Source organism: Oncorhynchus masou, unplaced genomic scaffold (genome assembly GCF_036934945.1).
Source record: "Oncorhynchus masou masou isolate Uvic2021 unplaced genomic scaffold, UVic_Omas_1.1 unplaced_scaffold_685, whole genome shotgun sequence".
NCBI classification, from domain to species: domain Eukaryota; kingdom Metazoa; phylum Chordata; class Actinopteri; order Salmoniformes; family Salmonidae; genus Oncorhynchus; species Oncorhynchus masou.
The window spans coordinates 24095-96183 of NW_027013300.1; the positions used below are offsets into that span (position 1 = coordinate 24095).

Sequence of the window (72089 nt, forward strand, 5' to 3'; positions counted from 1 at the left end):
TCTCCACACTTTGTCCACACTTTTCTCCACACTTTGTATCATTTTATAGAACTCAAATTCCACCCTAAGGCGCGCAGAGACCATCCCATTAAATAATAGTAAAGAGTCTGTTATCCCCACCTTTAACCCTGTTCCTCCTTGTTAGGCAAATAGCCAACTTTGCCTGAGCAAACAGTTCAATTCAACAACACACATTTGGCCTTCTCTTTATTTAAATAACTGTACCCCATTATAAACATCCCAACAGTAAAACCCACCCACAACCTCTCACACAGACATTCCAACAGAGATCCCTGCAGTCTCCTGCATAGCAGGCCCAAAAAGGCTCCATGGCTAGTGTATATAACTTCCCAGGTAGAGGCCATCCTTGTCTAATGCCCCAGCTCACCCAGACTGGCCTACTGAGCCCTCCTCCCACCTTGACCATACATTATGCTCCAGCTTACAACATCCTCACACAGGCCGAAAACATTGACCCAAACCCAAACCCAAACACAGACATCACATTAAACAGATACTCATGGCCCACTCTATCAAAAACCTTCTCTTGATCTCGATAGACCAATTCAAAGTTCACATCAGAACCTCTCGATAAGTCCAACAAGGCCACAGTTTTGTTCATTCTGGAAAAATAATGTATAATTTCTGCTCCTACCTTTTCGCTGACCTCAAGCAGAACTTCCTCCACCTTAATTCCATTCTCAGGAACACAGCTGAACCGATGCCGTAATGACAGCGTCCCCTCCGCGCTCGGCAGTGAAGCCATCGCTCACACCACACCGTTCAAACCCCAGGAAAATAAAACTCTGTCCTATGCCACCCAAACTTTAAGAGAAAAAAAACTGTGGGTAACGCTAAAACAAACAGTGCATTAACCTTCCACCATAGAAAAGAAAAATTCAAAGAAAAGACTAAGGAAATAATCAAGAAAAAGTTGGGACAGAGCCCTCCACACACACAAAATTGCCAGCATGCACTGAGAGAGAGAGAGAGAGAGAGAGAGAGAGAGAGAGAGAGAGAGAGAGAATATAGTGGTGGAGATATTGTATTAACAATGTTGTTTTCTGTCACAATAATAGGCGTTCATCAATGGGCTTAAATCAGTCAGTCATGTCTGGATTGGTCTGACTGACTCTGTTACTGAGGGGACCTGGAAATGGGTGAACGGCACCCCACTAACCACCCCAAGGTAAGAGACTACTGCTCTATAATAACACTGACCAACCCAAGGTAAGAGATTACTGCTCTTATAACACTGACCACCCCAAGGTAAGAGATTACTGCTCTAATAACACTGACCACCCCAAGGTAAGAGAATACTGCTCTAATAACACTGACCACCCCAAGGTAAGAGAATACTGCTCTAATAACACTGACCACCCCAAGGTAAGAGATTACTGCTCTAGTAACACTGACCACCCCAAGGTAAGAGATTACTGCTCTAATAACACTGTACACACCAAGGTAAGAGAATACTGCTCTATTAACACTGACCACCCCAAGGTAAGAGACTACTGCTCTAATAACACTGATCACGCCAAGGTAAGAGACTACTACTCTAATAACACTGACCACCCCAAGGTAAGAGAATACTGCTCTAATAACACTGATCACCCCAAGGTAAGAGACTATGCTCTAATAACACTGATCACAGTGGAAGAAGTAGGACTGATTCTCTGTGTTGTTCATACTCTAGGTTCTGAGAGAGAGGTCAGTCTAACTCTGTGTTGTTCATACTCTGGGTTCTGAGAGAGTGGCCAGTCTATTGTTGTTGTTTCTAAAGCAGGTATTGGAGGAGTGGAGAGCCTAATGGTGGTGGCGTGGAGAACTGTGTGGTGGTACCTTACTGGTCATCAGGCCAAGGAGATTGGTGGGACTATCAGTGTTCCAATCGAGAGTACTGGATCTGTGAAAAAGGCCTTTTGTAGGTACTGCTGTTTAAGGAACTCTGAAGACTGATTATATATTTTGGGAAAATAGCACTATGAGCGAGACGTTGGAGAGAGAGAGGCACGTACACACGTACACCCACACACACACACACACACACACACACACACACACACACACACAGAGAAGCATTCACACACAGAAAACAAATGAGGTATTTACACTACCAGTCAAACTTTTGGACACACCTAATCATTCCAGTTTTTTTTTTCTACATTGTAGAATAATAGTGAAGACATCAAAACTATGAAATAACACATATGGAATCATGTAGCAACCAAATAAGTGTTAAACAAATCGAAATATATTTAATATTTCAGATTTTTCCAAGTAGCCACCTTTCGCCTTGATGACAGCTTTGCACACCCTTGACATTCTCTCAACCAGCTTCATGAGGTAGTCACCTGGAATGCATTTGATAAAAGTGAATTTGTGGAATTTCTTTCCTTCTTAATGCTTTTAGCCAATAGTTTTGTTGTGACAAAGTTGGGGTGGTATAAAGAAGATAGTCTTTTACCAAATAGGGTTAAGTCCATATTATGGCAAGAACAGCTCAAACAAGCAAAGAAAAACGTCAGACCATCATTTCTTTAATACATGAAGGTCAGTCAATCCGGAACATTTCAAGAACTTTGAAAGTTTCTTCAAGTGCAGTCACAAAAACCATCAAGCGCTATGATGAAACTGGCTCTCATGAGGACTGCCACAGGAAAGGAAGACCCAAAGTTACCTCTGCTGCAGTTGAAAAGTTCATTAGAGTTAACTACACCTCAGATTGGAGCCTAAATAAATGCTTCCTAAATAAATGAGTTCAAGTAACAGACACATCCCAACATCAACTGTTCAGAGGAGACTGTGTGAATTAGGCCTTCGTGGTCGAATTTCTGCAAAAAAAACACTACTAAATGACACCAATAATAAGAAGAGACTTGCTTGGGCCAAGAAATACGAGCAATTAATATTAGAATGTGGAAATCTGTCCTTTGGTCTGATGAGTCCAAATTTGAGATTTCTGGTTCCAACCGCAGAGTCTTTGTGAGATGCAGAACAGGTGAACGGATGATCTCTACATGTGTGGTTCCCATCGTGAAGCATGGAGGAGGAGGTGTGATGGTGTGGGGGTGCTTTGTTGGTGACACGGTCAGTGATTTATTTAGAATTCAAGGCACACTTAACCAGCATGGCTACCACAGCATTCTGCAGCGATACACTATCCCATATGGTTTATGCCTAGTGGGACGATAATTTATTTTTATTTTTTAATGTATGTTTTTTAAGGGGTGGATCAGCCTAATTGCGGAAAGATTGTTGCTTCCATCAATGTAATTGTCTGCATCATTTCCAATCCCCCATATATTTTTGGGGTAATTATATATACCACTGCTCAAAAATATAAAGGGAACACTAAAATAACACATCCTAGAACTGAATGAATGAAAAATTCTTATTAAATACTTTTTTCTTTACATAGTTGAATGTGCTGACAACAAAATCACACAAAAATTATCAATGGAAATCAAATTTATCAACCCATGGAGGTCTGGATTTGGAGTCACACTCAAAATCAAAGTGGAAAACCACACTACAGGCTGATCCAACTTTGATGTAATGTCCTTAAAACAAGTCAAAATGAGGCTCAGTAGTGTGTGTGGCCTCCACATGCCAGTATGACCTCCCTACAACATCTGGGCATGCTCCTGATGAGGTGGCGGATGGTCTCCTGAGGGATCTCCTCTCAGACCTGGACTAAAGCATTCGCCAACTCCTGGACAGTCAGTGGTGCAACGTGGCGTTGGTGGATGGAGCGAGACATGATGTCCCAGATGTGCTCAATTGGATTCAGGTCTGGGGAACGGGCGGGCCAGTCCAAAGCATCAATGCCTTCCTCTTGCAGGAACTGCTGACACACTCCAGCCACATGAGGTCTAGCATTGTCTTGCAGTAGGAGGAACCCTGGGCCAACCACACCAGCATATGGTCTCACAAGGGGTCTGAGGATCTCATCTCGGTACCTAATGGCAGTCAGGGGGCTGTGCGGGCCCCCAAAGAAATGCCACCCCACACCATGACTGACCCACTGCCAAACAGGTCATGCTGGAGGATGTTGCAGTTAGCAGAACGTTCTCCACGGCGTCTCCAGACTGTCACGTCCGTCACATGTGCTCAGTGTGAACCAACTTTCATCTGTGAAGAGCACAGGGCGCCAGTGGCGAATTTGCCAATCTTGGTGTTCTCTGGCAAATGCCAAACATCCTGCACGGTGTGGGGCTGTAAGCACAACCCCCACCTGTGGACGTCGGACCCTCATACCACCCTCATGGAGTCTATTTCTGACCGTTTGAGCAGACACATGCACATTTGTGGCCTGCTGGAGGTCATTTTGCAGGGCTCTGGCAGTGCTCCTCCTTGCACAAATGCGGAGGTAGCGGTCCTGCTGCTGGGTTGTTGCCCTCCTACGGCCTCCTCCACGTCTCCTGATGTATTGGCCTGTCTCCTGGTAGTGCCTCCTTGCTCTGGACACTACGCTGACAGACACAGCAAACCTTCTTTCCACATCTCGCATTGATGTGCCATCCTGGATGAGCTGCACTACCTGAGCCACTTGTGTGGGTTGTAGACTCCATCTCATGCTACCACTAGAGTGAAAGCACCGCCAGCATTCAAAAGTGACCAAAACATCAGTCAGAAAGCATAGAAACTGAGAAGTGGTCTGTGGTCCCCACCTGCAGAACCACTCCTTTGTTGGGGGTGTCTTGCTAAATGCCTATAATTTCCACCTGTTGTCTATTCCATTTGCACAACAGCATGTGAAATGTATTTTCCATCAGTGTTGCTTCCTCAGTGGACAGTTTGGTTTCACAGAAGTGTGATTGATTTGGAGTTACATTGTGTTGTTTAAGTGTTCCCTTTATTTTTTTGAGCAGTGTATATCTGTATACATACACGCATGCATACATATACACATATGTACCTACACATGCCTATATAGATAAACACTTAGGCTTCTATCTTTAGTTTATACATCTTATACACCTTTTACAGACACAATCTATCTTACCATTGTTATATTTTGTTTGTTTTTAGACCTTCCTCTATTTCTGATGTCCATCCAGTTTGATTTCTATTTGTAACTGTGCTATTTCACAAAATGTCTGAACCTAAACACATTTTGTTTTAGTCTGTATGTCAATTAAGGCTACTCTCAGAACGGTGTTCTCCTTTTTAAGTTCATTCACTTTGGTTTCAATCTTATTGACTGTCCCTTTTAACTTGTGTGTCTCCTTCTCCAATGCCGCAGCTTTTTCATCACTCATCTCGAGGCTTGCCTTCAACTATTTTATATCCTTAATGACTAATTCAAGTATACCCAGTTTGTCATTTATTGATTTGAACGGATCGGTTTCGACCTTTACCATTCCCGGTGGTGAAAATATTAAATCGTCTGTGTCTGTAGAAGAGTCACCTTTCCGTTTTGGAATCGGTTCCCCTGTCTTACTCTTCGTCATGTTTGTTGTTGCTTGTTTTCCTAATATTTGTCGATAAATGTCTCTAGTCTTAAGATTTGTATAGTATTATTATCCAGATTGAAGGTTATCACCCACCAGATTGAGTAGTGCTAATATTTAGTCTAACTTGTAATATTCAATATGACGTTTTTATCTTGAGGTGCTCTACATAACTACGTTCAGTCCGTCATTACATTATTATTATTCTCAGTCCCGCCTTCCTATCATTTGTTTAGGACAATGATCCAACACACCTCCGGGCTGTAAGGGCTATTTGATCAAGAAGGAGAGTCATGGAGTGCTGCATCAGATGACCTGGCCTCCACAGTCACTTGACCTCAACCCAGTTGAGATGGTTTTGGATGAGTTGGACCACAGAGTGAAGGAAAAGCAGTCAACAAGTGCTCAGCCTATGTGGGAACTCATTCAAGTCGGTTGGAAAAGCATTCCAGGTGAATCTGGTTGAGAGAATACCAAGAGTGTGCAAAGCTGTCATCAATGCAATGGTTGGCTGCTTTGAAGAATATAAATATATTTTGATTTGTTTAACACTTTTTTGGTTACTACATGATTCCATATATGTTATTTCATAGTTTTGATATCTTCACTATTATTCTAAAATGTAGAAAATAGTAAAAATAAAGAAAAACCCTTGAATGAGTAGGTGTGTCCAAACTTTGACTGGTACTGTATATCACGTAATAGCTGTTGTCAATGTTAAGATTTATAGTTCATTATATAGCATTGCATGTAGGCTCTACACAAATATCTCTCTCTCTACCTCTAACTCTCCATTGATGGCTGGATCCATGAATGGTTAAGTGATGATCCCACCTAGTGGTTAAAGTGAGAGATGAACTCACCATGAACAACATAGAGGTGAAACTTTGGTATTACACACTTGTCTATGGGTTTTTTCTCAATTCATCCTTCCTTGGTTTATCCTCACATCCTCTCTACTCCTTCTCAAAACACATTGGATAATTACAATCCTCGGGGAGGGACCTTGGACCTTCTCCTCTAATAGGGTTGAGCAGAAGGAGAGAAGAGGAATCAAGGAAAGACTATTGAGATAGAGCCTTGACAGAGAGAGCCTTAGAGGAAGAAGAACACTTTAATTAGTGATGGACAGAGAAAAACAATGTTATGTTGAGATTTAGATGAGTGTGTAGACATACTGTGCTCCATAATGCTTGTATTCTGCTAAATGTATTCATCATTTTTCTAGATTTATTTTCATTATCAATTATTACCATCAATCACTTTTATAATAAGAAGAACAAATGCACCGATGATTAAATAAAGGAACAGTGTCCTCTGAGGTCAACCAGCTTCCTGATTGAATGTGATTGGATTGTTAAAAAGTGTGACCTGCAGTTGGACACAGACAGAAGGCAGCACAGACCTTAGGACACACACACATTCACAAAGACACACATGTCTGTGAAGTTCCCCTTTAAAACCGCTGACAAAGACGCAGACAGAGATATCCTACACACACTTCTGAATATTTCCTCGCTCTGATGTCACACACAGACGGCATAGACAGGAAAGAAGGTCCCTATATGGCCATCGATGGCCAGTCACGGAGGGCAAGCCATAACGGGACTTCCTTATCAACAATGTTACGAACAGGCCTTGCGAAATATGACTTCCTGCTTGAATCTGATTGGATTCTATCAACTGCAGTCGACCACAGACAGACTTCAGAGAGGTACCAGTGGAGACGCATATCAGAGTAACTACTCAACTACTAGTAATCATACAGTAGATATTACCATTAGGAGACAGTTAGAAAGGTAATCATACAGTAGATATTACCATTCGGAGTCAGTTAGAAAGGTAATCATACAGTAGATATTACCATTAGGAGACAGTTAGAAAGGTAATCATACAGTAGATATTACCATTCGGAGTCAGTTAGAAAGGTAATCATACAGTAGATATTACCATTAGGAGTCAGTTAGAAAGGTAATCATACAGTAAGTTAATACTGTAAGTACAAGTAAGTTAGAATCATAGATATTACAATATCAGGTCAGTCAGACTGAATTAGTTCATTCATTGATTGATTGGGGTAATCATTGATATCCGGTATAGTTAGTTAAGATGGCCGACTACGTCAACAAACAGGTGATTGAATTAAAAGAAGTTAATGAAGAAAACCGGAACAGAGCAACGAGGAGCGTGAAGACTGAGACCCATCTCTCAGGTAAGGACAAATAATTAGCAATTTTTCTCCCTCTCATAGATGGTCAGTCCTTGCATACATAGTTCTGTCTATGCATTTTAGAGTGGTTACATTTCTCCAGTCACAGTGTATTTTGGGTCCTGATAGGGTTAGAAAGTTAAACTAAGCTCATCAGGCATTAATAAGTTACATTCATGAAGAATGAATGGATAAATATTATACATTTCAAAGTCCCAAAAAATTTAGGCAGCAATAAAAGATAGCCCTTTTAAATCATTATTCAGCTATATTGTGCAATTTTGGCAATTTCTTCATTCAATAGCTTCCTGTTTTTCTGATGTGAGGTGACCGCAAGTTTGAGTAAAGTGTTGCTGCCAACCCTAAATCAGAGGAAAACAAATGACGCAATGGAAATGTTTGGTTCTCAGAATTCTGATCATAATCATTATTTCTTTGTGTGTGTGTGTGTGTGTGTGTGTGTGTGTGTGTGTGTGTGTGTGTGTGTGTGTGTGTGTGTGTGTGTGTGTGTGTGTGTGTGTGTGTGTGTGTGTGTGTGCGTGCGTGCGTGCGTGCGTGCGTGCTTGTGTGAGTGCGTGTGTGTGTGTTTCTCTGCAGATGGAAGACTAAGACTCTACAGGCTGGCTGCTGTGTGTTTTGGAGTGCTGTGTCTTCTACAAGTCACCCTCAACATCTCCCTGAGGCTGGCTTTCTGTGAGTGAGGTTGTGTCTCAAATGACACCCTAGTAGCTCTGTTCTTTTGATAGTGCACTATGTAGGGAATAGAGTGCCATTTTGGGACCTTTTTCCAGTTGGGTCTCTTTTCCATTTTATTAACGGACTACATTTGAACAGGGTCGATGGGGCAGATACGTATTTTATCATCACACTAGTTCTGTACTTAAAATCAACGATCACAATTCTTCACAATTCTAATGATGCAGTACAACGAAATGTGTGCTCTATTTACAGTAGTCTGTTCCTAGACTCCGCATGAGTTTCAAGTTTGAGAAAGTTTACAATTTATCATTCCATTTCTACCGATCCGCGTGTCAGTTATGATTTTCATAAACACGTTTTAGTGGAACATTTTCATTTAGTCTCATTTTTGTTTTTCAAAATAATTGTGACATGGTTAATAATACAAACCGGAATTACATCATTCATTAGACGTTCTTATCCAGAACGACTTACAGGAGCAACTAGGAGTAAGTCCCTTAGTCAAGGGCACATTGACAGATTGTTCAGCTAGTATACTGCCCCAATGCTCTAAACCGCTATGCAACCTGCCGCTTCAAACCAGAATTAAAATAATAAACATTTAAATTCATAGAAATTCCATGAATGGGAGAGCACCAGCCTCTGTCATATGGACACATTTATACACTGTGATTCATTGGCGTCTAAAGAAATGAGTGCACGAAGAGACATCCTAAGGCAATGTAGCAGTAGGCCAAGAACTTCCATTGTCAACTAGAACAAATAAAATCAGAAAATATCCTGAAAATATCCTGATGAAAATATAGATTCTTTCAATCTCATTCATCTCTTTGCTTTTTCTAAGGAGGACTGGTGATTATCGAGGGGGAGAGTTTTGTAAAGATTTTTAAAATACTGTGAGGAACTAACATTCACAATGGATGTAAAGGTGAAGAAAAACTGACTTAGAAGCTCAGCTAATTAGTGGTGTTGAGTGAACACGATCAAAAATCAGAAAAAATCCCCAAATGGTTACTTCCCTACATTTACGCAGCAGGCCAGTGAGACTACTTCTATATGCGTGCTGTGGCTCCGTCAACATTAAGAGGACAGAGAAACCAGATACATGCTGGACAAACTCGGCCATCAGGCTCTCCTCCAACAGCGTCATGTTGGCAGTGAACTCATCAGGGAGGAACAGAAACATACTGACATCACCCTGCATCTGAAAATCAGAGGGAAGGAGAAAGAGGCAAGGAAATGTACAATGGGGAAGAAGAGAGATCAGATCAATTGGAAAATAAGTTTATGAACAATAAAAAGTATTTGAAACATTTTATGCAAATTAATTAACTGTGTCATTACTTGGGGTGGCAGGTAGCCTAGAGGTTAGAGTGTTGGGTCCAATAACCGAAAGGTTGCTCGGTCGAATCCCTGAGCTGACAAGGTAAAGGTCTGTCATTCTGCCCCTGAACAAGGCATTTAACCCACTGTTCCTAGGCTGTCATTGTTTCTCCACTTATCGCGCCGACAGAAACAAACATCTTTCTGGTAAGAAGAGGGGCGGGGTGTATGCCTTATGGCTAACGAGACGTGGTGTGAACACAAAAACATACAGGAACGAAAATGCTTCTGTTCACCTGATTTAGAATTCCTCACAATCAAATGTCGACCGCGTTATCTACCAAGGGAATTCTCTTCGATTATAATCACAGCCGTATATATTCCCCCCAAGCAGACACATCGATGGCTCTGAACAAACTTTATTTGACTCTTTGCAAACTGGAATCCATACATCCTGAGGCTGCATTCATTGTACCTGGGGATTTTAACAAGGCTAATCTGAAAACAAGACTCCCTAAATTGTATCAGCGTATCGATTGCGCAACCAGGGCTGGCAAACCCTTGGATCATTGCTATTCTAACTTCCGCGACGCATATAAGGCCCAGCCCCGCCCTCCTTTTGTAAAAGCTGACCACGACTCCATTTTGGTGCTCCCTGCCTACAGACAGAAGCTAAAACAAGAAGCTCCCACGCTGAGGTCTGTCCAACGCTGGTCCGACCAATCTGATTCCACACTCCAAGACTGCTTCCATCACGTGGACTGGGATATGTTTCGTATTGCGTCAGACAACAACATTGACGAATACGCTGATTTGGTGTGCGAGTTCATCAGAACGTGCGTTGAAGATGTCGTTCCCATAGCAACGATTAAAACATTCCCAAACCAGAAACCATGGATTTATGGCAGCATTCGCGTGAAACTGAAAGCGTGAACCACTGCTTTTAATCAGGGCAAGGTGACCGGAAACATGACCGAATACAAACAGTGCAGCTATTCCCTCCGCAAGGCAATCAAACAAGCTAAGCGTCAGTATAGAGACAAAGTAGAATCGCAATTCAACGGCTCAGACACAAGAGGCATGTGGCAGGGTCTACAGTGAAATCACGGATTACAAAAAGAAAACCAGCCCAGTCACGGACCAGGATGCCTTGCTCCCAGGCAGACTAAATAACTGTTTTGCCCGCTTTGAGAACAATACAGTGTCACTGACACGGCCCACAACCAAAACATGCAGACTCTCCTTCACTGCAGCCGACGTGAGTAAAACATTTAAACGTGTTAACCCTCGCAAGGCTGCAGGCCCAGACGGCATCCCCAGCCGCGCCCTCAGAGCATGCGCAGACCAGCTGGCTGGTGTGTTTATGGACATATTCAATCAATCCTTATCCCAGTCTGCTGTTCCCACATGCTTCAAGAGGGCCACCATTGTTCCTGCTCCCAAGAAAGCTAAGGTAACTGAGCTAAACGACTAGACTAGTCAAGGAACATATCACCTCCACCCTACCTGACACTCTAGACCCACTCCAATTTTGCTTACCGCCCAAATAGGTCCACAGACGATGCAATCTCAACCACACTGCTCACTGCCCTAACCCATCTGGACAAGAGGAATACCTATGTGAGAATGATGTTCATCGACTACTGCTCAGCATTTAACACCATAGTACTGTCGCGATACGAAACCTTCAGCCCCGCCCCTTGGCCGGCAGCGGGGTGCTAGAGGTGGTTAGCGTCCCGTTCCCTGGATTGGACAGGGCACTATAGATACTTCAGGTTATCTCGGTATAACCAGGACCGCTCGCGTAGCCCTGCCTCTCTTTCTATATCGAAGCGTTGTCTGCGTAGAGAGGTCTTTTGCCTTGTCACTCTCAACGGTCTAGCTCTAGCTGGGATGTGTGAACCCCACCTTTATACTCTAGACTCTTTGTTTCACCACTAATTGGTCCTTGAGTTATTATTAAGCACTAGTCCTACCAGTCTCTATATCATTTCCCTGTGGTTGAGTGTTTCCCCTCTGTGATGTATCTAGTTTAAAATGTGAAGACCTTTAGTCAACTTAGTCTCACTACTCTGCCCGTCGGCTATGTATCGCTTGGAAAATAAAACTTAGATAGATCGATAAGACAATTAAATGAATCACTACTGGACACACCTTCCTCCTTGTCTTTTAATGGTAACTCATTCTGTCATCGAACACTGATCTCCGTTTCCAGTGTCCCGGTAGCGGGGAGTGTCAGAGTTGTTATCTCCCGTGCCGTTAACTGTCTTTGAGAGAACCCTTTACTCGAGACAAAATAAGACTACCGTTTATTTTTGAAAGCACTCTGTTTTTTGTCTTTTACAATCAAACACACTCCAAAATACACAATTGTTACTCGGTCACACACACCGTTGAACTACCGCAGTGTCAGTGGCTCGCAACGAGGTCGAGATGCTGAGCTCAATTGAGAGGCTACAGAGAACTCTCTGGATATATTTGCATCAGCACCCACGTACCTGGCGCAAAGCGACAAAACAACTGTTCAATAGTTAAACCCGTTGAACTACTGCAGTGTCAGCGGCTCGCAACGAGGTCGAGATGCTGAGCTCAATCGAGAGGCTACAGAGAACTCTCTGGATATATTTGCATCAGCACCCACGTACCTGGCGCAAAGCGACAAAACAGCTGATCGATAGTTAAACGGTATATCGGAGAGTCACTGCTCAGATCCAACAAGTTAGAATCTTTTAAGTAATTTGAGTCAGGTGTCAATTTACCCGAAGTCAAATGGTTGCCTAAATGAATTCAGAATTCAAGAAGTCAGCGCCAAAGTATTGGCAAATGTCTCTTTATATACCTTTTGATTCTCTGCACCCGATCTGCTGCTCCTCCCATTCCCTCAGAGCAGAGAGGGTGATGACGTATCTTACAACAGGAAATACTTTTCTTACAGTGCATATATGGGCCTCTGTTTATAACTGTGCCCTTACATCTCTGTCTCTACCCTTGGTGGGTGAGACAGAGGAAGAGGACCAGGAGGTAGATCCATTTGGCGTTTTACTACAGTACCCTCCAAGCTCGTCATCAAGCTCGAGACCCTGGGTCTCGACTCCGCCCTGTGCAACTGGGTACTGGACTTCCTATCGGGCCGCCCCCAGGTGGTGAGGGTAGGCAACAACATCTCCACCCCGCTGATCCTCAACACTGGGGCCCCACAAGGGTGCGTTCTGAGCCCTCTCCTGTACTCCCTGTTCACCCACGACTGCGTGGCCACACACACCTCCAACTCAATCATCAAGTTTGCGGACGACACAACAGTGGTAGGCTTGATTACCAACAACGACAAGACGGCCTACAGGGAGGAGGTGAGGGCCCTCGGAGTGTGGCGTCAGGAAAATAACCTCACACTCAACGTCAACAAAACTAAGGAGATGATTGTGGACTTCAGGAAACAGCAGAGGGAACACCCCCCTATCCACATCGATGGAACAGTAGTGGAGAGGGTAGTAAGTTTTAAGTTCCTCAGCATACACATCACAGACAAACTGAAATGGTCCACCCACACAGACAGCATGGTGAAGAAGGCACAGCAGCGCCTCTTAAACCTCAGGAGGCTGAAGAAATTCATCTTGTCACCAAAAACACTCACAAACATTTACAGATGCACAATCAAGAGCATCCTGTCGGGTTGTATCACCGCCTTGTATGGCAACTGCTCTGCCCACAACCGTAAGGCTCTCCAGAGAGTAGTGAGGTCTGCACAACGCATTAGTGGAGGCAAACTACCTGCCCTCCAGGTAACCTACACCACCCGATGTCACAGGAAGGCCAAAAATATCATCAAGGACAACAACCACCCAAGCCACTGCCTGTACAACTTGCTATCATCCAGAAAGTGAGGTCAGTACAGGTGCATCAAAGCTGGGACTGAGAGACTGAAAAAATGCTTCAATATCAAGTCCATCAGACTGTTTAAAGCCATCACTAACATTGAGTGGCTGCTGCCAACATACTGACTCGAATCTCTAGTCTCTTTAATAATAAAACATTGGATGTAATACATGTATGTCACTTTATATAATGTTTACATTACTCATCTCATATGTATATACTCTACTCTATACCATCTACTGCATCTTTCCTATGCTGTTCATCCATTGCTCATCAATATGTTAGATATGTTCGGAACTAGAAGCACAAGAATTTTGCAACATTCGCTTTAACATATGCTAACCAAGTATATACAGTGCCTTGCAAAAGTATTCAGCCCCCTTGAACTTTGCGACCTTTTGCCACATTTCAGGCTTCAAACATAAAGATATAAAACTGTATTTTTTTGTGAAGAATCAACAACAAGTGGGACACAATCATGAAGTGGAACAACATTTATTGGATATTTCAAACTTTTTTAACAAATCAAAAACTGAAAAATCGGGTGTGCAAAATTATTCAGCCCCCTTAAGTTAATACTTTGTAGCGCCACCTTTTGCTGCGATTACAGCTGTAAGTCGCTTGGGGTATGTCTCTATCAGTTTTGCACATCGAGAGACTGAATTTTTTTCCCATTCCTCCTTGCAAAACAGCTCGAGCTCAGTGAGGTTGGATGGGGAGCATTTGTGAACAGCAGTTTTCAGTTCTTTCCACAGATTCTCGATTGGATTCAGGTCTGGACTTTGACTTGGCCATTCTAACACCTGGATATGTTTATTTTTGAACCATTCCATTGTAGATTTTGCTTTATGTTTTGGATCATTGTCTTGTTGGAAGACAAATCTCCGTCCCAGTCTCAGGTCTTTTGAGACTCCATCAGGTTTTCTTCCAGAATGGTCCTGTATTTGGCTCCATCCATCTTCCCATCAATTTTAACCATCTTCCCTGTCCCTGCTGAAGAAAAGCAGGCCCAAACCATGATGCTGCAACCACCATGTTTGACAGTGGGTATGGTGTGTTCAGGGTGATGGGCTGTGTTGCTTTTTTTTGGTGTGTCTCCCAGGTGGCTTGTGGCAAACTTTAAACGACACTTTTTATGGCTTTCTTCTTGCCACTCTTCCATAAAGGCCAGATTTGTGCAATATACGACTGATTGTTGTCCTATGGACAGAGTCTCCCACCTCAGCTGTAGATCTCTGCAGTTCATCCAGAGTGATCATGGGCCTCTTGGCTGCATCTCTGATCATTCTTCTCCTTGTATGAGCTGAAGGTTTAGAGGGACGGCCAGGTCTTGGTAGATTTGCAGTGGTCTGATACTCCTTCCATTTCAATATTATCACTTGCACAGTGCTCCTTGGGATGTTTAAAGCTTGGGAAATCATTTTGTATCCAAATCCGGCTTTAAACTTCTTCACAACAGTATCTCGGACCTGCCTGGTGTGTTCCTTGTTCTTCATGATGCTCTCTGCGCTTTTAACGGACCTCTGAGACTACCACAGTGCAGGTGCATTTATACGGAGACTTGATTACACACAGGTGGATTGTATTTATCATAATTAGTCATTTAGGTCAACATTGGATCATTCAGAGATCCTCACTGAACTTCTGGAGAGAGTTTGCTCCACTGAAAGTAAAGGGGCTGAATAATTTTGCACGCCCAATTTTTCAGTTTTTGAAATTGTTAAAAAAGTTTGAAATATCCAATAAATGTCGTTCCACTTCATGATTGTGTCCCACTTGTTGTTCATTCTTCAAAAAAATACAGTTTTATATCTTTATGTTTGAAGCCTGAAATGTGGCAAAAGGTTGCAAAGTTCAAGGGGGCCAAATACTTTCGCAAGGCACTGTATGACAAATAAAATTTGATTTGATTATGGCTATGCACATTTCCACAATTTCTATTCTTAAAACGTGCTTTTAGATCTAAACCCTAAATCTAAGTGTGATGCATTGGTCTACCAAACCTTCCGAGCAATTGGGCGGAAGTGTCTGGGAACGAGATTAGGTGTAATCGAAAATAACTTAACTTTAGAGCTTCATCCTTCAGCACAGCTTGTTACCATTTATACGTTTATATCATATTCAACATTGTGGGTCATGTCACATTTGACATGTGTGATTATGTTTTTAGTTAATTTTATTTCACCTTTATTTAACCAGGTAAGCTAGTTGAGAACAAGTTCTCATTTGCAACTGCGACTTGGCCAAGATAAAGCAAAGCAGTGCGACAGAAACAACAACACAGAGTTACATGGAATAAACAAGCGTGCAGTCCATAACACAATAGAAAAAAAATAAAGTCTATATACAGTGTGTGCAAATGGCATCAGGAGACTGCCAGAGGTCCGGACAACAGGCCCTCCGATTTGACACACTGAACTGCGAAGTAGTATGTGAACCAGGCGATGCAGTCATGTGAGAAACCAAGGCTATTGAGTCTGCCAATAAGAATACGGTGATTGACAGAGTCAAAAGCCTTGGCCAGGTCGATGAGGACATCTGCACAGTACTGTCTTTTATCGATGGCGGTTATGATATTGTTTAGTACCTGAGGTGTGGCTGAGGTGCACCCGTGACCAACTCGGAAACCGGATAGCACAGAGGAGAAGGTACGGTGGGATTCGAAATGGTCAGTGATCTGTTTATTATCTTGGCTTTCAAAGACTTTAGAAAGGCAGGGCAGGATGGATATAGGTCTGTAACAGGTTGGGTCTAGAGTGTCATCCCCTTTGAAGAGGGGGATGACCGTGGCAGCTTTCCAATCTTTAGGGATCTCAGACGAAATGAAAGAGAGACTGGTAATAGGGGTTGTAACAATGGCGGTGGATAATTTTAGAAAAAGATGGTCTAGATTGTTTAGCCCAGCTGATTTGTACGGGTCCAGGTTTTGCAGCTCTTTCAGAACATCTGCGATCTGGATTTGGGTGAAGGAGAAGCTGGAGAGGCTTGGGCGAGTAGCTGCGAGGGGTGCGGAGCTGTTGGCCGGGGTTGGGGTAGCCAGGAGGAAAGCATGGCCAGCCGTAGAGAAATGCTAATTGAAATGTTCGATTATCATGGATTTATCGGTGGTGACCATGTCGCCTAGCCTCAGTGCAGTGGGCAGCTGGGAGGAGGTGCTCTTGTTCTCCATGGACTTCACAGTTATGACACGTTTATGAACCCTTTATAAAGCATGACATACACTTATAGATGCTTAAAAACACATTCATGTAGAGCTTATGAATGCATTATGAAGGCTTTATGAACCCTTTGATAAGACCATTGACGGTGAAATCACAATCAGTGAAAACATTATTGATCTAGCTAACTATCAGATTTAGATCAATCATCAACATTAATGATCAGCTGATAGTCTGTCCTCTTTCCCCGATGTCTGTCATGTCTTTTGACAGGCACTGTAACCAGTAGTGTAGTGATATTTGTCATCATTTCTCAATCAATGTTTGTACTGACAGATGACACCTTTTGAATACCTTTATAGAATATACATCAAATGCATCCTCAGATTACAACGTCTGACTATATCCACATCGTCTCGGAGAAAATGTTCTATGTCCTTCACCAAGTCAGGAACAGCTTATTTCAAAATAGACTAAACATCCATGTCAATCTTGAATGATAATTCATCACGTTTTACTGGTGAAATGTCCACACTGCATGCCAATCATCTCAGTCATTATCATGGAATATGCATTTAGGTATTATTGAATTACTGTTACGTGAGTGAATTAACCAGGAGCTATATGTATCAATCCTTTCCAGATAACAGAGGCAATGAGACTGCGGAGAGAGACCCGCTACAGACCAGTTACAACACACTGACTGAAGAGAGAGACCAGCTTCAGAAGGAAAGAGATGATCTCATGAGAAAGTTCTCTAATCTGAGTGAGTTATTTAACCTGATAAATGATCATAACATCACATATCTAATATGCAGTTTCAATAATAGGTGCAGAATAACAAAATGGAAATTCATGTTTTGTCATGTAGAACAAACCTGTCCTGATGGCTGGCAGAAGTTCAACTCCAGTTGGTACTTCCTGTCTACTGAGACTAAAACCTGGAATGAGAGCAGAGAGGACTGTCTGGAGAGAGGAGCCGACCTGGTGATCGTAAACAGTGATATGGAACAGGTGTGTGTCTGTGTGTGAGAGAATGGGAGAGAGAGAGAATCAAGCATCTCTTTGTCAGTAATGTGTCTTCCAGTATTTAACACATGTAGTCTATAGTAGTTGACAATATCAGTATCTTTCTCACCAACAGCAGATTCTCTTAGACCTCAATAAGGGAGCCTGGATTGGTCTGACTGACTCTGTTACTGAGGGGACCTGGAGATGGGTGGACGGCACCCCACTGAACATAAGGTGTGATAGAGACTTTTTAACAAATGACATATTGCTTCAAATCATTATCATGAAAAGTTTGTTTTCACTCATAGATGTCATTCCACAAACACTAATATATATATCTATGAAACGAAGTACTATTAAATATGAAAATGCAATACAACTAAAGTTATCTTGGACCCCTTTTTAATTTGTATGTTTTATGTCATTTGCACTGGTTCTATGGACACTCACTAGACTCTACCCACACACTCCCTAGACTCTACCCACACACTCACTAGACTCTACCCACACACTCACGAGACTCTACCCACACACTCACGACACTCTACCCACACACTCACGACACTCTACCCAAAAACTCACTAGACTCTACCCACACACTCACTAGACTCTACCCACACACTCACTAGACTCTACCCACACACTCACTAAACTCTACCCCCACACACTCACTAGACTCTACCCACACACTCACTAGACTCTACCCCCACACACTCACTAGACTCTACCCCCACACACTCACTAGACTCTACCCAAAAACTCACTAGACTCTACCCAAAAACTCACTAGACTCTACCCACACACTCACTAGACACTACCCACACACTCACGAGACTCTACCCACACACTCACGAGACTCTACCCACACACTCAGTAGACTCTACCCACACACTCACTAGACTCTACCCCCACACACTCACTAGACTCTACCCACACACTCACTAGACTCTACCCACACACTCACTAAACTCTACCCCCACACACTCACTAGACTCTACCCACACACTCACTAGACTCTACCCCCACACACTCACTAGACTCTACCCCCACACACTCACTAGACTCTACCCAAAAACTCACTAGACTCTACCCAAAAACTCACTAGACTCTACCCACACACTCACTAGACACTACCCACACACTCACGAGACTCTACCCACACACTCACGAGACTCTACCCACACACTCAGTAGACTCTACCCACACACTCACTAGACTCTACCCCACACACTCACTAGACTCTACCCTCACACCCACTAGACTCTACCCACACACTCACTTGACTCTACCCACACACTCATTAGACTCTACCCACACACTCACTAGACTCTACCCACACACTCACTAGACTCTACCCACACACTCACTAGACTCCACCCTCGCACTCACTAGACTCTACCCACACACTCAGTAGACTCTACCCACACACTCACTAGACTCTACCCCCACACACTCACTAGACTCTACCCTCACACCCACTAGACTCTACCCACACACTCACTTGACTCTACCCACACACTCATTAGACTCTACCCACACACTCACTAGACTCTACCCACACACTCACTAGACTCTACCCACACACTCACTAGACTCCACCCTCGCACTCACTAGACTCTACCCACACACTCACTAGACTCTACCCCCACACACTCACTAGAATCTACCCCCACACACTCACTAGACTCTACCCACACACTCACTAGACTCTACCCCCACACACTCACTAGACTCTCCCCCCACACACTCACTAGACTCTGCCCACACACTCACTAGACTCTACCCACACACTCACTAGACTCTACCCACACACTCACTAGACTATCCACACACTCACTAGACTCTACCCACACATTCACTAGACTATACCCACACACTCACACATATTACACTGATACTCCAACACACACACACAAAACACACACACGCATATTGTCGCCAACACAACACAACAATACAAGTATGTGTGGTCTTGTACAGCTAACCCTGTGGGGACACACAATTCAGTCCCATTCAAAATCCTATTTTCCCTAATCCCTACTCTTACCCTAAACAAAACCCTAACCCCAGCTTGTAACCCTTACTTTAATTCTAACCCCAACACTAATTCTATCCTTAACCCTAGACCCCTTAGAAATACACACACACACACACACACACACACACACACACACACAGCTGCTATTCTGTTAATTATCTATCCTGATTGCCTACTCACTTTTATCCCTACCTACATCAGAAAGTATTCACTCCCCTTGACTTTTTCCAAATTTTATTGTGTTACAGCTTGAATTTAAAACGTTTTAAATACCGACATTGAATATCACTTTGAGCATGTTTAAGTTAATAATTACACTTTGAATTGTGTACCAATACACCCAGTCACTACAAAAATACAAGCATCTTTCCTAACTAAGTTACTGGGGGGGAAGGAAACCGCTCAGAGATATAACACGAGGCCAATGGTGACTTTAAAACAGAGTTGAATGGCTGTGACAGGAGAAAACTGAGGAATTCTGTTTGCAACAAGGCACTAGAGCAAAGAAATGCTCAAACGGTTTGGACGCAACAGACAGAAGTTGGGAGATCAGGTTTAACTACTTCAGATGAGTCCCATGACAGTTGTGAGGGTTGTAGAGTAAAATAGAGAAAACCATCGTGTTTGTGAGAGTCTCGCCTTTCCAGAGATTGGTTTGTACAGATGTTTTTTATTGAGACAGCTGAATTTCAGGATGTCTCATGGTCTGGCAAACAACACTGTAGCTCGGCCACCTTCCCATGCAAAAAAACCCCGGATATCTCTAGCTTAAATTGACTGTTTTGGAGATGTTTTTATTACATTACTTAGATTGACGCACAGGTGTGTCAATGGACTCTTAATGATTTAAGGATGGAATGGAGATAAGCACAGGCAAAATCCTAGAAGAAAACCTGTTTTCCACCAGACATTGGCAAATGAAATCACCTTTCAGCAACAACCTAAAACACAAGGCCAAACCGACACTGGAGTTCCGAACCAAGTGTAACGGTTCTCCTCTTCATCTGAGGAAGAGTCATCAAGATCGGACCAATGCGCAGCGTGATATGTGTCCATGTTAATATTTAATAAATCAACTGAACACTGAATAACAAAACAACAAAGAGAGTGAACGAAACAGTCCTGTAAGGTGCAACAACACAAAACAGAAAACAACTACTCACAACTCAAATGGGAAAAACAGGCTGCCTAAGTATGGTTCTCAATCTGAGTTAACGATTAACAGCTGCCTCTGATTGAGAACCATACCAGGCCAAACACATAGAAAAACAAAACTAGAACACATAGAATGCCCACCCCAACGCACGCCCTGGCTAACCTAAACAAGAAACATAACAAAGGAACTAAGGTAAGGACATGACACCAAGAAGGCAGTGAATGTTTCGAGTTTTGAAAGTTTTGATTTAAATCTGCTTGAAAATGTATGGCAAGACCTAAAAATGGTTGTCATTTTTTCTAAGAATAATGGATACATGTTGCACAATCCAGGTGTGGAAAGCTCTTTAAAAAAATTACCCAAAAAGACAAAGGGTGATTCTAACATTTACTGGTTGAATACTTACGCAAATGTTCGAAGAAATGTTAGTATTTTCTGTAAATTATTGCCAAAAAATACTATTTAAGTCAATATTGATCCCACTTTGTAACATAACTCTATTTGAAATAGTCAATTTGTGTGAATATTTTCCATATTAACTCAATTACCTCAACTACATACCTCGTACCCCTGCACATTGACTCTGCATTGGTACTCGTATATAGACTCGTTACTTTTTATTTGTTGTGTTACTATTTTTTTTAATTGTTTGCACATTTTTGATTAATTTCTTAATTACTTAATTACTTTAACTCTGCATTGTTGGAAAAGGACCCGTAACTAAGCATGTGTTATTATTATCTTCTCTGTCTTTTTTACCCTGTAGTTACTGGCACTCACAGCAACCTGATAATGGCCGTGACGACCCAAAAAATGGGGAGGAGGACTGTGTTGAGCTGAACACAGAAACCTGGCGTCCTGCAAAGGCATGGAATGACCAGTCATGTTTAGACAATCGTCACTGGATTTGTGAGAAAGTGGTTTAACAACACCATGACAACAGAGGAGGCTGGTGGGAGGACGCGTGGTGGGAGGACATACTCGACACACCTTACAGTGCACACAACTTCATTCTCTCTCTCTATAAGACACACACACACCAACACACTGCTGGTACTCTACTGAGTGGCAAACAACCTGATAATGGTTGTGAACCAGGATATACTGTAACAAGGACTGTGCTGATGTTAATATTGGGTATTCTGAGCCTGTATATAAATATTCTGACATATCATTTACCTCTCAACATAACTGGATTTGTGAAGAGTTATACAGTAGCTCATTATATAGTAGTGCTACAGTGCTAATGCATCTCTCTAGTTAAACAGTGTGTAGACATATTGTCATCTGTAAAATGCTTGTATTCATTGTTTTAAATAGAAACATGTTATGTGATTTGCCATAGACTTGTGCTTTTTTCATAATCAATTATTAGTATAAATCTCTTTAGTAAAAGATGAGGCTCAGAAAGGAAAGGCTCAGTAAGAAAGGAACCTAGCAATTTACCAGCTTCCTGATTGAATGTGATTGGATTGTTAAAACATGTGACTTGCAGTTGGACACAGACGGTCGGCAGAACAGTACTGAGAGGATATCTGCTGCACGCAGGCAAACACACACACAGACACACACACAAACAGACACACAGACACACACACAGACAAACACACAGACACACACACACAAACACACGTGTGAAGTTCCCCTTTTCTGATAAAGATGCAGACAGAAGACCCACACACACCTCTGAATAACTCTTCACACTGACGTCACACACAGACAGCATAGATACAATTACAGGGCCTCTATATGTCCATCGGTGGCATAGAGAAAGATAGAGTCACAATGTAAACTCCATTTGAAGGCTGGAGCCACAAACAGAACAGTCAAAGTGATAGGATGAAAGGCTGCACTCATCACTACTTGTTGTCATGCAGCTTTCATGTTATATCACTCTGTTTAGAATATCCTGTCATGTTTAACTTCCTGAGTGAAGGTGATTGGATACTTCTATATATCAATGTTAGTGGACAACAGGCAAAGATCCGAGAGGAACCTGGTGGAGATGCACATCAGAGCAACTACTCAACTACTTGTCACTGAAGTTAGAATCATACAGTAGATATTACCATTAGGAGTCAGATAGAAAGGTAATCATACAGTAGATATTACCATTAGGAGACAGTTAGAAAGGTAATCATACAGTAGATACTACCATTAGGAGTCAGTTAGAAAGGTAATCATACAGTAGATATTACCATTAGGAGTCAGTTAGAAAGGTAATCATACAGTAGATATTACCATTAGGAGTCAGTTAGAAAGGTAATCATACAGTAGATATTACTATTAGGAGTCAGTTAGAAAGGTAATCATACAGTAGATATTACCATTAGGAGTCAGTTAGAAAGGTAATCATACAGTAGATATTACTATTAGGAGTCAGTTAGAAAGGTAATCATACAGTAGATATTACCATTAGGAGACAGTTAGAAAGGTAATCATACAGTAGATATTACCATTAGGAGACAGTTAGAAAGGTAATGATACAGTAGATATTACCATTAGGAGACAGTTAGAAAGGTAATCATACAGTAGATATTACCATTAGGAGACAGTTAGAAAGGTAATCATACAGTAGATATTACCATTAGGAGACAGTTAGAAAGGTAATCATACAGTAGATATTACCATTAGGAGACAGTTAGAAAGGTAATCATACAGTATATATTACCATTAGGAGTCAGTTAGAAAGGTAATCATACAGTAGATATTACCATTAGGAGACAGTTAGAAAGGTACAGTAGATATTACCATTAGGAGACAGTTAGAAAGGTAATCATACAGTAGATATTACCATTAGGAGTCAGTTAGAAAGGTAATCATACAGTAGATATTACCATTAGGAGACAGTTAGAAAGGTAATCATACAGTAGATATTACCATTAGGAGACAGTTAGAAAGGTAATCATACAGTATATATTACCATTAGGAGTCAGTTAGAAAGGTAATCATACAGTAGATATTACCATTAGGAGACAGTTAGAAAGGTACAGTAGATATTACCATTAGGAGACAGTTAGAAAGGTAATCATACAGTAGATATTACCATTAGGAGTCAGTTAGAAAGGTAATCATACAGTAGATATTACCACTAGGAGACAGTTAGAAAGGTAATCATACAGTAGATATTACCATTAGGAGTCAGTTAGAAAGGTAATCATACAGTAGATATTACCATTAGGAGACAGTTAGAAAGGTAATCATACAGTAGATATTACCATTAGGAGTCAGTTAGAAAGGTAATCATACAGTAGATATTACCATTAGGAGTCAGTTAGAAAGGTAATCATACAGTAGATATTACCATTAGGAGACAGTTAGAAAGGTAATCATACAGTAGATATTACCATTAGGAGTCAGTCAGAAAGGTAATCATACAGTAGATATTACCATTAGGAGACAGTTAGAAAGGTAATCATACAGTAGATATTACCATTAGGAGTCAGTTAGAAAGGTAATCATACAGTAGATATTACCATTAGGAGTCAGTTAGAAAGGTAATCATACAGTAGATATTACCATTAGGAGACAGTTAGAAAGGTAATCATACAGTAGATATTACCATTAGGAGACAGTTAGAAAGGTAATCATACAGTAGATATTACCATTAGAAGACAGTTAGAAAGGTAATCATACAGTAGATATTACCATTAGAAGTCAGATAGAAAGGTAATCACATAGTTAGTTCAGATGTATGACTACTTTAACAAACAGGTTATTGAAGAACATGAGAAGAGCAACCAGGAGAGTAAATACTGTGACCCGTCGCTCAGGTAAGAACTAAGAAAACTATCTATCACACACATACACGCACATGTGCACACCTTGAATTTCGTGATTTTAGGCGCAAGGCTATTTGTCCTTCAAGAGGTCCCCAATCTGCCAGGGCACCAAGGCCATCTGCTAGGGCACCCTGTCCATGATCCACAATAACCAGTTAAATTGATTTGAAAAACACTAGCCATTCTGTTAAGAAAAACATTAGTCTACGTAAAGGTCATACATAATTAGCATATTGGAACAATAGCGCTTTTAGCTTACTGCTGTGTGCATTGCTGTTGTTGTAATGTCAAGAAATAGCCTAATAGTTAATTAACATTTTAAGCTAAATGTTCTGATCTGTTGCATCAGCCTCTTTGCTTTTAAACGTTTTTTTGATGTACAGTGGTTGTATGAACTTGGGATCTAACGTCCCACAACTGTCCCAGAATCTAGAAATATTTATTTCTCACACCGAACGATAAGTGTAGATCCACTTTTGTACTATACTAGATTGAAATAGGCAGGTGATTTTGCTATTAGTTACTCATCTTGGTGCCAGGTTTCCTCCAGACATGATGCTTGGCATTCAGGCCAAAAAGTTAAATAGTGGTTTTATCAGACCAGATAATCTTGATTCTCATGGTCTGAGTCCTTCAGTTGCCTTTTGGTAAGCTCCAAGCGGTCTGTCAAGTGCCTTTTACTGATGAGTGGCTTCTGTCTGGCCGCTCTGCCATAAAGGACTTATTGGTGGAGTGCTGCAGAGATGATTGTCCTTCTGGAAGCTTCTCTCCGATCTCAACAGAGGAACTATGTTCCAGAGTCACCATTGGGTCCTTGGTCAACTCTCTGAGAAAGGCCCTTTTCCCCCGATTGCTCAGTTTGGCCAGGCGGCCAGCTCTAAGAAGAGTCTTGGTGGTTCAAACTTGTTCTTGGGGACCTTCAATGCTGCAGAAATGTTTTGGTAACCTGTACCTCGACACAATGCTGTCTCAGAGCTCTAATTATTCCTTCCACCTCATGGCTTGGTTTTTGCTCTGACATGCACTGTCAACTGTTGAACCGTATGTAGCCAGGTGTGTGCCTCCCCAAATCATATCCAATCAATTGCATTTCCCAAAAGACTCCAATGAAGTTGTAGAAACATCTCAACAATGAACAATGGAAACAGGATGCACCAGAGCTCAATTTTGAGTCTCATAGCAAAGGGTCTGAATACTTTTGTAAATAAGGTGTCTGTGTTCAAATTTTTAATAAATTTACAAACATTTCTAAAAACTTGTTTCCACTTTGTCATTATGGGGGTATTGTGTGTAGATTGATGAGGAAAACATTAATTCAATCAATTATAGAATAAGGCTGTAACATAACAAAATGTGGAAAAGGGGTCTGAATACTTTCCGAATGCACCGTAATGCATTACATTTGACCAGAGCCCATAGCACAGATATGCATTTCATTATCACACAATTGTTCTGTACTCACAAAGCAAGGATGACAATTCAAACTTACAGATGTTATATGGCTTGTGGGATCAGTAGTTTGTCAAGAAAGAATGTCGATGTAACGACGTTCTTCTGTTGAAGGAGGAGCGGACCAAAATGCAGCGTGGTGGTTACTCATATTTATTGTTGAAAAATGACTAGACATGAAATGTACAAAAAAAAAACAGACGGAAACGTGAAAAAACTATCCAGCCTATCTAGTGAAACTAAACACAGAGACAGGAACAATCACCCACGAAACACTCAAAGAATATGGCTGCCTAAATATGGTTCCCAATCAGAGACAACGATAATCACCTGACTGATTGAGAACCGCCTCAGGCAGCCATAGACTACGCTAGACACCCCACAAAACCCCAAGACAAAAACACACCACAATAACCCATGTCACACCCTGGCCTGACCAAATAAATGAAGATAAACATAATAAATGTTGACCAGGGCGTGACAGTCGACATCCTTCACAGAGAATTGAGATACAACTGTAACTGGTTCACTTGATCTTGTATAAGTCACTGAACATGGCGACAATGTACACACCACAACCAGGACTGTGCCCCAAATAGCACCTTATCCTCTTTAAAGGGCACTACTTTTGACCAGGGTACATAGGGCTTTGGTCCTCGGTACTGCACTACAGAAGGAATAGGGTGTCATTTGGGATGCTTCCCATGCAGGAACATCTTTGTTTTTAAGCACCGCTCTAACGAAGAGAGAAACCAGTTCGAGACCTGTTACAACACCACTGAACTGGAGCAAGACAGAGACCAGCCAGATACCAGTAGTGGTATCATTGAACTGTGTACTGTTGCATCCCTCGTTAAAGGAAGCAGGTTCTTTTTAGTTATTGCAAAGAGAATCTCGACAGTATAAAGCATTTACATCATGAAGACTGTTCATTTCAAACATGACAGCAGATACAACATAACCTGTTCCAAGCTGAGTCCATCTGCACCCACTCACAGGTAGCACCTTTGAATTCCTCTGTCCAACAACCAATGAGGGTCTGCCAATAAAGCCATGCACATCCAATCAGATACATATTTCCAATAGCCAGCACTGAACACGTACATACCATTTTAACCAGCTGTGCATAATAACTTCTCTCTCAAATACTACATGTACAGATAGAGACCACTTGCAGAAGGAGAAAGAATAACTTGAACCAGCTAGAGAGAGAGAGAGGCCAGTCAGAGAATTCAAAGGACAAAAAACAGTTACAAGAGCGTTACAATGCCCTGACTAAAGACACACGTTGAGAGACAGGGTCAGTGTCCTGACCAATGAGAAGGTGGCGCTGGAGAAGAGGCTCTCTGAGTGTGCTAAGTAGTCAAGTCAGTCACTAGGGCTGCATCCCTCTTCTCTACCCTTCATTCTCCTGAAGGGTGAACTTGCAGCCTGATCTCATAGACTAGACGCAACATAGTAAATGTAAATCTGTGACACTGTGATTAGTATGATGTTACGTTTGATGTGGTTAAATTACACAGAAGTTTACTTAATACCAAAACAAAAGGAGGGAGGAGGGGGGATGAGTGGCCAATCTTTCATAAGGTCACAACATGAAACAAAACAGACCGGGTCGTAGGGGGCTACTCCACCGACCGTTTACACATTCTCCAAAGTATGGATATTGTTCAATTCTCAAGTTCTGTGATGTAGAAGTTCCTTTATTAAATGCATGGCCATAAGGAGAGAGTTTCCTCTAGGAATTTACGACCTGAGTTAAAACCTGTTTGGGCTAGGGGGCAGCATTTTCACTTTTGGAGAGCAAACTGCCTGCTACTCAGTCCAGCATGCTAATATATACATATTATTAGTAGTATTGGATAGAAAACACTCTGAAGTTTCTAAAACTTTTTGAATTATATCTATGAGTATAACAGAACTCACATGGCAGGTGAAAACCTGAGAAAAATCCAACCAGGAAGTGGGAAATCTGAGGTTTGGAGTTTTTCAACTCTTTTCCTACCGGATACACAGTGTCTATGGGGTCATCTTGCACTTCCTATGGCGTCTACTAGATGTCAACAGTCTTTAGAACTTTGTTTGAGGCTTCTACTATGAAGGGGGGCTGAATGAGAGGGGATTGAGCCAGGTTTCTGGCAGAGTGCCTTGAGCTTGTGACGCGCGTTCATGTGAAAGATAGCGCACGTACCATTGCTTTTCTACAGACAAAGGAATTCTCCGGTTGGAACATCATTCAAGATTTATGATAAAAAAACATCCTAAAGATTGATTCTATACTTCATTTGACATGTTTCTACGACCTGTCATTTTTTATTTTACCTTTAAATATAACTTTAATATAACCTTTTGGACTTTTCGTCCGACGTTCAGCTGGACCTGCATGAGCGTTTAGAGATGTTTACCAAGCGCTCTAACAAAAGGAGGTATTTGGACATAAATGGTTAACTTAATCGAACAAATCAAACATTTATTATGGAAATGGGATTCCTGGGAGTGCATTCATATGAAGATCATCAAAGGTGTGTGAATATTTATAATGCTATTTCTGACTTCTGTTGACCACACAAAATGGCGGATATTTGTTTGGCTGTTTTGGTCCCCTGAGCGCTGTACTCAGATTATTGCATGGTATGCTTTTTCCGTAAAGTTTTGAAAAGATTTGACACAGTGTTTGCATTAAGGAGAAGATATATCTATATTTCCATGCATAATGGTTTCATCTTTTATCAATGTTTATTATAAGTATTTCTGAAAATTGATGTGACTCTCTGCAAAGTCACTGCATGTTTTGGAACTACTGAACATAACACGCCAATGTAAAATAGATTTTTGCATATAAATATGCATTTTATCGAACAAAACATACATATATTGTGTAACACGAAGTTCTATGAGTGACATCTGATGAAGATCATCACAGGTTAGTGATACATTTTTTATCTATTTCTGATTTTTGCGACCTCTCTTTGGCTGGAAAATGGCTGTTTTTCTGTTACTTGACCTAACATAATCGTTTGGTGTGCTTTCGCTGTAAAGCCTTTTTGAAATCGGACACTGTGGTTGGATTAAGGAGAATTCTGTCTTTAAAATGGTGCCCAATACTTGTATGTTTGAGAAAATTGAATTATGAGATTTCTGTTGTTTGAATTTGGCACATTGCAATTTCACAGGCTGTTGGCGAGGGGTACCCCGTTCCCCGACTGGATAACTGAATGTGGGTGTAGGAGGGAGGGAGAGAGAGGGGGATGGTACTCGCTATACCCAAAGAGGGCCACATCATGACATAAGGTAGGTTCTCAACAGACGTCACTGGCAACAACGTCGCCTATGGGCACAAACCCACCATCGCTTGACCAGATTGTACGTTCCTGAGACACTCCTTTGGTTATCTTTGGTCTCTTTGTTGCCTCTCTGATTAATGCTCTCCTTACCTGGTCCAGAGGGGTGGCCCTCTCTTGGCAGGTCTGTTGTGGTGTCATATTCTTTCCATTTTTTAATAATGGATTTAATGGTGCTCCGTGGGATGTTCAAAGTTTCAGGTACAATTTTTTTGTTGATATGTACTTCTCCACAACTTCCTGACCTGTTTGGAGAGGTCCTTGGTCTTCATGGTGCATCTTGCTTTGTGTTGCCCTTTGCTTAGTGGTGTTGCAGACTCTGGGGCCTTTCAGAACAGATGTGTATATAAACTGAGATCATGTGACAGATCATGTGGCACAAAGATTGCACACAGGGAGACTGCAGTACATAATGCATGCACCACTGTTCTGTTTTTTATTTCTTTGAAACAAGTAATTTTTTTCATTTCACTTCACCAATTTGGACTATTTTGTGAATGTCCATTACATGAAATCCAAATAAAAACCATTTAAATTACAGGTTGTAATGCAACAAAACAGGAAAAACACCAAAGGGGATGAATACTTTTGCAAGGCACTGTATAACATGAATTAACTGATATGTGACATGAGGGAGAGGTCAGAATAGAGGAGAGAGAGGGGAGAGAGGAGAGAGAGGGGAGAGAGGGGAGAGAGGGAGACAGGGAGACAGGGAGGGAGACAGGGAGGGAGGGAGGGAGGGAGGGAGGGAGGGAGGGAGGGAGGGAGGGAGGGAGGGAGGGAGGGAGGGAGGGAGGGAGGGAGGGAGGGAGGGAGGGAGGGAGGGAGGGGAGAGAGAGAGAGAGAAAGAGAGAGAGAGAGAGGGAGAAAGCAAGGGAGAGAAGAATTATCTGATATGTGACAAGAATTCATGCTAAAATTAAAGCTCTGCCCCACCTGCCCTGAATGACGGGTCGCCGCTGCCTGTCCTTGAATCCTTCTGAAAACACATTGGAGGAGAACTTCTGAGGGGAGGGACCTTGGATATTCTCTCCCAATGCGTTTTGAGAATGAGGCGAGCGGTGGTTTCCAATATTCAACATTTTCTCCAGAAGTGTGCGCTTGTTCACTTCCCTTTATGGATTTGATAGGAAACCACCAGTATATGGGATTTCCCTCTAGCCCACATGCCTTCAGCGACCCAAGGCTTTTAGATTCATGGGAAATAGTAGATGAGCGTACACTTCAGCAGAAAGAAGAGATTATTGGAACGCAACCCAGAATCTGAATATCTGAAAACCAATATGGTGGACGCTGTGTGTGTATGTTGTCTCTTGGTACTGAAAGAGTGGTCGGCGTTTTGGCCAACTTGAACGATGCACTATGCAACCACATGATGCGCTGGATTTGTGAGAAATTACAGAAATATCTACATATAGGTCACATCCACATCTTGTTTAAATGTGTTAATTATATTATCATCTACAACTGTTTGTTGTATATTAACATCTTCCCTAAAATTGGGTAATTAACTGTGAGTACATGCATTTACATGCTACATGGTATTATCATTTTGTTGTAATTCATTTTTGCCAATAGATTATTAGCAGCCTTTTGGATCAGTCACAAAACTGTATCGGTTTCAGCTTTGTCCAATTCCCTCTAAACAGTCTATTCATGTTAGGGATAGGCCTCCCGCTTGCGGGACAACTTCCGGTTAAACTGGAGGGCGAGTAATTCAAATAAATTCTAAGAGTAAATATTGATTTTAAACGTTTAGGTACATATAAGTGTATTATATTAGCTGAAAGCTTAATTAATGTGGTCAGTGTGAAAACGATGATTGATATCAGGCCTGAAATATTGTTAGTAAGACTAGCTAAGCATTGGCACCAAGTGTAGAGTTTGCACATGTTTTATCAGATTAGGGGTTAAGAGTCTGAAAGCAAAGCTAAAACGTCTACATATTACCTTAATGTTTTCTTCTTTCTGTCAACCTAAGTTTAAATGTTAATGTGTTATAGTCTCTATGGCCACTGCACAGAACACAACACAGAACATAGCATCCTCACAATGTAGATTTTATAGAAGCAATGCCATGTCATAGTTTAGAAACAAACTGTATCATTACCTTTCTAACTGTCTCCTAATGGTAATATCTACTGTATGATTACCTTTCTAACTGTCTCCTAATGGTAATATCTACTGTATGATTACCTTTCTAACTGTCTCCTAATGGTAATATCTACTGTATGATTACCTTTCTAACTGTCTCCTAATGGTAATATCTACTGTATGATTACCTTTCTAACTGTCTCCTAATGGTAATATCTACTGTATGATTACCTTTCTAACTGTCTCCTAATGGTAATATCTACTGTATGATTACCTTTCTAACTGTCTACTAATGGTAATATCTACTGTATGATTCTAACTTCAGTGACTAGTAGTTGAGAAGTTGCTCTGATGTGGATCTCCACCAGATTCCTCTCTGATCTCTGTCTGTTGTCCACTACGGTTGATATCATTTTTTAAGTATCCAATCACCTTCAATCAGGAAGTTATACATTACAGGATATTCTAAACACAGTGATATAACATGATAGCTGTCTGCATCTTTATCAGAAAAAGGGAACTTCACAGGTGTGTGTGTGTGTGTGTTTGCCTGCGTGCAGCATGTATCCTCTCAGTACTCTTCTGCCTTCTGTCTGCGTCCAACTGCAAGTCACATTGTTTTAACAATCCAATCACATTCAATCAGTAAGCTGGTAAACCTGCTAGATTCCTTTCTTACTTAATCTGAGCCTGAGTTCATCTTCTTACTGAAGTGATTTATGCTAATAATTGATTATGAAAAAATCACATAACATGTTTCTATTTAAAACAATGAATACAATAATTTTACAGATGACAGTATGTCTACACACTGTTTAACTAGAGAGAGATGCATTAGCACTGTAGCACTACTATATAATGAGCTACTGTATAACTCTTCACAAATCCAGTTATGTTGAGAGGTAAATGATATGCCATAATATTTATATACAGGTTCAGAATGCCCAATATTACCATCAGCACAGTCCTAGTTATATCTTGGTACTCCACCATTATCAGGTTGTTTTGCCCCTCAGTGCAGTACCAGCAGTGTGTTGGTGTGTCTGTGTCTTAGAGAGAGAGAGAATGAAGTTGTGTGCACTGTAAGGTGCTGTATGTGTGCGCATCCTCCCACCAGCCTCCTCTGTTGTCATGGTGATGTTAAACCACTTTCTCACAAATCCAGTAACGATTGAGTAAACATGACTGGTCATTCCATGCCTTTACAGGACGCCAGGTTTCTGTGTTCAGCTCAACACAGTCCTCCTCCCCATATTTTGGGTTGTCACGACCATTATCAGGTTGCTGTGAGTACCAGTAACTACAGGGTAAACGAGACAGAGAAAATAAAATAATAAAAATGGTATTTTATCACATGCGCGAAATACAACAGGTGTACACTTTACCATGAAATGCTTAGTTACGGGTCCTTCCCAAAAAATGCAGAGTTAAGCAGTAAAAAATATATTAATTAAACATTTACTGTATAAAAAAAGGAAAATATTACCACAAAATAAAAAGTGACTTGGCAATCAGGAATAAACAGAGTAGCACAGTGAGTGTGAATAATGTGAAAGAGTGTAAAATACTGTGAAAGTGTGTGTGGAAGTGTTAAATGCTATTTCTATGGAGTTTAGGGTTAAGGTTAGAGTTAGTGGTAGGATTAGAATTACATTAAGGGTTAGGAGCTATGGTTAGTTATATAGTTATGTTTAGGGTTAGTTTTAGGGTTATGGTTAGGGTTAGGGTAAGGTGCTAGGGTTAGGTTTAGGAGCTCGGATTAGTTTTAGGGTTATGGTTAGGGTTAGGGTAAAGCGCTAGGCTTAGGTTTAGGAGCTCGGGTGAGTTTTAGGGTAAGGGTAAGGAGCTAGGGTTAGGTTTAGGAGCTAGACTTAGTTTTAGGGTTAATGTTAGGGTTAGGTTAAGAGTAAGAGTACGGGTTAGGGTTAGGGAAAATAAGATTTTGAATGGGACTGAATTGTTGCGTCAATATACGTGTGTTGTGTGTACGTGTGTTGTGTGAGTCTAGTGAATGTGTGGGTAGAGTCTAGTGAGTGTGTGGGTAGAGTCTAGTGAGTGTGTGGGTAGAGTCTAGTGAGTGTGTGGGTAGAGTCTAGTGAGTGTGTGGGTAGAGTCTAGTGAGTGTGTGGGTAGAGTCTAGTGAGTGTGTGGGTAGAGTCTAATGAGTGTGTGGGTAGAGTCTAGTGAGTGTGTGGGTAGAGTCTAGTGAGTGTGTGGATAGAGTCTAGTGAGTGTGTGGGTAGAGTCTAGTGAGTGTGTGGATAGAGTCTAGTGAGTGTGTGGGTAGAGTCTAGTGAGTGTGTGGATAGAGTCTAGTGAGTGTGTGGGTAGAGTCTAGTGAGTGTGTGGGTAGAGTCTAGTGAGTGTGTGGGTAGAGTCTAGTGAGTGTGTGGATAGAGTCTAGTGAGTGTGTGGGTAGAGTCTAGTGAGTGTGTGGGTAGAGTCTAGTGAGTGTGTGGGTAGAGTCTAGTGAGTGTGTGGGTAGAGTCTAGTGAGTGTGTGGGTAGAGTCTAGTGAGTGTGTTGGTAGAGTCTAGTGAGTGTGTGGGTAGAGTCTAGTGAGTGTGTGGATAGAGTCTAGTGAGTGTGTGGGTAGAGTCTAGTGAGTGTGTGGGTAGAGTCTAGTGAGTGTGTGGGTAGAGTCTAGTGAGTGTGTTGGTAGAGTCTAGTGAGTATGTGGGTAGAGTCTAGTGAGTGTGTGGGTAGAGTCTAGTGAGTGTGTGGGTAGAGTCTAGTGAGTGTGTGGGTAGAGTCTAGTGAGTGTGTGGGTAGAGTCTAGTGAGTGTGTGGATAGAGTCTAGTGAGTGTGTGGGTAGAGTCTAGTGAGTGTGTGGGTAGAGTCTAGTGAGTGTGTTGGTAGAGTCTAGTGAGTGTGTGGGTAGAGTCTAGTGAGTGTGTTGGTAGAGTCTAGTGAGTGTGTGGGTAGAGTCTAGTGAGTGTGTGGATAGAGTCTAATTAGTGTGCATAGAGTCAGTGTATTTTTTTTTTTAAAGGGATCAATGTAAAAACAGAGATGTTTTTTCAGCTTTAAATGGAGCACATACTTTTTTGGACTAAGATCCAACATTTTATTTGTATTTTTAAATGAAATTTTAAGATATATCTTTAGTGCTTGTGGAATGACATCTTTGAACATGATTTGAAGCAACATGTAATTTGTTAAAGGTCTCTATCACACCTGGATGGTCAAATCTCACCTTGTAGTCATTGGATTATGAACAACCCAGAGAATCAGTCCTACTCCTTACACTGAGGTGAGTGTTATTATAGAGCATTAGTCTCTTACCTTGGGGTGGTCAGTGATATTAGAGCAGGAGTCTGTCACCTTTGGGTGGTCAGTGTTATTATAGAGCAGTAGTCTCTTACCTTGGGGTGGTCAGTGGGGTGCCGTCCACCCATTTCCAGGTCCCCTCAGTAACAGAGTCAGTCAGACCAATCCAGGCTCTCTTATTGAAGCTGAAGAGAAACTCCTGTTGTTGAGAAAGATACTGATATTGTCAACTACTTTAGACAACATGTGTTACATACTGAACGATACATTACTGACCAAGGCATGTTTGATTCACTAACTCACTCACTCACTCACTCACTCACTCACTCACTCACTCACCTGTTCCAACACACTGTTTATGATCACCAGGTCTGCTCCTCTCTTCAGACAGTCCTGTCTGCTCTCCTTCCAGGTTTTAGTCTCAGTAGACAGGAAGTACCAACTGGATTCCAACTTAATCTGCCAGCCTTCAGGACAGGTTTGTTCTACAACACAAAAACATATATTTCCATCTTGTTATTCTGCACCTATTATCGTAGAATATGAACACTGCATATTAGATACTGTATGTGATGTTATGATCATTTATCAGGTAAACTCACTCAGATTTGAGAACTTTGTAATGACATCATCTCTTTCCTTCTGTAGCTGGTCTCTCTCTTTAGTCAGGGTGTTGTAACTGGTCTGTAGCAGGTCTTTCTCTACAGTCACATTGCCTCTGTTATCTGGAAAGCATTGATACATTTCCAGTATATCACAAAAGTGAGTACACCCCTCACATTTTTGTAAATATTTGAGTATATCTTTTCATGTGACAACACTAAAGAAATTACACTTTGCTACAATGTAAAGTTGTGAGTGTACAGCTTGTGCAACAGTGTAAATTTGTTGTCCCCTCAAAATAACTCAACAAACAGCCATTAATGTCTAAACCGCTGGCAACAAATGTGAGTACACCCCTAAGTGAAAATAGTTCTGCTGCTATTCTTGAGCAAGCTCTGTACTGGTGATGCCCTGATCCCGCAGCTGAATCAAATTTAGGAGACGGTCCCAGCGCTTGCTGGACTTAATTGGGTGTCCTGAAGCCTTCTTCACAACAGTTGAACCGCTCTTCTTGAAGTTATTGGTGATTCAATAAATGGTTGATTTAGGTGCAATCTTACTGGCAGCAATATCCTTGCCTGTGAAGCCCTTTTTTGTGCAAAGCAATGACGACGGCACATGTTTCCTTGCAGATAACCATAGTTGGCAGAGGAAGAACAATGATTCCAAGCACCACCCTCCTTTTGAAGCGTCCAGTCTGTTATTTGAACTCAATCAGCATGACAGACTGACATGTTGACATGATGTCAGCTGGTCCTTTTGTGGCAGGGATGAAATGCAGTGGAAATGTTTGCGGGGGATTCAGTTCATTTACATGGCAAAGAGGGATTTTTCAAATAATTGCAATTCATCTGATCTCTCTTCATAACATTCTGGAGTATATTCAAATTGCCATCATACAAACTGAGGCAGCAGACTTTGTTAAAATTAATATTTGCGTCATTCTAATATTTGTGTCATGTGTTATATAGCATCTATAAATGTATGTCATTCTTTAAAAAGGGTTCATAAACGTGTCATAACTGTGTGACAATATCACCCATGTCAAATATGACATAACCGCACTATTTTAAATATGATATAAACACGTGCTTTATAAATAGTGACATGCTGTGCTGAAGTATGAAACACGCTCTAAAGTTAAGTTATTTTCGATTACACCTAATCTCGTTCCCAGACACTTCCGCCCAAATGCTCGGAAGGTTGGGTAGATCAACGCATCACACTTGGCCTTCATTAGTTAGTGTTTGGTTTAAAAGTACATTTTAAGAAGAGAAATTAGGGCTTAGCCATGATTTTGACTTTGTGGCTGTGTTAACTAGTGACGACCAGGGGGAAAGTATTTGCTGGCAAAGGACATGGCCTAATGGCAAATTGTTTACTCAGTAAGGTCACTTACATAGAATTCTATGGTCACTCCCACTAAGGCCAACTTTGAATGGTTGATATCCCAGACTAATACTGTGCATTCGGAAAGTATTCAGACACTTTGACTTTCTTACAGCCTTATCCTAAAATGTATTAAATTATTTTCTTCCCTCATCAACCTACACACAATACCCCATAATAACAAAGCAAAAACAGTTTTTAGAAGTTTTGGAAACTTTATTAAAAATTAAAAACAGAAATATCACATTTACATAAGTATTCAGACCGTTTACTGGTTACTTTGATGAAGCACCTTTGGCAGCGTTGAGACTTCTTGAGTATGATGCTACGAGCTTGGCACACCTGTATTTGGGGAGTTCTCCCATTTTTCTCTGTAGATCCTCTCAAACTCTGTCAGGTTGGATGGGGAGCATCACTGCACAGCTATTTTCAAGTCTCTCAAGAGGTGTTAGATCGGGTTCAAGTCCGGGCTTTGGCTGGGCCACTGAAGGACATTTGGAGACTTGTCCCGAAGCCATTCCTGCGTTGTCTGTCATGTGCCTTTTACTGAGGAGTTGCTTTCGTCTCGCCATTCCACCATAAAGGCCTGATTGGTGAGTGCTGCCGAGATGGTTGTCCTTCTGGAAGGTTCTCCCATCTCCACAGAGGAAATCTGGAGCTCTGTCAGAGTGACCATCGGTTCTTGGTCACCTCTCTGACCAAGGCCCTTCTCCCCTGATTGCTCAGTTTGGCCAGGCGTCCAGCTCGAGGAAGAGTCTTGGTGTTTCCAAACTCCTTCCATTTAGGAATGATGGAGGCCACTGTGTTCTTGGGGACCTTCAATGCTGCAGAAATGTCCTTGTACCCTTGCGCAGATCTATGCCTCTACACAATCCTGTCTCAGAGCTCTATGGACAATTCCTTTGACCCCGTGGCTTGGTTTTTGCTCTGACATGCACTGTCTACTGTGGGTGTTTCGACTCCCGCCGAAGTTGGCTCCCCTGCTTGTTCGGGCGGTGCTCGGCGGTCGTCATCACCGATCCCTTTTTCCTTTTTCTGTTTGTTTTGTCTTAATAGTTGCACCTGTGTCTAATTGTGTTTTCCTGATGTGCTTCCTTATTTAAGCCTAGTCTACCCGCCCTTGTTTTGTGCAGGATTATTTTTGTGTTATGTGTGGTGTCGTTGGGTGTGTTAGTGCTCCGGACCGTATACCCTGTGCTTTGGGTTGGTCAGTGTTTTTCGCGCCCTGTGTTTAGGGCATTGCATTTTGGTGCCAAATGAAAGTGCACTTCTTCCCTTGGAACTCTCTGCTCTCTGCGCCTGATTCTTACCTCACACACTCGGTCCCGCGTGAGAGTGGGACCTTATATTGACAGGTGTGTGCCTTTTCAAATCATGTCCAATCAATTGCATTTACCACAAGTGGACTCCAATCAAGTTGTAGAAACATCTCAATGATGATCAATGGAAACAGGTTCCACCTGAGCTCAATTTGGAGTCTCATAGCAAAGATCTGAATAGTGATGTAAATAAGGTATATATGTTTTTATATATATATATATATATATACAGTATATAGATTTGGAAAAAAAATATTAGCCTGTGTTCCCTTTGTCATTATGCGGTATAATGTGTAGATTGATTCAATATTTTCTTCTCCTCATCAATTTTAGAGAAATGCTGTAACGTAACAAAATGTGGAAAAAGTGTAGTTGTCTGAATACCTCCAGAATGCAATGTCCTTCTATACTTCTAAACTTCCAGAATGCACTGTAGACATGGTTTGTGTCCTCAAGTAGAGCTGATGCAGTTCTTTTGTTTTTGTTGTCACATTATTGGCAGTGCTTGACTTTGACTGAAATAGGTTTCAGTACGCAGTCCCAAATGGCACCCTGTTCCCTACATAGTGCACTGTCAAAAGTAGAGTGCTATTTGGGCCTCACTCACAGAAAGCCAGTCTCAGGGAGATGTTGAGAGTGACTTGTAGAACACACAGCACTCCTAAACACCCAGCAGCCAGCCTGTAGAGTCTTAGTCTTCTATCTGCAGAGAAACAGACACAGACACACCATCCTACATTATGATTACAAACAGAACAAACATCAACCCCCCCCCCCCACGATTTGGGGCTGGCAGCGACCGTTTGCTCAGGAGTGCTGTCATCTCAATTCTGATAAACAGGAAGCAACTTTATGAAGAAAATACCAAAATTACACAATATAGCTAAAGCATGACTTAAAGAGGCTATCTGCGATTGCTGCTTACATTTTTGGGACTTTGAAATGTATAATATTTACCTATTCATTCTTTATGAATGTAACTTTTAAATGCCTCATGAGCTTAGTTTAACTATGTAACCCCATCAGGAACCAAAATATCAGCTTGTTCTACCATGGAATTGATAACAAACCCTGTGTAACCTCAGATGGGTAAAACGATAATTTTGATCTCATGGATGGTCCGTCCTTGCATACATACTGTAGCTATGAATTACATACAGTACCAGACATACATACTGTAGCTATGAATTACATACAGTACCAGACATACATACTGTAGCTATGAATTACATACAGTACCAGACATACATACTGTAGCTATGACTTACATACAGTACCAGACATACATACTGTAGCTATGAATTACATACAGTACCAGACATACATACTGTAGCTATGACTTACATACAGTACCAGACATACATACTGTAGCTATGAATTACATACAGTACCAGACATACATACTGTAGCTATGAATTACATACAGTACCAGACATACATACTGTAGCTATGAATTACATACAGTACCAGACATACATACTGTAGCTATGACTTACATACAGTACCAGACATACATACTGTAGCTATGAATTACATACAGTACCAGACATACATACTGTAGCTATGACTTACATACAGTACCAGACATACATACTGTAGCTATGAATTACATACAGTACCAGACATACATACTGTAGCTATGAATTACATACAGTACCAGACATACATACTGTAGCTATGAATTACATACAGTACCAGACATACATACTGTAGCTATGAATTACATACAGTACCAGACATACATACTGTAGCTAAGAATTACATACAGTACCAGACATACATACTGTAGCTATGAATTACATACAGTACCAGACATACATGGCTCTGTCTGTGAATTACATACAGTACCAATCATACATGCTGTAGCTATGAATTACATACAGTACCAGACATATATACTGTAGCTATGACTTACATACAGTACCAGACATACATACTGTAGCTATGAATTACATACAGTACCAGACATACATACTGTAGCTATGAATTACATACAGTACCAGACATACATACTGTAGCTATGAATTACATACAGTACCAGACATACATACTGTAGCTATGAATTACATACAGTACCAGACATACATACTGTAGCTAAGAATTACATACAGTACCAGACATACATACTGTAGCTATGAATTACATACAGTACCAGACATACATGGCTCTGTCTGTGAATTACATACAGTACCAATCATACATGCTGTAGCTATGAATTACATACAGTACCAGACATATATACTGTAGCTATGAATTACATACAGTACCAGTCTTACATACTGTAGCTTTGAATTACATACAGTACCAGTCATACATACTGTAGCTATGAATTGCATACAGTAGCAGTCTTACATACTGTAGCTCTGTCTATGAATTACAAACAGTACAAGTCATACATACTGTAGCTCTGTCTATGAATTACATATAGTACCAGTCTTACATACTGTAGCTCTGTCTATGAATTACATACAGTACCAGACATACATACATAGTTATGTCTATGAATTACAAACAGTACAAGTCATACATAGCTCTGTCTATGAATTTGAGAGTGGTTACATTTCTGCAGCGTAATTGTTATCGAGAGTGGTTACGTTTCTTGAGGAACAAATGGGCAAGTCACCAGGTGCACAGAGCTTGTTTCAGGTTACTAGACCCTGAGCTGTTTACCAAAAACAGCGGTGGGGTATCAACTGTGTTGTTGTTTACATTTTTTATTTTCAATTGATCTTTTTAAATCGTTGTACATAGTTCCAATAGCTGAAGTGAAAAAAAATATAGAATTGATGCATTTCAGTGTATGAGACCCCAGCAGGTTGTAAACCTCAGGCTCTGTACCAACTGAACCACACAGAAGACAGAACAATAAAACAGTACAAGCATTTTTCTATGATGTGCTATTATTGTGTTTGCACGTGCCAGAATACGTGTGTGCTTTCGGTTTGTGCGCTCATAACTGTCTGCATCTGTGTGTGTGTGTGTGTGTGTGTGTGTGTGTGTGTGTGTGTGTGTGTGTGTGTGTGTGTGTGTGTGTGTGTGTGTGTGTGTGTGTGTGTGTGTGTGTGTGTGTGTGTTTGTGTGTGTGTGTGTGAGAGATAAAGATCATTCTTTGTACCTGAGAGATGGGTCTCAGTCTTCACGCTCCTCGTTGCTCCGTTCCGGTTTTCTTCATTAACTTCTTTTAATACAATCACCTGTTTGTTGACGTAGTCAGCCATCTTAACTAACCGTACCAAATATCAATGATGACCCCAATCAATCAATTCATCAACTAATTCAGACTGTCTGACCATGTATTGTAGTATGTATAATTTTAACTTTTACTTATAGTATTATCTTAATAATGATTACCTTTCTAACTGACTACTAATGGTAATATCTACTGTATGATTACCTTTCTAACTGTCTCCTAATGGTAATATCTACTGTATGATTACCTTTCTAACTGACTCCTAATGGTAATATCTACTGTATGATTACCTTTCTAACTGTCTCCTAATGGTAATATCTACTGTATGATTACCTTTCTAACTGACACCTAATGGTAATATCTACTGTATGATTACCTTTCTAACTGTCTCCTAATGGTAATATCTACTGTATGATTACCTTTCTAACTGACACCTAATGGTAATATCTACTGTATGATTACCTTTCTAACTGACTCCTAATGGTAATATCTACTGTATGATTCTAACTTCAGTGACTAGTAGTTGAGTAGTTGCTCTGATATGCGTCTCCATTGGTGTCTCTGTTGTCTGTCTGTGGTCGACTGCAGTTGAAAGAATGTTTTAAGTATCCAATCACTTTCAAGCAGGACGTCATATGTCACAATAACTATATGTGACATTATTCGTAAGGATGTGAAATTATGGCTCGCACTCCGTGACTCACATTCAATCAGGAAGCTGGTAAAACTCAGAGGACATTGTTCCTTTATTTATTAATCTGTGCCTTTGTTCTTCTTATTATAAAAGTTATTTATAATAATTGATAAGGAAAAAATGTCATGGGAAGTCACATGACATGTTTCTATTAAAAAGAGCAAGAGAGAGAGAGATTTGTGTACAGTTTACAAGAAATGATACATAATGAACTGTACATTTTAACATTGACGACAGCTATTGAGTGATATATTCCTAATTTATTTTGTGTGTGTGCATGATCCTGTGTGTGTGTGTGTGTGTGTGTGTGTGTGTGTGTGTGTGTGTGTGTGTGTGTGTGTGTGTGTGTGTGTGTGTGTGTGTGTGTGTGTGTGTGCACGTGCCTTTCTCTCCAACTTCTCATTCGTACAGCCATTCTACCAACATATATGATCATTCTTCAGATACAGTAAAGAGTTCAACAGCAGTACCTATAAAGAGCCTTTTTCACAGATCCAGAACTGTGGAAATGAACACTGATATTCCCACCATTCTCCTTGGCCTGATGACCAGTAAGGTACCATCACACAGTTCTACACTGCACCACAATTAGGCTCTCCACTCCTCCAATACCTGCAGTAGAAACAACAGAGTTATATTGGCTACTCTCTCAGTATGAACAACACAGTTCGACTGACCACTCTCTCAGAACCTAGAGTATGAACAACACAGAGTTTGACTGACCACTCTCTCAGAACCTAGAGTATGACCAGCACAGAGTTAGACTGATCACTCTCTCAGAACCTAGAATATGAACAACACAGAGTTAGACTGATCACTCTCTCAGAACCTAGAGTATGACCAGCACAGAGTTAGACTGATCACTCTCTCAGAACCTAGAATATGAACAACACAGAGTTAGACTGATCACCCTCTCAGAACCTAGAATATGAACAACACAGAGTTAGACTGACCTCTCTCTCAGAACCTAGAATATGAACAACACAGAGTTAGACTGATCACTCTCTCAGAACCTAGAATATGAACAACACAGAGTTAGACTGATCACTCTCTCAGAACCTAGAATATGAACAACACAGAGTTAGACTGATCACTCTCTCAGAACCTAGAATATGAACAACACAGAGTTAGACTGACCACTCTCTCAGAGGTATCTGTCTGTTCACAGGTCAATGACACCTCTACTGGTATCTGTCTGTACACAGGTCAATGATACCTCTACTGGTATCTGTCTGTACACAGGTCAATGATACCTCTACTGGTATCTGTCTGTACACAGGTCAATGATACCTCTACTGGTATCAGTCTGTACACAGGTCAATGATACCTCTACTGGTATCTGTCTGTACACAGGTCAATGATACCTCTACTGGTATCTGTCTGTACACAGGTCAATGATACCTCTACTGGTATCTGTCTGCACACAGGTCAATGACACCTCTACTGGTGTCTGTACACAGGTCAATGATACCTCTACTGGTATCTGTCTGTACACAGGTCAATGACACCTCTACTGGTATCTGTCTGTACACAGGTCAATGATACCTCTACTGGTATCTGTCTGTACACAGGTCAATGATACCTCTACTGGTATCTGTCTGTACACAGGTCAATGATACCTCTACTGGTATCTGTCTGTACACAGGTCAATGATACCTCTACTGGTATCTGTCTGTACACAGGTCAATGATACCTCTACTGGTATCTGTCTGTACACAGGTCAATGATACCTCTACTGGTATCTGTCTGTACACAGGTCAATGATACCTCTACTGGTATCTGTCTGTACACAGGTCAATGATACCTCTACTGGTATCTGTCTGTACACAGGTCAATGATACCTCTACTGGTATCTGTCTGTACACAGGTCAATGATACCTCTACTGGTATCTGTCTGTACACAGGTCAATGATACCTCTACTGGTATCTGTCTGTACACAGGTCAATGATACCTCTACTGGTGTCTGTACACAGGTCAATGATACCTCTACTGGTATCTGTCTGTACACAGGTCAATGACACCTCTACTGGTATCTGTCTGTACACAGGTCAATGATACCTCTACTGGTATCTGTCTGTACACAGGTCAATGATACCTCTACTGGTATCTGTCTGTACACAGGTCAATGATACCTCTACTGGTATCTGTCTGTACACAGGTCAATGATACCTCTACTGGTATCAGTCTGTACACAGGTCAATGATACCTCTACTGGTATCTGTCTGTACACAGGTCAATGACACCTCTACTGGTATCTGTCTGTACACAGGTCAATGATACCTCTACTGGTATCTGTCTGTTCACAGATCAATGATACCTCTACTGGTATCTGTCTGTACACAGGTCAATGATACCTCTACTGGTATCAGTCTGTACACAGGTCAATGATACCTCTACTGGTATCTGTCTGTACACAGGTCAATGACACCTCTACTGGTATCTGTCTGTACACAGGTCAATGATACCTCTACTGGTATCTGTCTGCACACAGGTCAATGATACCTCTACTGGTATCTGCCTGTACACAGGTCAATGATACCTCTACTGGTATCTGTCTGTACACAGGTCAATGATACCTCTACTGGTATCTGTCTGTACACAGGTCAATGATACCTCTACTGGTATCTGTCTGCACACAGGTCAATGATACCTCTACTGGTATCTGTCTGTACACAGGTCAATGATACCTCTACTGGTATCTGTCTGTACACAGGTCAATGACACCTCTACTGGTATCTGTCTGTACACAGGTCAATGATACCTCTACTGGTATCTGTCTGTACACAGGTCAATGACACCTCTACTGGTATCTGTCTGTACACAGGTCAATGATACCTCTACTGGTATCTGTCTGCACACAGGTCAATGATACCTCTACTGGTATCTGTCTGTACACAGGTCAATGATACCTCTACTGGTATCTGTCTGTACACAGGTCAATGATACCTCTACTGGTATCTGTCTGCACACAGGTCAATGATACCTCTACTGGTATCTGTCTGTACACAGGTCAATGACACCTCTACTGGTATCTGTACACAGGTCAATGATACCTCTACTGGTATCTGTCTGCACACAGGTCAATGATACCTCTACTGGTATCTGTACACAGGTCAATGATACCTCTACTGGTATCTGTCTGCACACAGGTCAATGATACCTCTACTGGTATCAGTCTGTACACAGGTCAATGACACCTCTACTGGTATCTGTACACAGGTCAATGATACCTCTACTGGTATCTGTCTGCACACAGGTCAATGATACCTCTACTGGTATCTGTCTGCACACAGGTCAATGATACCACTACTGGTATCTGTCTGTACACAGGTCAATGATACCTCTACTGGTATCTGTCTGTACACAGGTCAATGATACCTCTACTGGTATCTGTCTGTACACAGGTCAATGATACCTCTACTGGTATCTGTCTGTACACAGGTCAATGATACCACTACTGGTATCTGTCTGTACACAGGTCAATGATACCTCTACTGGTATCTGTCTGTACACAGGTCAATGATACCTCTACTGGTATCTGTCTGTACACAGGTCAATGATACCTCTACTGGTATCTGTCTGTACACAGGTCAATGACACCTCTACTGGTATCTGTCTGTACACAGGTCAATGATACCTCTACTGGTATCTGTCTGTACACAGGTCAATGATACCTCTACTGGTATCTGTCTGTACACAGGTCAATGACACCTCTACTGGTATCTGTCTGTACACAGGTCAATGATACCTCTACTGGTATCTGTTTGGTCTCTGTCCTGCTCCAGACCAGTGGTGTTGTAACAGGCCTCTAAATGTTTTCTCTCTTCATTAGAACGGGACAAAGAAAGAGAAGTTCCTGTGATGTGTTCCAAATGACACTATATTCCTTATACGGTGAGCTGCTTTTGACCAAAGCCTTAAGTGCCCTGGTCAAAAGTAGTGTACTTTAAAGAGGATAGGATGATATTTGGGACACAGAGGTTGTGGTATTTTCATACATTTTTTTGTGTCAACAATTTTGAAACACTGCTGGTCCCACAAGCTATGTAACGTCTGTAAGTACGAATTATGATCCTTGCTTTGTGAGAACAGAACTATAGTGCGATAATAAATACATATCTATCCTATAGGCCAGGTTAAAGTAATGCACTATACATGGAATAGGGTCCCAAATGACGCCCTATATTCCCAAATGGCATGCTATCCCCTATATTAGTGCACTATGTTTGACCAGTGCACTAATGGAGTGTCATTTGGGACACAGACTCACACACAGAAAGCCAGTCTCAGGGAGATGTTGAGAGTTACTTGTCGAACACACAGCACTCCTAAACACACAGCAGCCAGCCTGTAGAGACTTAGTCTTCCCTCTGCAGAGGAACAGGCAAACACACACAGTTACAGAAACACACACACCATCATCCTACATCACTAATGATTATGATTAGAATTCTGAAAGCCAAACATTTCCATTGCGTCATTGGTTTTCTTTCGATTGAGGGTAGGCAGCAACAGTTTGCTCAAGCTTGTGGTCATCTCAAGTCTGATAATCAGGAAGCTACTGTATGAAGAAATTTCCAACATTTCACAATAGAGCCGAAGCATGATTTAAAGGGTCTATCTGCGATTGCAACATCACATTTTATTTTCTACTTTTAAATTAAGAATATTTCCCCATTGATTCTTGTATGTAGCTTATTCTGTAAATGCCTCATGAGATAAGTTTAACCTCTTTAAGCTAGCCACCCCCCCTTCTTCTCAATTCAATTTCCGCCTGAAGACATACCCAAATCTAACTGCCTGTAGCTCAGGGCCAGAAGCAAGGATATGCATATTATTGATATCATTTGAAAGAAAACACTGAAGTTTGTGAAAATATGAAAGCAATGTAGGAGAATATAACACAATAGATCTAGTTTAAATAATACAAGGAAAATAATGTATTTGTTTTGTTTTTATTGTTGTTGCATCATCTTTAAAATGAACAAGACAAAACAAACTTTCAGATAGGATAATGGGGACAATTTCAGTGGAAAACATAAGAGGGCAACAGTACTTGTGCAAAGTTTCAGAATGATAAATTCCGGAATGAGTGTGCTACATGACATTTAGCATGAAGTCACCCAGGTGTCCCACACAAGTTGCCCAAATGTACCCAAGTGGCCGAATTGGTGAAGTTACATATTTTGAAGCAAATAGCTATATACAAAATACCAAAATGGTATTCTAACACCCCCCCCCCAAAAAAATGACTTAAACAATATTTAAATTTTGAAAATAACAAGGATGACTATTTACACACTCTCAATATTTGGAAGACCGTCAGTCCTCTACACAATATTGTGCTGCTGATGCCATGTGCCATATCAATCTCTTTCTGCTGTAAAGCAGAGTGTCACCAAGCATGTGGTGCAGGTGATGGGGGACTTCATTTTGCAAAGAACACAACGACGCCTCCAATGCTGTACCCTTTTGGCCCTGAGGCACATCCATGCCTGCAGAAATACATTTGGGCAGATGAACATCACTTGTGGCAGGAGCAGAAGGGACAGAGGAAGAGGGGCCAGAAGTGGTGCAGTGGTGCTGCAGCCAGCAAGCTCCTTGATGAGCAGCTCTCTGAAGGCCAGCTGTGAGATGGCTGAAAATAGGTCTTGCAGGGCTCAACAATGTTGGGGTAGAGAAGAATGATTTTGCAGAGTCTATCAAACGTTGCTGTGCCTCTCTTCTTGTCATGTTCCTCATCAACTTCTGGGTCACTGATATGAAGCGCCTGTGAGAGAACCAGAAACCTTTTGCAAGACATGACAGTGAGGGGAAAGGCAGTTGGTGGAGAGATGACATTTTCCAGTTGTCCCTCAGGATTTTCAGCTTCAACAGCCCCATGTAGATAACCAGTGAAAGGTAGCAGAAAAGGTCTGACATGGAAATGGACATCAATGCTACTTTTTTGCCTGCTTTCTTCGCCCCATACTTATTCGTGTTAGATATAAGCGAATCAACAACAGATGGGGTGAAAAACAGCTGAAAAGGCTGAAGAGGGCTGCAGGCCAATGCAGTCATGTTCAGCTGAGGTCTTGGCTTCCTTTCCGTCCTAAATGTTAGATGAGGGGGCTCCACATCATCTTCTAGGTCAGTGTGCCAAAGCCCGTCTGGCCCTTTGTTTGAGGTTGCACACTTCCCCTCCTCCTCCGCCTCTTTGTCAGTGCCTTCACACCTCTAGATGGCCCGGGAGGTGTGGAGCCGGAGACAGCAGGGGTCCGGCTGGATGAACCAGCTTCAGTGGGGTATGGACACCTTGGCCCTGGGGGCTCCCATTCGGAGTCAGTGTCACTTTCACTGTGAAAGAGTTTGAATAGTTTCACGTGTGAGCTCTGTATCAACAGGTATAATAAACATATATATAGAGTACAGGGAACATAAGGTTGTAGTGCTGTTCCATTTCACTCTGGCCATTGTTGTGGGCCTGCCCTCCCCTCAACATCCTCAAAAAGGCTATTTCATGTGGGGAGGGGTGGAGCGGCAGACACACGCATCTCGGCCATGCTCCCTCTAATCCACAATATGTTGATTGAGTGGAGGAAGCATGGTCACTGTGTTGAGATGTGTGGGTTTGCTGTTACATTCTACTCCATTTATATATACAGTATATCACAAAAATAGGTACACCCCTCACATTTTTGTAAATATTTGAGAGTATCTTTTCATGTGACAACACTGAAGAAATGACACTTTGCTACAATGTAAAGTAGTGAGTGTACAGCTTGTTTAACAGTGCAAATGTGCTGTCCCCTCAAAATAACTCAACACACAGCTCAACACACCACCACAATTGGTGGCTGACTAAATACTTTTTTGCCCCACTGTATATTTCAAATAAAATGTGAAATATCACAAATAATATGTGATATTATTAATTCCAAACCTCGGTATTAGCATGAGAAGAAGTTACTGGTCCAAAACGATGTCCTCTCCGTGCAAAAAATGATTTTCCATCTGGGAATCTATGCTCGCTAACTGAATCTTCGTCCAGGGGATACTCTGCCTCACTTTCCCTATCAATTTCTTCTATAATTTTGTGTATATATGTATATCTAAACTTGGATTTTGCTTTCCCATCGCCATAATGTTTGATATAAAAATAGCTGAAAATGCGCTTAACCGAAATACTGCTGTAAGTAACACGCGTAGCTCCTTCCAGTATGAATCTTCAATGGCGAATGACCGTCTTTACGCCCGAGTTTACTACATGGGCTGGTCTTCCAACAGCTAACCATTACATATTGACGTTTACCTCAGGTCATTCGCTATCTACCAAGCTAGATTTCAAGACGATCAGTGGTCATTGGCTTAAAATACAGTCAATCAACGAAACAGTGGTCATATGATTGGTGCACATGAGGTCATTACTTGTTGTCTTCAAATCGGTTTCTTTCGGTCACACAACCAGTTGAATGCAATGAAATTAAACATGACTGGATAAACGCACATTTAGTGTGTGTATTTACATCTAATGTTTTGTCAAAAGTTGAATGAGACGGAATTTACGACACAAGCGGTTCACAAAATGTTTCGTGTTAGGCTATAAAAATTGATTTTATCAAACAAAATACCATTCATTGTGAAACAATGAGCTTTGGGATTGCAAACAGAGGAAGATCGTCTAAGGTAAATTATTTGTTTTATTGCAATTTGTGATTTTGTTACGCCTGTGCTGGTTGAAATAGTATTTTGGTATGGGGCTCTGTTCTCAGAATATCGCATCGTATGCTTTCGCAGGAAAGCCATTTTGAAATCTGACAACTCAGTTGGATTACCAAGATTCTAGGCTTTTGATCCATGTGAGACGTTTGTATTTTCAGGAATGTTTAATATTACTAATTATGTAGCGCTCTGCCATTTCACAGGATGATGTCGAATTTAATACCGCTAACGGGATATGTGCGCAGAGAAGTTAATGCAACCGCTGTGTCAGATTTCAAAAAAACTTTACAGAAAAAGCAAACCATGCAATAATCTGAGTGCCTCGTTCAGACAACAAAGCAGACAAAAATATATCCGCCATATTGGGTAGTCAACATTAGTCAGAAATAGCATTATAAATATTCACTTACCTTTGATGATCTTCATCAGAATGCACTCCCAGGAATCCCAGTTCCACCATAAATGTTTGATTTGTTCGAAAATGTCCATAATTTATGTCCTAATACCTCCTTTTGTTAGGGCGTTTGGTAAACACATCCAAATGCGTGTTCAGGTCCAGCCGAACGTCGGACGAAAAGTTCAAAAAGTTATATTACAGGTTGTAGAAACATGCCAAACTAATTATAGAAACAATCTTTAGGATGTTTGTAACATAAATCTTCAATAATGTTCCAACCCGAGAATTCCATTGCCTGTAGAAAGCAATGGAATGAGAGCTAACTCTCTCGTGACCGAGCGTCATGATCCCAAGGTACTCTGCCAGACCACTGACTCAAACAGCTCCTATGAGCCCCTCCTTTATAGTAGAATCCTCAAACAAGTTTCTAAAGACGGTTGACATCTAGTGGAAGCCTTAGGAAGTGCAACATAACCAATCTCCCACTGTATCTACAATAGGGGCTGAGTAAAAAAAAACTACAAGCCTCATGAATGTTGTTCGGACCTCAAGTTCTGTGAGGTGGAATAAATCCCTTTGTTCTCTCTATGAAAACTCACTCTCTCTCTCTATACTGTTGCCATGAGGAGATAATCTCCTCCAGGAATTTACGACCTGAGGTCGCAGCAGCCTGAGTGTAGGAGACAGAGAGAGGGGGATGGTGCTCGCTGTACCCAAAGAGGTTAACATCATGACACAGGCCTGGTTGTGGTGTGCACATTGTCGCCATTTTCAGTAACTTACACAAGCCCAAGGACACCAGTTACAGTAGTTACTCAATTCTCTGTGGACGATGTCAACATTCTTTGTTTTGTGTGTCAATAATATTGACAAACTACTGGTCCCATAAGCTATGCAACGTCAAGTCTGAATTGTTATCCTTGCTTTGTGAGAACAGAACTATAGTGTGCTAATGAAATACACATCTGTCCTTTGGGCCCTGGTCAAAAGTAATGCAGTTCAGTACATTCAGAAAGTAATGAGAACCCTTTTCCACAATTTGTAACATTACAGCCTTATTCTAAAGTGGATTAAATTAATGTTTTTCCTCATCAATCTACACACAATACACCCATAATGACAAAGCGAAAACACATACCATATTTACATATTCAGACCCTTTGCTATGGGACTCGAAATTGAGCTCAGGTGCATCCTGTTTCTATTGCTCATCATTGAGATGTTTCTACAACTTGATTGGAGTCCACTTGTGGTAAATTAAATTGATTGACATGATTGGTAAAGGCACACACCTGTTTATATAAGGCCCCACAGTTGACAGTGCATGTCAGGGCAAAAACCAAGCCATCAGGTCGAAGGAAAAATTAGAGCTCCGAGACAAGATTTTGTCGGGGAACAGATCTGGGGAAGGGTACCAAAATATTTCTGCAGCATTGAAGGTCCCCAAGACCACAGGGGCCTCCATCATTCTTAAATTGAAGAAGTTTGGAACCACCAAGACTCCTCGTAGAGCTGGCCGCCCGGCAAAACTGAGAGATCGGGGGAGAAGGGCCTTGGTCAGGGAGGTGACCAAGGACCCAATGTTCACTCTGACAGAGCTCCAGATTTCCTCTGTGGAGATCAGAGAAGCTTCCAGAAGGACAATCATCTCTGCAGCACTCCACCAATCAGGCCTTTATGGTAGAGTAGCCAGACAGAAGCAACTCCTCAGTAAAAGGCACATGACAGACAACACAGGAATGGCTTCAGGACAAGTCTCTGAATGTCCTTCAGTGTCCCAGTCAAAGCCTTTACTTCAACCCAATCAAACACTTCTGGAGAGACTTGAAAATAGCACAGCCCACGTGAAGCTTGCCAAAAGGCAACTGAAGGAGTCTCAGACCATGAGAAACAAGATTATCTGGTCTGATAAATCTAAGGTTGAACTCTTTTGCCTGAATGTCAAGTGTCAAGTCTGGAGGAGACCTGGCACCAAGATGAGTAACGAACAGCAAAAGCATCTGCCTATATCAATCTACAATAGTACAAAAGTTGATCTATTCTTGTCGTTCTGTGTGGGAAATAAACATTCCAGATTCTGGGACAGTTGTGGGACGATATATCCCAAAATCATACATTAAACAACTTTTAAAGCAAGAAGGCTACAACATATCAGAACTTTTATCTTAAAATGTTAATGAACTATTAGGATATTTCTTCACATTATAAGCACAGCACTGCACACAGCAGTAGGCTAAAAGCATGATTGTTACAATATGCTAATTATGTAAGACATTTACATAGAGGTATGTTTTGCTTAACAGAAGGGCTAGTGTTTTTCAAATTGATATAACTGATTATTTTGGTTCATGGACAGGGTGCCCTAGCAGATGGCCTTGGTGTGGGGGCTGTGCTTTGGCAAAGTGGGTGGGGTTATATCCTTCCTGTTTGGCCCTGTCCGGTGGTATCATCGGATGGGGCCGAAGTGTCTCCTGTCTCAGCCTTCAATATTTATGCTGCAGTAGTTTATGTGTCGGGGGACTAGGGTTAGTTTGTTATATCTGGAGTACTTCTCCTGTCTTATCCGGTGTCTGTGTGAATTTAAGTATGCTCTCTCTAATTCTCTCTTTCTCTCTTTCTTTCTCTCTCTCGGAGGACCTGAGCCCTAGGACCATGCCTCAGGACTACCTGGCATGATGACTCCTTGCTGTCCCCAGTCCACCTGGCCGTGCTGCTGCTCCAGTTTCAACTGTTCTGCCTGCGGCTATGGAACCCTGACCTGTTCACCGGACGTGCTACCTGTCCCAGACCTGCTGTTTTCAACTCTCTAGAGAGAGCAGGAGTGGTAGAGATACTCTTAATGATCGGCTATGAAAAGCCAACTGACATTTACTCCTGAGGTGCTGACTTGCTGCACCCTCGACAACTACTGTGATTATTATTATTTGACCATGCTTGTCATTTATGAACATTTGAACATCTTGGCCATGTTCTGTTATAATATCCACCCGGCACAGCCAGAAGAGGACTGGCCACCCCTCATAGCCCGGTTCCTCTCTATGTTTCTTCCTCGGTTTTGGCCTTTCTAGGGAGTTTTTCCTAGCCACCGTGCTTCAACACCTGCATTGCTTGCTGTTTGGGGTTTTAGGCTAGTTTTCTGTACAGCACTTTGAGATATCAGCAGATGTACGAAGGGCTATGTAAATACATTTTATTTGATTTAGATTTTTGTTGCCCTGCCAGAATCACAACATTCAAGGTTTGGTGTGCACATGTGTGTGTATGTGTGTTAAAGAGAGATGTATTAGATTTTCCTGAGCGATGGGTCTCAGTCTTCATTCTCCTCATTGCTCTTCTCGTTTTATTCAATAACCTGGTTGTTGGCGTAGTCATCCATCTTAAGTACAGCCCTCCTCCTGCTCTACATTTTACCAGATCCATGTGGCATGGTCAAAAGTAGTGAACTAAATAGTGATCATGGTGCTATTTGGGACACACTTCGGCCTCTCGCCAAGCCTGACAATAATCCTCAATTACTCACCCAGTCAATAAAATACATTGTTACCTGTTGGGGTAACTTGTTTGTGTTAATAATTAATTAACCATACTGGTCTATAGACACAGTTATATAAGCAGGAGGACAATGCTGTTGCACTGGCTACAAAATAAGTTGGTAGAGGCAGAGAAATACATATAACAGAACAGAGACGTTACACGTTTCCAGATTGAGGCTGACGACCAGAGATATGCAGATCGATGGTGATTACCAGAGATCAAATCCAATCAAAGTTTATTTGTCACGTGCGCCGAATACAACGGGTGTAACCCTTACAGTGAAATGCTTACTTACAGATTCTAACCAATGGTGCCAAAAAAAAGGTACAGTGGGGAGAACAAGTATTTGATACATGCCGATTTTGCAGGTTTTCCTACTTACAAAGCATGTAGAGGTCTGTAATTTTTATCATATATACACTTCAACTGTGAGAGACGGAATCTAAAACAAAAAAATCCAGAAAATCACATTGTATGATTTTTAAGTAATTAATTTGCATTTTATTGCATGACATAAGTATTTCATACATCAGAGAAGCAGAACTTAATATTTGGTACATAAACCTTTGTTTGCAATTACAGAGATCATACGTTTCCTGTCGTTCTTGACCAGGTTTGCACACACTGCATCAGGGATTTTGGCCCACTCCTCCATACAGACCTTCTCCAGATCCTTCAGGTTTCGAGGCTGTCGCTGGGCAACACGGACTTTCAGCTCCCTCCAAAGATTTTCTATTGGGTTCAGGTCTGGAGACTGGCTAGGCCACTCCAGGACCTTGAGATGCTTCTTACGGAGCCACACCTTAGTTGGCCTGACTGTGTTTCGGGTCGTTGTCATGCTGGAAGACCCAGCCACGACCCATCTTCAATGCTCTTACTGAGGGAAGGAGGTTGTTGGCCAAGATCTCGCGATACATGGCCCCATCCATCCTCCCCTCAATACAGTGCAGTCGTCCTGTCCCCTTTGCAGACAGGCATCCCCAAAGAATGATGTTTCCACCTCCATGCTTCACAGTTGGGATGGTGTTCTTGGGGTTGTACTCATCCTTCTTCTTCCTCCAAACACGGCGAGTGGAGTTTAGCCCAAAAAGCTCTATTTTTGTCTCATCAGACCACATGACCGTCTTCCATTCCTCATCTAGATCATCCAGATGGTCATTGGCAAACTTCAGACAGGCCTGGACATGTGCTGGCTTGAGCAGGGGGACCTTGTGTGCGCTGCAGGATTTAAATCCATGACGGCATAGTGTGTTACTAATGGTTTTCTTTGAGACTGTGGTCCCAGCTCACTTCAGGTCATTGACCAGGTCCGGGCTGATCCCTCACCTTCCTCATGATCATTGATGCCCCACGAGGTGAGATCTTGCATGGAGCCCCAGACCGTGGGTGACTGATCGTCATCTTGACCTTCTTCCCTTTTCTAATAATTGCGCCAACAGTTGTTGCCTTCTCACCAAGCTGCAAGCCCATCCCAGCCTTGTGCAGTTCTACAATTTTATCCCTGATGTCCTTACACAGCTCCCTGGTCTTGGCCATTGTGAAGAGGTGGGAGTCTGTTTGATTGAGTGTGTGGTCAGGTGTCTTTTATACAGGTAACAAGTTCAAACAGGTGCAGTTAATACAGGTAATGAATGGAGAACAGGAGGGCTTCTTAAAGAAAAACTAACAGGTCTGTGAGAGCCGGAATTCTTACTGGTTGGTAGGTGATCAAATACTTATGACATGCACTTAAAAATCAAACAATGTGATTTTCTGGATTTTTGTTTTAGATTCCGTCTCTCACAGTTGAAGTGTACCTATGATATAAATTACAGACCTCTACATGCTGTGTAAGTCGGAAAGCCTGCAAAATCGGCAGTGTATCAAAAACGTGTTCTCCCCACTGTATGTGTGTGTGTGTGTGTGTGGGGGGGGGGGGTAGGTAAAGAAATAAAACAACAGTAGAAAGACATTTGAAAAAAGAGTATCAAGGCTATATACAGACACCTGTTAGTCTGGCTTATTGCGGTTGTATGTACATGTAGGTATCGTTAAAGTGACTGTGCATATATGATGAACAGAGAGTAGCAGAAGCATAAAAAGTGGGGTTGGCGGGTGGTGGGACACAATGCAGATAGCCCGGTTAGCCAATGTGCGGGAGCACAGGTTGGTCGGGCCAATTGAGGTAGTATGTACATGAATGTATAGGTAAAGTGACTATACATATATGATAAACAGAGAGTAGCAGCTGCTTAAAATAGGGGTTGGGGGGGCACACAATGCAAATAGTCCGTGTAACCATTGGTTACCTGTTCAGGAGTCTTATGGCTTGGGGGTAAAAACTGTTGAGAAGCAATTTTGCCCTAGACTTGGCACTCCGGTACCGCATGTCTTGGGGTAGTAGAGAGAACAGTCTATGACTGGGGTGGCTGGGGTCTTTGACAATTTTTAGGGCCTTTTATTTCCTTATTCAGCAGACTGAGTGCGGTCTTAGTGCCAGTATTCGTCTGTGGTGGTAAATAAACAGCCACGAAAAATATAGCTGAGAACTCTCTAGGCATGTGGTGTGGCCTGCAGTTTATCACAATATACTCAACTTCAGGCGAGGAAAATCTAGAGACTTCCTTAGATTTCGTGCACCAGCTGTTGTTTACAAATATGCACAGACCGCCCCCCCTCGTCTTACCGGATTGTGCTGTTCTATCCTGCCCGTGCAGAGTGTATCCTTCTAGCTGAATATCCATGTCGTCATTCAGCCACGATTCCGTGAAGCATAGGATATTACAGTTTTTTATGTCCCGTTGGTAGGATATTTGTGATCTTACCTCGTCTGGTTTACTGTCCAATGATTGCACGTTGGCGAGTAAAATTGATGGTAACGGCAACAAAGAGTTGTCTTTGCGGTTCCGGACGAGGCATCCAGCTCTTCGTCCTCGCTGTCACTTCCTTTTACTAATATTTGGGATGTCTGTCCTGTGGGTTGTTTGGAGAATATTGTGTGAGTCCTGCTTGCTGCTGTTGTTGTTGTCGATGTTGAAGAAATCTTCATCTAATCCGAGGTGAGTGATCGCTGTCCTGATATCCAGAAGCTATTGTCTGCCATAAGATATGGTTGCAGAAACATTATGTACACAATAATTAACAACTATTGCTAGAAAAAAACCCACATAATAGCACAATTGGTTAGGAGACCGTAAAAATGCGGCCATCTCCTCCGGCGCCATCTGCAGATTGATGGTGATTACCAGAGATACCAGAGAAATGCAGATTCATGGTGATATACAGATATACAGACAGCAGAATGAAACACAAACTGTTTGGATGCTACAGACAGAAGTTGGCAGATTGGCTGTACTGACTTCATATACGGGGATCTTAGAGAGAAAAAAAACGTAGAACACCATTGTGTTTGTGAGTCACATATTTATGTGAGATGGCTGATTTTCCGGATGTCTCATGTGCTGACAAACACCCCTCTGGCTCTGCCACTTTTCACCACAGATGCTGAAGTGCGACATTGGCGGATGCATGGTTAGAGATACATCCAATGCAAAAAAACAGATATCTTTAGCTAAAACTGACTGATTTTTATCAGGGCCGGTGTTATGTGTGGGCCTAATGGGCCTGGCCCACCCTCCCACACCTCCTTACCCGTCCAAATAAAATATTGAAATATTGATCATTTATTTGACCAAGAAGCGTGCCGACAGAAAGACGTATCAATCTCATGTAAAGCATCCAAACAAGCAAAACAGTGCCGCCCTGTCTCAGCATGTGTAAACCATGTATGTGATGGTGTCTGGACCAAAATATTATTCCACAGGAACTCAAGTCCTTTTGTTTAGAATTCCTCACAATCAAATGTCGACCGCATTATCTACCAAGGGAATTCTCTTCGATTATAATCACAGCCGTATATATATTCCCCCCTAAGCACACACATCGATGGCTCTGTACAAACTTTATTTGACTCTTTGCAAACTGGAATCCACACATCCTCTGAGGCTGCATTCATTGTAGCTGGGGATTTTAACAAGGCTAATCTGAAAACAAGACTCCCTAAATTGTATCAGCATATCGATTGCGCAACCAGGGCTGGTAAAACCTTGGATCATTGCTATTCTAACTTCCGCGATGCATATAAGGCCCTCCCCGCCCTCCTTTCGGAAAAGCTGACCACGACTCCATTTTGTTGCTCCCTGCCTACAGACAGAAGCTAAAACAAGAATCTCCCAAGCTGAGGTCTGTTCAACGCTGGTCCGACCAATTTGATTCCACACTCCAAGACTGCTTCCATCACGTGGACTGGGATATGTTTTGTATTGTGTCCAACAACAACATTGACGAATACGCTGATTCGGTGAGCGAGTTCATTAAAACGTGCATTGAAGATGTCGTTCCCAAAGCAACGATTAAAACATTCCCAAACCAGAAACCGTGGATTGATGGCAGCATTCGCGTGAAACTGAAAGCGCGAACCACTGCTTTTAATCAGGGCAAGGTGACCGGAAACATGACCAAATACAAACAGTGTAACTATTCCCTCCGCAAGGCAATCAAACAAGCTAAGCGTCAGTATAGAGACAAAGTAGAATCGCAATTCAACGGCTCAGACACAAGAGGCATGTGGCAGGGTCTACAGTGAAATCACGGATTACAAAAAGAAAACCAGCCCAGTCACGGACCAGGATGCCTTGCTCCCAGGCAGACTAAATAACTGTTTTGCCCGCTTTGAGAACAATACAGTGTCACTGACACGGCCCACAACCAAAACATGCAGACTCTCCTTCACTGCAGCCGACGTGAGTAAAACATTTAAACGTGTTAACCCTCGCAAGGCTGCAGGCCCAGACGGCATCCCCAGCCGCGCCCTCAGAGCATGCGCAGACCAGCTGGCTGGTGTGTTTATGGACATATTCAATCAATCCTTATCCCAGTCTGCTGTTCCCACATGCTTCAAGAGGGCCACCATTGTTCCTGCTCCCAAGAAAGCTAAGGTAACTGAGCTAAACAACTACCGCCCCGTAGTACTCACTTCCGTCATCATGAAGTGCTTTGAGAGACTAGTCAAGGACCATATCACCTCCACCCTACCTGACACCCTAGACCCACTCCAATTTGCTTACCGCCCAAATAGCCCCACAGACGATTCAATCTAAACCACACTGCACACTGCCCTAACCCATCTGGACAAGAGGAATACCTATGTGAGAATGCTGTTCATCGACTACAGCTCAGCATTTAACACCATATTAGCCTCCAAACTCATCATCAAGCTCGAGACCCTGGGTCTCGACCCGCCCTGTGCAACTGGGTACTGGACTTCCTGATGGGCCGCCCCCAGCTGGTGAGGGTAGGTAACAACATATTCACCCCGCTGATCCTCAACACTGGGGCCCCACAGTGTGCGTTCTGAGCCCTCTCCTGTACTCACTGTTCACCCACGACTGCATGGCCACGCACGTCTCCAACTCAATCATCAAGTTTGCGGACGACACAACAGTGGTAGGCTTGATTACCAACAACGACGAGACAGCCTACAGGGAGGAGGTGAGGGCCCTCGGAGTGTGGTGTCAGGAAAATAACCTCACACTCAACGTCAACAGAACTAAGGAGAATGTGGACTTCAGGAAACAGCAGAGGGAACACCCCCCTATCCAAATCGATGGAACAGTAGTGGAGAGAGTAGCAAGTTTTAAGTTCCTTGGCGTACACATCACAGACAAACTGAATTGGTCCACCCACAAAGACAGCATCGTGAAAAAGGCGCAGCAGCGCCTCTTCAACCTCAGGAGGCTGAAGAAATTCGGCTTGTCACCAAAAGCACTCACAAACTTCTACAGATGCACAATCGAGAGCATCCTGGCGGGCTGTATCACCGTCTGGTATGGCAAACTACCTGCCCTCCAGGACACCTACACCACCCGATGTTACAGGAAGGCCATAAAGATCATCAAGGACAACAACCACCCGAGCCACTGCCTGTTCACCCCGCTATCATCCAGAAAGCGAGGTCAGTACAGGTGCATCAAAGCTGGGACCGAGAGACTGAAAAACAGTTTCTATCTCAAGGCCATCAGACCGTTAAACAGCCACCACTAACATTGAGTGGCTGCTGCCAACACAGTGACTCAACTCCAGCCACTTTAATAATGGGAATTGATGTAAAATATATCACTAGCCACTTTAAACAATGCTACTTAATATAATGTTTACATACCCTACATTATTTATCTCATATGTATACGTATATAGTGTACTCTATATCATCTACTGCATCTTTATGTAATACATGTATCACTAGCCACTTTAAACTATGCCACTTTGTTTACATACTCATCTCATATGTATATACTGTACTCGATACCATCTACTGCATCTTGCCTATGCCGATCTGTAGCATCACTCATTCATATATCTTTATGTACATATTCTTTATCCCTTTACATGTGTGTGTATAAAGTAGTCGTTTTGGAATTGTTAGCTAGATTACTTGTTGGTTATTACTGCATTGTCGGAACTAGAAGCACAAGCATTTCGCTACACTCGCATTAACATCTGCTAACCATGTGTATGTGACAAATACAATTTGATTTGATTTGATTTGACGTTATACGATTTCTGGCCAGGCAGAATTAGATACATGAGATACTAAATACATTATTTGGTAACTTCATGACGCTACCCATCCCTGTTGCAGGATCATTTTCATCAGCAACCGGTGAATAGCATAGTGCAACAGTCAAATAATATTACTAAAACATATTCATATTCATGAAATCACAAGTGCAATATTGCAAAACACAGCTTAGCCTTTTGTTAATCCACCTGTCGTCTTAGATTTTGAAATTATGCTTCACAGCGAAAGCAATCCAAGCGTTTGTGTAAGTTTATCGATAGCCTAGCATAGCATTATGTACACTTAGCATCAGGAAGCTTGGTCACGAAAATCAGAAAAGCAATCAATTAACCGTTTACCTTTGATGATCTTCAGATGTTTTCACTCACGAAACTCCCAGTTACACAACAAATGTTCCTTTTGTTCATGACAACACAGACGGAAATTCAAAATAGTCTTCATAATGTCCACAGAAACATGTCAAACGTTTTTTATAATCATTCCTCAGGTAGTTTTTAAAATATATATTCGATAATACACTGCTCAAAAAAAATTAAGGGAACACTAAAATAACACATCCTAGATCTGAATGAATGAAATATTCTTTTGAAATACTTTTTCTTTACATAGTTGAATGTGCTGACAACAAAATCACACAAAAATTATCAATGGAAATCAAATTTATCAACCCATGGAGGTCTGGATTTGGAGTCACACTCAAAATCAAAGTGGAAAACCACACTACAGGCTGATCCAACGTTGATGTAATGTCCTTAAAACAAGTCAAAATGAGGCTCAGTAGTGTGTGTGGCCCCCACGTGCCTTTATGACCTCCCTACAACACCTGGGCATGCACCTGATGAGGTGGCGGATGGTCTCCTGAGGGATCTCCTCCCAGACCTGGACTAAAGCATCCGCCAACTCCTGGACAGTCTGTGGTGCAGCGTGGCGTTGGTGGTTGGAGCGAGACATGATGTCCCAGATGTGCTCAATTAGATTCAGGTCTGGGGTAAGGGCGGGCCAGTCCATAGCATCAATGCCTTCCTCTTGCAGGAACTGTTGACACACTCCAGCCACATGAAGTCTAGCATTGTCTTGCATTAGGAGGAACCCAGGGCCAACCGCACCAGCATATGGTCTCACAAGGGGTCTGAGGATCCCATCTCGGTACCTAATGGCAGTCAGGCTACCTCTGGCGAGCACATGGAGGGCTGTGCGGCCCCTCTAAGAAATGCCACCCCACACCATGACTGACCCACCGCTAAACCGGTCATGCTGGAGGATGTTGCAGGCAGCAGAACGTTCTCCACGGCGCCTCCAGACTCTGTCACATGTGCTCAGTGTGAACCTGCTTTCATCTGTGAAGGGCACAAGGCGCCAGTGGCGAATTTGCCAATCATGGTGTTCTCTGGCAAATGCCAAACGTACTGCACAGTGTTGGGCTGTAAGCCCAACCCCCACCTGTGGACGTCGGGCCCTCATACCACCCTCATGGAGTCTGTTTCTGACCATTTGAGCAGACACATGCACATTTGTGGCCTGCTGGAGGTAATTTTGCAGGGCTCTGGCAGTGCTCCTCCTGCTCCTCCTTGCACAAAGGCGGAGGTCGCGGTCCTGCTGCTGGGTTGTTGCCCTCCTACGGCCTCCTCCACATCTCCTGATGTACTGGCCTGTCTCCTGGTAGCGCCTCCATGCTCTGGACACTACGCTGACAGACACAGTAAACCTTGCCACAGCTCGCATTGATGTGCCATCCTGGATGAGCTGCACTACCTGAGCCACTTGTGTGGGTTGTAGACTCCGTCTCATGCTACCACTAGAGTGAAAGCACTGCCAGCATTCAAAAGTGACCAAAACATCAGCCAGGAAGCATAGGAACTGAGAAGTGGTCTGTGGTCACCACCTGCAGAACCACTCCTTTATTGGGGGTGTCTTGCTAATTCCCTATAATTTCCACCTGTTGTCTATTGCATTTGCACAACAGCATGTGACATTTATTGTCAATCAGTGTTGCTTCCTAAGTGGACAGTTTGATTTCACAGAAGTGTGATTGACTTGGAGTTACATTGTGTTGTTTAGGTGTTCCCTTTATTTTTTTGAGCAACGTATATCAACCGATTGTGTAGGTTTTTCAATAACAGTGGGAGGAACAATGGCGGCTTTACTCTGTAGCGCAAAAACTCACTCTGAGAGCCCCCACCTATTCATTTACGCAATGTGATCTTTCACGCTCTCCCAGATCTACAAAAACCCTAGACAATACAAAAACGAACATACCCACCCTCGTCACACCCTGATCTAACCAAAAATAATAAAGAAAACAAAGATAACTACGGTCAGGGTGTGACAACTGCTCTAATAACACTGACCACTCCAAGGTAAGAGACTTCTGCTCTAATAACACTGACCACGCCAAGGTAAGAGACTACTGCTCTAATAACACTGATCACGCCAAGGTAAGAGACTACTACTCTAATAACACTGACCACAGTGGAAGGAGTAGGACTGATTCTCTATGGTTTTGAGAGAGTGGTCAGTCTAACTATTTTGTTTCTACTGCAGGTATTGGAGGAGTGTAGAGCCTAACGGTGGTGAAGGTGAGAACTGTGTGGTGGTACCTTACTGGTCATCAGGCCAAGGAGAATGGTGGGACTATCAGTGTTCATTTCCACACTACTGGATCTGTGAAAAAGGCTCTTCATCACACACACACACACACACACACACACACACACACACACACACACACACACACACACACACACACACACACACACACACACACACACACACACACACACACACACACACACTCTGAATCATGCACACACATACACACTGAATCATGCACACACATACACACACTGAATCATGCACACACACACACACAGAATCATGTACGCACACAAAACAAATTAGGTATATAATACTCAATACCTATTGTCAATCTTAAGATGGACAGTTAATTATGTAACATTTCTTGTAGACTGTACACAAGTCTCTCTCTCTCTTTCACTCTTTTTATTAGCAACATGTCATGTGACTATTTTTTAATTTATTTTTTATTATCAATTATTATAAATAACTTTTATAATAAGAAGAACAAAGGCACAGATGAGTAAATAAAGGAACAATCTCTGAGTTTTACCAGCTTCCTGATTGAATGTGAGTCATGGAGTGCGAGCCATGATGTCACTTCCTTACGAACAATGTCACATAGTTATTGCGGAATATAACATCTTGCTTGAAAGAGATTGCATACTTAAAACGTTCTTTCTACTGCAGTCGACCACAGACAGACAGAGACACCAATGGAGAGGCACATCAGACAACAACTTGTCATTGAAGTTAGAATCATACAGCAGATATTACCATTAGGAGTCAGTTAGAAAGGTAATCATACAGTAGAAGTAAGTTAATACTATAAGTAAAAGTAAAAATCATATATATTACAATAAAAGGTCAGACAGTCTGAATTATTTGATGAATTGATTGATTGGGGTCATCATTGATATTCGGTACGGTTAGTTAAGATGGCCGACTACGTCAACAAACAGGTGATTGAATTAAAAGAAGTTAATGAAGTAAACCAGAATAGAGCAACGAGGAGCGTGAAGGCTGAGACCCATCTCTCAGGTACAAAGAATTATCTTTCTCTCTCTCACACACACACACACACACGCAGATGCAGACAGGTATGAACGCACACACCGAACGTACACACGTATGCTGGCACGTGCAAACACACTTATAGCACATCATAGAAAAATGCTTGTTGTTTTTTATTGTTCTGCCTTCTCTGTGGTACAGCTTGTACAGAGCCTGGGGTTTACAACCTGCTGGGGTCACATACACTAAAATGCATACATTTTATGCATAATTCATAGACAGAGCTACAGTATGTATGACTGGTACTGCATGTAATTCATATACAGAGCTACAGTATGTATGACTAGTACTGTATGTAATTCATAGACAGAGTTACAGTATGTATGAGTGGTACTGTATGTAATTCATAGACAGAGCTATATATGACTAGTACTGTATGTAATTCATATACAGAGCTACAGTATGTATGACTGGTACTGTATGTAATACATAGACAGAGCTACAGTATGTATGAGTGGTACTGTATGTAATTCATAGACAGAGCTACAGTATGTATGACTAGTACTGTATGTAATTCATAGACAGAGCTACAGTATGTATGACTGGTACTGTATGTAATTCATAGACATAGTTATGTATGACTGGTACTGTATGTAATTCATAGACAGAGCTACAGTATGTATGACTGGTACTGTATGTAATTCATAGACATAGTTATGTATGACTGGTACTGTATGTAATTCATAGACAGAACTATATATGACTGGTACTGTATGTAATTCATAGACAGAGCTACAGTATATATGACTGGTACTGTATGTAATTCATAGACAGAACTACAGTATGTATGACTGGTACTGTATGTAATTCATAGACAGAGCTACAGTATGTATGACTGGTACTGTATGTAATTCATAGACAGAGCTACAGTATGTATGAGTGGTACTGTATGTAATTCATAGACAGAGCTATATATGACTAGTACTGTATGTAATTCATAGACAGAGCTACAGTATGTATGACTGGTACTGTATGTAATACATAGACAGAGCTACAGTATGTATGAGTGGTACTGTATGTAATTCATAGACAGAGTTATGTATGACTGGTACTGTATGTAATTCATAGACAGAGCTACAGTATGTATGACAAGCACTGTATGTAATTCATAGACAGAGCTACAGTATGTATGACATGTACTGTATGTAATTCATAGACAGAGCTACAGTATGTATGACAAGAACTGTATGTAATTCATAGACAGAGTTATATATGACTGGTACTGTATGTAATTCATAGACAGAGCTACAGTATGTACGACTGGTACTGTATGCAATTCATAGACAGAGTTATGTAAGACTGGTACTGTATGTAATTCATAGACAGAGCTACAGTATGTATGAGTGGTACTGTATGTAATTCATAGACAGAGTTATGTAAGACTGGTACTGTATGTAATTCATAGACAGAACTACAGTATGTATGACTGGTACTGTATGTAATTCATAGACAGAGTTATGTAAGACTGGTACTGTATGTAATTCATAGACAGAGCTTCAGTATATATGCCTGGTACTGTAGGTAATTCATAGACAGAACTACAGTATGTATGACTGGTACTGTATGTAATTCATAGACAGAGCTACAGTATGTATGACTGGCACTGTATTTAATTCATAGACATAGTTATGTATGACTGGTACTGTATGTAATTCATAGACAGAACTATATATGACTGGTACTGTATGCAATTCATAGACAGAGCTTCAGTATATATGCCTGGTACTGTATGTAATTCATAGACAGAACTACAGTATGTATGACTGGTACTGTATGTAATTCATAGACCGATCTACAGTATGTAAGACTGGTACTGTATGTAATTCATAGACAGAACTACAGTATGTAAGACTGGTACTGTATGTAATTCATAGACAGAGCTATGTTTGACTGGAACTGTATGTAATTCATAGACAGAACTATGTATGACTGGTACTGTATGTAATTCATAGACAGAACTATGTATGACTGGTACTGTATGTAATTCATAGACATAACTATATATGACTGGTACTGTATGTAATTCATAGCTACAGAATGTATGACTGGTACTGTATGTAATTCATAGTTACAGTATGTATGTCTGGTACTGTATGTAATTCATAGACAGGGTTATGTATGTCTGGTTATGTATGTAATTCATAGCTACAGTATGTATGACTGGTCTGTATGTAATTCATTGACAGAGTTATGTATGACTGGTACTGTATGTAATTCATAGACAGAACTATGTTTGTCTGGTACTGTATGTAATTAATTCATAGCTACAGTATGTATTCAAGGACTGTCCATCCATGAGATTAATATGATAGTTTTACCCATTTGAGTCTACACAGTGTTTGCAGTTCTGTGGTAGAACAAACTTATATTTTGGGTCCTGATGGGGTTAGAAAGTTAAACTAAGCTCATGAGGCATTTACAGTAGAAGTTACATTCATGAAGAATGAATGGGTAAATATCATACATTTCTAAATGTAAGCAGCAATCACAGATAGCCTCTTTAAGTCATGCTTTAGCTATATTGTGTAATTTTGGCTTCCTGTTTATCAGAATTGAGATGACAGCACTCTTGAGCAAACGTTCGCTGCCAGCCCTAAATCGGGGGTGTGGTTGTCAGAGTTCTAATCATAGTCAGGAGTGATGCAGGATGTTATATGTTGTTGATTCTGTTTGTAATCTTAATGTAGGATGGTGTGTGTGTGTGTGTGTGTGTGTGTGTGTGTGTGTGTGTGTGTGTGTGTGTGTGTGTGTGTGTGTGTGTGTGTGTGTGTGTGTGTGTGTGTGTGTGTCTGTGTGTGTGTGTCTGCCTGTGTTTCTCTGCAGATAGAAGACTAATGCTCTACAGGCTGGCTGCTGGGTGTTTAGGAGTGCTGTGTGTTCTACAAGTCACTCTCAACATCTCCCTGAGACTGGCTTTCTGTGAGTGAGGCTTTGTCCCAACTGATACCCCACTATCACAGTACTTTTGAAATTGCACTATATAGGGAATAGGGTGCCATTTAGGTCTGCGTACTGAAACTTTTTTTCAGTCCAAGTCAAGCACTGCCAATAATGTGACAACAAAAACAAAAGAACTGCATCAGCTCTACTTGAGGACACAAACCATGTCTACAGGGCATTCTGGAGGTATTCAGACGTCCTCACATGTTGTTATGTTACCTACTTATTATAAAATTGATGAGGAGAAGAAAACATTGAATCTATCAACACACAATGACAATACAAAGTGAAAACAGGTTAATAGAATATTTCCCAAATGTATAAAAAAACTAAAACATAAATACCTTATTTACATCAGTATTCAGAGCCTTCACTGTGAGACTCGAAATTGAGCTCAGGTGCATCCTGTTTCCATTGATCTTCCTTGAGATGCTTCTACAACTTGATTGGAATCCACCTGTGGTAAATTCAATTGATTGGACATGATTTGGAAAGGCACACACCTGTCTAAATGAGGTCTTACAGTTGACAGAGCATGTCAGAGCAAAAACCAAGCCATGAGGTCAAAGGAATTGTCCATAGAGCTCTGAGACAGGATTGTGCTGAGATATAGAACTGGGGAAGGGTACAAATACATTTCTGCAGCATTGAAGGTCCCTAAGAACACAGTGGCCTCCATCATTCCTAAATGGAAGGAGTTGGGAAACACCAAGGCTCTTGCTATAGCTGGCCGTCAGGGACGTGACGGCCAGGTGCTTCAACAAAAGTACTCTGACAGAACTACAGAGTTCCGCTGTGGAGATGGGAGAACCTTCCAGATGGACAACCATCTATGCAGCACTCACTAATCAGGCCTTTATGGTGGAGTGGCCAGACGGAAGCCACTCCTCAGTAAAAGGCACATGACAAACAACGCAGGAATGGCTTCAGGACAAGACTCTGAATGTCCTTCAGTGGCCCAGTCAAAGCCTGGACTTGAACCGAATCGAACACCTCTGGAGAGACTTGAAAATAGCTGTGCAGCAATGCTCCCCATCCAACCTGACAGAGGTTGAGAGGATCTACAGAGAAACATGGTAGAAACTCCCCAAATACAGGTGTGCCAAGCTTGTAACCAATAATCATACCCAATAAGTCTCGAGGCTGTAATCGCTGCCAAAGGTGCTTCAACAAAGTACTGAGTAAAGGGTCTGAATAATAATAGTACATTTGATATTTCTGTTTTATTATTTTTAATCTTGGAACTACCCATTCCGGATCCGGGAGAATTGTCAGCAACTACACTAATTAGCATAGCGCAGTGGTCAAATAATCTTACTAGAAAATATTCATATTCATGAAAATCACAAGTTAAATATATTGGAACACAGCTTAGCCTTTTGTTAATCACCCTGTCATCTCAGATTTTCAAAATATGCTTTACAGCCAATGCTAGACAAACATTTGTGTAAGTTTATCATAGACTAGCATAGCATTACACCTTGCTAGCAGCAGGCAACCTTGTCACAAAAATCAGAAAAGCAATCAAATTAAATCGTTTACCTTTGAAGAACTTCTGTCACGCCTTGGTCTTAGTATTTTGTGTTTTAGTTTATTAGTTAGTCAGACCAGGGTGTGACATGGGGTTATTATGTATTGTAATTCCGTATTGGGGTTTGTAGTGTTTGGGATTGTAGTTGATTAGGGGTGTGTGTGTGTGTTAATTAGGTTGGCTGCCTGAGGCGGTTCTCAATCAGAGTCAGGTGATTCTCGTTGTCGCTGATTGGGAACCGTATTTAGGTAGCCTGGTTTTCGCCTTGTATTTCGTGGGTGATTGTTCCTGTCTCTGTGTAGTGTGCACCAGTCAGGCTGTAATTGGTTTCACGTTCTGTTTGTTATTTTTGTATTTATTAGTTATTCGTGTATAGTTCGTTCGTTTGTCTTCACATAATAAACATGAGTAACTTACACGCTGCATTTCGGTCCGACTCTCCTTCAACAAAAGAAGAACGCCGTTACAGAATCACCCACCAAACACGGACCGAGCAGCGTGTTAACAGGCAGGTGCAGCGCAAAGAGGAGCCGCGTTTTAAGGATTTCTGGACATGGGAGGAAATCCTTGACGGAAGAGGACCCTGGGCTAAACCAGAGGAGTGTGGCCGCCCAACGGTGCAGCAGGCGAAGAGGAAACAGGAGCTAAACGACAGGCAACGACAGCTGGAGAATCAAAGGGAGGTGGAATTATTCAGAGAATGGACATGGGATATAACGACGTGGGAAGAAATAGACAGGTGGGCGGCCGACCCAGAGAGAGTGCCGGAGCCCGCTTGGGATTCACTGGAGCAGTGCGAAGAGGGCTATAGAAGAATGGAGTCGAAAAGAAAGACACGGCAGCGCAGAGCGAAAACCGAAAAGCAGCCCCAAAAACTTTTTTGGGGGGGGCTATCAGGGAGTATGGCTGCGTCAGGTAGGAGACCTGCGCAATCTCCCTGTGCTTACCGGGGGGCTAGAGAGACCGGGCAGGCACCGTGTTATGCAGTGGTGCGCACGGTGTCCCCAGTGCGGGTGCATAGCCCGGTGCGGTATATTTCAGCTCCGTGTATTGGCCGGGCTAGATTGAGCGTCGAGCCTAATGCTATGAAGCCGGCTCTACGCATCCGGTCTCCAGTGCGTCTCCTTGGGCCGGCTTACATGGCACCAGCCTTGCGCTCGGTGTCTCCGGTTCGCCTACATAGCCCAGTGCGGGCTATTTCTCCTCACAGCACGGGCAGGGCAACCGAGAGTATTCAACCAGGTAAGGTTGGGCAGGCTCGGTGCTCAAGAGCTCCAGTGCGCCTGCACGGTCCGGTCTATCCAGAACCACCTCCACACCCCAGCCCTCCAGTAGCAGCTCCCCGCACTAGGCTTCCTGTGCGTGTCCTCGGCCAAATACCACCAGTGCCAGCACCACGCATCAGGCCTACAGTGCGCCTCGCCTGTTCAGCGCAGCCAGCGCTTTCTCCCTCTCCTGCGCTGTCGGAGTCTCCCGTCTGTTCAGCGGTTCTAGAGCCTTCCTCCTCTACAGCGCTGCCGGAGCCTCCTGTCTGTATAGAGCAGCCTAAGCAGCCAGTCTACATTGAGCAGCCAGAGCTGTCAGTTTGCATAGAGCAGCCTGAGCTGCTAGTCTGCATGGAGCAGCTAGTCTGCATGGAGCAGCCAGATCTGCCAGTCAGCCAAACTCTTCCAGATCTGCCAGTCAGCCAGACTCTGCCAGTCAGCCAGACTCTTCCAGTCAGCCAGACTCTTCCAGTCAGCCAGACTCTTCCAGATCTGCCAGTCAACCAGACTCTTCCAGATCTGCCAGTCAACCAGACTCTTCCAGATCTGCCAGTCAACCAGACTCTTCCAGATCTGCCAGTCAACCAGACCCTTCCAGATCTGCCAGTCAACCAGACTCTTCCAGATCTGCTAGTCAGCCAGGATCCGCCAGTAAACCAGGATCTGCCAGATCTGCCAGTCAGCCAGGATCCGCCAGTCAGCCAGGATCCGCCAGTCAGCCAGGATCTGCCAGTCAGCCAGGATCCGCCAGTCGTCCAGGATCCGCCAGTCAGCCAGGATCCGCCAGTCAGCCTGGATCTGCCGGATTCAACTTCCTGGCTGGGCTTCATCTCAGTACTGGGCTTTTTCTCAGTACTGGGCTGCCTCTCAGTGCTGAGCTGCCCCTCAGTGCCGAGCTGCCCCTCAGTCCCGAGCTGCCCCTCAGTCCCGAGCTGCCCCTCAGTCCCGAGCTGCCCATCAGTCCCGAGCTGTCCCTCAGTCCCGAGCTGTCCCTCAGTCCCGAGCTGCCCCTCAGTCACGAGCTGCTCCTCTATTATGTAGGGTTCTGGGTGAGGACTATTCGGCCATGGTCGGCGGTTAGGGTGGATTATCCATTGACGCGAAGGGGAGGAACAATGACAATTATGAAGTGGGGTCCACGTCCGGAGCCGGAACCGCCACCATGGACAGACGCCCACCCGGACCCTCCCTATGGTTTTGAGGTGCGTTCGGGAGTCCGCACCTTAGGGGGGGGGGTTCTGTCACGCCTTGGTCTTAGTATTTTGTGTTTTAGTTTATTAGTTAGTCAGACCAGGGTGTGACATGCGGTTATTATGTATTGTAATTCCGTATTGGGGTTTGTAGTGTTTGGGATTGTAGTTGATTAGGGGTGTGTGTGTGTTAATTAGGTTGGCTGCCTGAGGCGGTTCTCAATCAGAGTCAGGTGATTCTCATTGTCGCTGATTGGGAACCGTATTTAGGTAGCCTGGTTTTCGCCTTGTATTTCGTGGGTGATTGTTCCTGTCTCTGTGTAGTGTGCACCAGTCAGGCTGTAATTGGTTTCACGTTCTGTTTGTTATTTTTGTATTTATTAGTTATTCGTGTATAGTTCGTTCGTTTGTCTTCACATAATAAACATGAGTAACTTACACGCTGCATTTCGGTCCGACTCTACTTCACCAAAAGAAGAACGCCGTTACAACTTCGGACGTTTTCACTCAAGAGACTCCCAGGTAGATAGCCAAAGTTCATTTTTTCCCAAAATATTTTTTGGGGAGGCGAAATAGTTACGTTTGTTCTTCACGTTTGGCTGAGAAATTGCCCGGAAATTGCAGTCACGACAACGGCGAAAAAAAATCCTAATTATATCCATAATATCGACAGAAACATGGTAACGTTTTTTTGCAATCAATCCTCAAGGTGTTTTTCAAATATCTTTTCGATAATATATCAACCGGGACAGTTGGCTTTTCAGTCGGACCGGGAGGAAAAATGGCTACCTCTTCTCTTTCACGCAATAATCACTCTGAGAGCCATCAGCTGGCCACTTACGCAATGTGTTCGTTTACGCTCATTCTTCAACATAATGGCGTGAAACTACGTCTAAAGGCTGTAGATACCTTAGGGAAGACATAGAAAAAGGAATCTGGTTGATATCCCTATCAATGGTCAATAGGGATGCATAGAAAGACAGGCGTTTCAAAATAAGGGTCACTTCCTGCTTGGATTTTTCTCAGAATTTCGCCTGCAAATTCAGTTCTGTTATACACAGACAATATTTTTACAGTTTTGGAAACTCTAGATTGTTTTCTATCCTAAGTTATCAATTATATGCATATTCTAGCATCTGGTCCTGGGAAATAGGCAGTTAACTTTGGGAACGTTATTTTTCCAAAAATAAAAATAGTGCCCCCTAGCTT

At 42.2% G+C, this 72089-nt stretch overlaps 3 protein-coding genes across 3 annotated transcripts in view; 2 read left to right on the top strand and 1 right to left on the bottom strand.

Moving 5' to 3' along the window:
* LOC135536924 (C-type lectin domain family 4 member E-like) overlaps window positions 1-1703 on the top strand; it is a gene marked incomplete at its 5' end in the record, with an annotated part of 3176 nt that extends 1473 nt beyond the window's left edge. The window contains 2 exons of the mRNA XM_064963145.1: window positions 1080-1189; window positions 1697-1703. Coding sequence (XP_064819217.1) covers window positions 1080-1189; window positions 1697-1703 — 117 coding nt within the window. The remainder of the gene's footprint in view (window positions 1-1079; window positions 1190-1696) is intronic.
* Window positions 1704-7175: 5472 nt separating this feature from the next.
* LOC135536914 (CD209 antigen-like protein E) lies at window positions 7176-22267 on the top strand. Its single transcript, XM_064963131.1, has 7 exons — window positions 7176-7194; window positions 7561-7668; window positions 8263-8358; window positions 17362-17484; window positions 17590-17732; window positions 17863-17963; window positions 21690-22267. The coding sequence occupies exons 2-7, from the start codon at window positions 7566-7568 to the stop codon at window positions 21847-21849; spliced, it is 726 nt and encodes a 241-aa protein (XP_064819203.1). The 5' UTR covers window positions 7176-7194; window positions 7561-7565; the 3' UTR covers window positions 21850-22267.
* A 9272-nt stretch (window positions 22268-31539) lies between these two features.
* On the bottom strand, window positions 31540-41962 carry LOC135536928 (C-type lectin domain family 4 member E-like). Its single transcript, XM_064963150.1, has 6 exons — window positions 41286-41962; window positions 38778-38873; window positions 35462-35584; window positions 35199-35344; window positions 34955-35058; window positions 31540-32889 (listed from the first exon to the last, which is right to left on the bottom strand). Exons 1-6 carry the CDS (start codon window positions 41386-41388, stop codon window positions 32730-32732), a joined length of 732 nt encoding a protein of 243 aa, XP_064819222.1. The 5' UTR covers window positions 41389-41962; the 3' UTR covers window positions 31540-32729.
* Window positions 41963-72089: the final 30127 nt, after the last annotated feature.

Coding starts and splice junctions, on each gene's coding strand:
- LOC135536928 (XM_064963150.1), bottom strand. CDS start 41,388: ATGGCTGACTACGTCAACAAACAGGTGATTGTATTAAAAGAAGTTAAT. Junction 38,874..41,285: donor GACTGAGACCCATCTCTCAG/GTACAAAGAATG, acceptor GTTTCTCTGCAG/ATAGAAGACTAAGACTCTAC. Junction 35,345..35,461: donor TACAAAGTTCTCAAATCTGA/GTGAGTTTACCT, acceptor TTTGTGTTGTAG/AACAAACCTGTCCTGAAGGC.
- LOC135536914 (XM_064963131.1), top strand. CDS start 7,566: ATGGCCGACTACGTCAACAAACAGGTGATTGAATTAAAAGAAGTTAAT. Junction 17,485..17,589: donor GAGAAAGTTCTCTAATCTGA/GTGAGTTATTTA, acceptor TTTGTCATGTAG/AACAAACCTGTCCTGATGGC. Junction 17,964..21,689: donor GGCACCCCACTGAACATAAG/GTGTGATAGAGA, acceptor TTTACCCTGTAG/TTACTGGCACTCACAGCAAC.